The sequence below is a fragment of the Amblyomma americanum genome, chromosome 7 (genome assembly GCF_052857255.1).
Source record: "Amblyomma americanum isolate KBUSLIRL-KWMA chromosome 7, ASM5285725v1, whole genome shotgun sequence".
Lineage (NCBI taxonomy): Eukaryota > Metazoa > Arthropoda > Arachnida > Ixodida > Ixodidae > Amblyomma > Amblyomma americanum.
This window is the reverse complement of record NC_135503.1, coordinates 124,901,847-124,973,935: the sequence shown is the minus strand read 5'-3', so window position 1 is coordinate 124,973,935 and position 72,089 is coordinate 124,901,847.

Genomic DNA, 72,089 nt, shown 5'->3' with positions numbered 1-72,089 from the left:
GGGGCGGGGGTCCCACTTTTATGGCAGCTATATGAGAGCTTGCATAACGGATCGTGAGCTTAGGTATCAATTGAGGCGCTGCACGCCCACTGTTGCTATATGATGTAGTTTGGTCACGTGGTTACTGGTTTGGTCAATTTGACCTCCATTGCAGACAGACGCGTGCTTGACAAATGTAAGTAGTAGGGGCTGACGCTCTTAAAAGTGCAGAATTGTACGGCGTATGAACAGGGCGCGGTAGACGTTGCATAAGTTTGCGCGCCCAGTACTGCACCCAGCTCAGGGCAAATACTCATACTTCTTGCTAAACAAGCTGCACAAGAAAGCCAGATGCACATATCGAAATGTTCAGCCACATGTACTCAAGCCGAAGCAGCTAGCTCGGCGCTCCGGTAACTGAGGTGGCAGTCTGGGCATGTTGGAGATTCATGATGGAAATGTACAGCGCAAATAAAGACGAGGACACAAGTAAGACACAAGGAACACACGAGTGCTGACTTGCAAAAGTTTATTCCGAAACTCGGATCAGTATTTATAGCTGAAAAACCAGGCAATTATCACACATGCGCAGTAGGTGACCCGTTCATATGTTGGCGCAAATATAACAGCTCCTTACTAGTAAGAGCAATAAATGGCTTGACCACGCAGGACCCACCCATTCGGTCTATAATTTCAGCCTCTATTATCTCGCGAGTGTGTGGGCAACGGATCTGGCGATAACAGAGCATTCTTGGTAAGCAGGCTGGCACACAAACTCTTCATCTCAATCGCTATCATTTCCATCTTTACCGTTTTTCTCGTCTGCTACCGTCTCGCTGTCGTCCACACGGCGTGGCATCGAGTGAAAACGTCTCGTTCACTCACCGCGATGCTGCTTCCGTTTTTGCGGCTGCATCGTTTCATCGTTTCTCATGCGTTTCCTTTTTTTTTTATGGCAGCAGCGGCAAAGGCGTGCATACAGGCTGCTTTGATTAGCGCTGCAGAAATTGGCGCATGCGCAGATCGTTCGAGTAAAATGTTCTCTTCCTCAGAAGAGAGCTTTTTACATTAATGTGTTTTAGTTCTCAATAAAGTCAGCTTTCAAATATCGCGTGTGTTTTGTTTTTCTCCGTAGTACTGCAGTCCAGAAGCTAATGTTATATAATGCTGTTCATGTTCTCAGGTAATGTTCTTCCTCAAGCTAATATTCCACAGCATAAGAAGTAGCTTCGCACGACGCCCTAAGTATTCGCATTGCTCTTCACATCATGTCAGCCTAAAGACTGGCGTAACTGGTAATCGTGCTTTCAACGATTTCGTTCAATCAATTCGTTATCAATGCGCGTTCTAGGCGACCCTGTGGATTAGGTCGCTTCCTCAGCTATGTGGACGGAGGCAGGCGTTCGGCTAAGGAGTGCAGTTTGCATTAGATAATAATAATATTAACGATGGTTACTTCTTTATTTCCATCAGTGATGGAGGAGACCGTGAGGGTAAAAGTCGCTTTAGAGGCAAGCGACTTGACTAGAGCCCGCAGCCTCCTTTACAAGGCAAGCAACGTGAACAGGAAGTAGATGTACATGGCAGTTGAATTCATATGAAACATACGCAAAAATAGGGCCAAAGACCGCGAATAACACAAAAATGCTCTCCAATTACATGAGAAAGAATGCATGACAAAATCTTCACGTATTACTCGTACAAGAGATGCATTAAAATCAAGACCTCATTTTTGAAAAGTATTTAAAATTGTTGGTAGTGTGTATGATATTTTTTGTGTGCAATAATTGTTTCGCGGAGGGACCACATTCCACTCTTCCGTGCATCTTGTGGCGTAAGATTGTGTGTTCGTGGCACGATTATATAATTCATGAAGGAACTTTAAATTTTCTTTTACCTCCCGCCTGAAAGTTTTGACTTAGTGGGGACTCGGCTTCTTGACCGATCGGAATGAGCGCCTGCTGCTGCCGTTTGCTCGTTAGAGAGACCTCACCCCCTCGTGGTTGGTCCGCGCGCGGAATGCGGGCGGCTGCTGCTTATCCTCATTTCCACGCGAAGCTCTTTCGAGAACCGCTGTAAATCATCCTCCCTTCCGTTCTTCCTGCTTCGATATGGCGTCCCCTTTGGGTCACTCCGAATAACAGTTGGGGGGCGTTGTTTCGGCGAGAAGCCGCGAGCGGGAAATGAACGGAAAGACCGCCATTGACTCGGGCAGCGGAAAGGTGCGTAGATTTCGCCTCCCGGGGGCCCCGGCATTTGCCGGGGGACCAAGAGCGCCGGTGGTGTAGCCTTGCGCACCTAGTAAATTGTACGCTTGAGTCCAAGCCCTAGCCTCCGGAGTCCTGTCGCCGGCTGTGCGGCGCTGACGCGCTCCGGATTCGGGAGGGCCTGATTTGGCTGGTTCTCCGTCATCGCCGGCCCTTTCCGGTGACGACGCTTGATGGACCATCGACGTGCGACCTGCGTCTTCAAGATGTGCTCCGCGCATTCCCCATCCTCCCTCGCATTGTGACGAGCGCCATTTCACCCTCTGGTTGGCCGTGCTGCATGCGATCGCCCTTGGCTGTGCGCGTATGTAGTCTGCTTTGCGCGCGCGACTCCGCGGGCCCGCTTTCGGGGGCTGTGGCTGGGCAATGGGTTGTATATTGAGGTCTGGTGATTAGTGAAGTGTTATGTAATGCAGCTTTCTGTGTAATAAACACTTGTGCTCTTAAATAACTGCGCCTTCCTTCCTTCGAAGCGAGAGCGCAGGCGCGTTACGCCGAATGCTGACAGTGCCCTCAGCTTGCTCTGGCCCGAACCCGCTATATGAGGGAGAAGTGCCACTTAATTAACACTTCGGCATGGGTTCGTAACCAGCCACACATAATTGGCGCCCAACGAGGGGCAGTTCCTGCCTTTGCAGTTACTGCATTCAGCTGCAAGCTTGAGGGCCAGTTCAGCCAGCTGGTAACGCGCGGAATATTACGAGGTCAGTTCAGTAGCAGGAAAGCTAGGCGGTCCACAGAAGACACACCCGAACACGGGTCACTCAAGCAGTAGCGGCATCGTCCTCGTATTCGTCGACTGCCCAGTGTTGCAAATGGGTCGCAAGCCCCAAGGGTAGCGTTGGCCTGGCGGCCTGGGGCACAGCTGGAAACATCCGAAGGTCCTGGCAAAGTATGAGTCGACTGCTAACTGAACAATTTCTTTATTCTAGCATCGCAAAAGAGCAGCCGGTCAGGGCGACCACGTTACTCGACGGAAGAAATCGAAGTCCTCTTCTTGGCGTCCGGGGCAGCTGCCTTTATACCCTCGGAGTCGAGGGCAAGAAGGAACGGCTCGGGATGAGGCGCACGAGACGGCGACGCACGGACATGTTGAAACGTGACGTGACGCGTCCGCCGGGCCGGCGCCGGTCAGACCTCCTCGCCTCCCAGTTGGGGAGCTCCTCTCCCCGGCTGCCGCGCTTTGACAAGAGTGGGCACCAACATGCACACACACACACACGCACACACGACGACACGTGGCATTGAAACCTGCCTGGACGCGCTTGGCGGGAGGCGTTGCGGCAGCACTGAACGGGCCCAAAATGACCGCCACTTTGAACGAAGCCCCGGCGTCCGTTGCATCCGCGCCGGCTATACCGCGCGTCGTAGGCGAAACCTAACAGACCGCCCCGCCGGGAAAAGGAGATCCCGATGGTCAGGGGACTGCATCCGCTGTCCGGAGGGATGTCGCTCGATGATGCTCGTAATCGAAATCGGTCGTCCCTCGGCGATGCTTGAGCGCAGCGCACAGAGAAGGCCTCGTTCTCAGGTTCAGGTTCACACAGGACACTGCAAAGTGACTTCGGGAGAGTTGCCATTTTTGTTCTCGTTCCCAGCAAGCGTTAGAACTACGCCGAAACGCAACCGCTCAGTCAGCAAGCACGAGACAACCCTCACTAAGCTCTGCCAGGCTCTTTCCCCTTATATACTACTGCCTAGTTCCTTACAGTAATCAAGCTGCACTCAGAACGCGTCCACAAATGGGAAAATTGCACTAGAAAGCACGTCATCACTTTAAAACACTAAACAAAAGCAACATGTTAAAAATCCTGCCTCAGGAAGAAAACATCAGTAACAAACAACTTTGAGGCGGATTCCTACGTTAGGGGCCTCGACTTAAGCCATCGGCGTTACCGTTGAGACTCTCCTTTTTGTAACGCACCTCAAAGGAATATTGTTGCAAAGCGAGGCTCCAGCGCAGGAGGCGGCCATTTTTGGGAGAGGTGGTCTGCAGCCATTGCAGAGGGCAGTTATCCGTCTCAATGATAAACCTCGAGCCGGCTAGGTAGCATGACAATTTCTGAACGGCCCACACGAGACACGCACGCTCTTTCTTGGTGGCGCTGTACGCCTGCTCACGACAGGTCAGCTTACGACTAGCATACAGGACGGGGTGTTCCACTTCTCCATTTTCCCGTTGGCACAGTACAACGCCCATGCCTCGCTCACTAGCATCGCACTGAACAACGAACCCTTTTGTGTAGTCTGGCGATCGTAGCACAGGCTGGCTTGTTAGGGCGCTCTTTAGAGCGCTAAAAGCTCTTTCCTTTGTCTCGCCCCAGACGACTGTTTGGGGCTCTGTTTTTCTTAGAGCATCCGTCAGGGGAGCCGCGATATCGGAGTACCTGGGGATGTACCTCTGATAGTAGCCGGCGACACCTAAGAACGACCGAATATCGGTCTTCGTGCGCGGTTGCGGGAAGTCTCGCACAGCGGCCACCTTTATTTCAGAGGGGGCGGCGACGACCCTGTCCAATCACGTGACCGAGGTAGACAACCTCGGCCTGTGCTAATTGGCACTTGGGAGCCTTGACTGTCAAGCCCGCTTCGCGCAGGCGGGTTAGCACTGCCCGCAAGTGTGCCATATGCTCAGACCAGGATGCGGAGAATATCGCTACGTCGTCTAAATACGGTAAAGCGAATTCTTCCTGTCCCCGCAACACTTTGTCCATGAGGCTTGAAAAGCAGTATGGCGCGTTCTTCAAATTAAAACTCAAAACTTTAGGACGGAATGTTCCCATTGGTGAAATGAACGCCGCATACCTACTAGCCTCTTCTGTAAGTGGAACCTGCCAATAACCCCTGACAAGATCTAGGGTGGAAATAAACTGAGCGCTACTAACTTTCTCAAGGCGCTCCTCGATGTTAGGGATCGGATAAATTTGATCCTTAGTGATGGAATTAAGCCTGCGGTAGTCGACGCAAGGACGAGGTTCCTTGCCCGGTACCTCAACTAAAATAAAAGGGGAGGTATAATCACTCTCACCCGCCTCAATAACACCGAGCTGTAGCATTTTCTTTACCTCAGCCTCCATAATATCGGGCTGGCGGGGTGACACCCGGTACGCCTTGGATCGTACTGGCTCTGGGGAGGTAAGTTCTATTTCATGAGTAAGGACAGAAGTCCTACCAGGCCTCTCAAACTGACCTTGAAACTCTTGTAAGAGTTGGTGTAGTTCGGTTTTCTGCTCAGGCGACAGCGGTGCTTTACTGAGTAAGTCACTAATGACCTGATCGGTGTCTTCCCTGTTCGTCACTGAGCCTTGTCCCGGAAGCTCGACCGGAAGCTCCTCGGGAACATTTACCATCATACACACCACTGCTTCCCGTTGTCTATAGGGTTTGAGCAGATTACAGTGGTAAACTTGCTGTGCTTTCCGTTTTCCTGGCAGACTCACCACGTAGTTAACGTCCGAAAGTTTTTGAACAATCCGTGCTGGGCCCTCCCACTGCACGTCGAGTTTGTTTTTTAGCGATGTGCGCAATAATTACCTCATCGCGCACCTCAAAACGACTGGCCCTGGCTGTCCGATCATAATAAACCTTGGCCCTCTGCTGGGCCTTTGCCATTGCTTCACCTGACAACTCCTGTGCCCTTCTTAAGCGTTCGAGGAGCCTGAGCACGTACTCGACCACGACTGGGTCGTCGCCCCTGCCTTCCCACGAGTCTCAAAGCATGCGAAGCGGAGACCGCAGCGAGCGACCGTACACCAGCTCAGCTGGCGAAAACCCCGTAGCCGCATGCGGCGCGGTCCTTAATGCAAATATCACCCCAGGCAGACACAGCTCCCAATCACTTTGTTGTTCAAAACACAATGCTCTCAACACGCGCTTCGTGACGGAGTGGAGGCTTCTCAACGGAATTCGACTGTGGGTGGTACACTGAGCTGTGTAACAGCCTTACCCCACACCTTTCGAGAAAGGCTGTCGTCAAAGCGCTAGTAAACACTGTGCCCTGATCTGACTGGATTTCCGCAGGAAGACCAACTCGCGCAAATATGGACAGTAGTGCATTGACTATCTCAACTGAGCTGAGTTCTTTAAGCGGCGCTGCTTCAGGGAACTTTGTCGCTGGGCAGATCACAGTCAAAATGTGTCTGTTCCCCGTGGCTGTTACCGGCAGAGGTCCCACTGTATCCATAACGAGCCGTCTAAAAGGCTCCGTAATGATAGGTACCAACTTCAACGGCGCCCTCGATTTGTCCCCTGGTTTGCCAACCCGCTGACATGTGTCACATGTCCTCATAAAGTGTTCTGCGTCACGAAAACACCCTGGCCAATAGTACTCTTGCAAGAGACGGTCCTTAGTCTTCTTAACTCCTAGGTGTACGGACCACGAACCGCCATGCGACAAGCGCAACAGATCCTGACGGTAGCACTGAGGCACGATCAGCTGATCGAACTCCGCTACCCTGCGGTCTAGATACTTCCGGTACAGGACCCCACCTCTTTCCACAAAACGAGCATTTTTCTTGGCGATACCTTCCTTGACATTGCAGCGCATGTTCTCTAGGCTGCCATCCTTTTTTTTCTCGGCTATCAAAGCCGACTGGCTGACTTTTAGCAACCTATTAAGTCCATCTGACGTAGGCGCGATGAGCAAATCTGCAGATAGCTCTTCTAACTTTCCCGTGTCGGGCGTTTCCACTCCAGTACCTGGTGCCTTCAACGCTAGAGGCTCAATTTTATTCACTTCGGACGTGCTCTGAATACCAGCTTGCTGCGCCTCCGACCCTTTCTCATTATTCGACAACGTCGGCCCCGCAACTACCGCCTTAACAGCGAGCTCCCGAACTCTCGATCTGGTTAAGGCCTGAACGCTAGCCTCACCAAACAAAAGCCCCTTCTCGCGCAGGAGGTGATCGGACCTGTTCGAAAATAGGTACGGGTACGGGGGGGGGGGGGGGGGGGGGGAGGGGCAGCATAGATGACACTGCAGCCTCCGTCTCAATTGCTCCGAAGGGTCCTTCGATAAGCAGTTTTGCTACGGGCAGACACACGCTGTGAGCTTCCACGGCTTGCTTGATCCATGCGCACTCGCCCGTGAACATATCGGGTTCTACGTAAGAGGGGTGAGCTACATCCATTGTAGCTGCGGAATCACGAAGCACTCGGCACTCTTTCCCGTTCACGAGGAAGTCTCGCATGTAAGGCTCGAGAAGCTTCATGTTCTCGTCAGTGCTGCATAATGACAAAAACACGACTTTTGTTTTTGTTTCTGGACACTGCGCCGAAAAGTGACCCGGCTTCTGGCACGTATAACACACGCGCGCTTGCCTCGTCTCGAACCGCTTTCTGCGTTCCGCTTCGGCTGCCGCCGTCTCCTTACGTTCGGTCGGACTGCTTTCACTCGCATCCGCACTACGTGTGTCCCCCCTTGCTCTCATGGGTGTGAACTTCGGCCTCTCAGACTTGGAGCCAAATTCACCCTTTTGACCATCCTTAGCGCCGCGAGCCCGACGCGTCACAAACTCCTCGGCTAGCTCGGCGGCTTTAGCCACTGTACTAACGTCTGGCCTATCCAAGACCCAGTACCGCACGTTCTCAGGTAACCGACTATAAAACTGTTCCAGCCCGAAACACTGCAGAATTTTCTCGTGGTCACCAAACGCTTTCTCTTCTTTGAGCCACTCCTGCATGTTTTACATAAGCCTGTAGGCAAACTCTGTATATGACTCACTTCTGCCTTTTTCATTTTCCCGAAACTTCCGACGGAACGCCTCCGCTGACAGCCTGTACTTTTTTAGCAGACTCGATTTCACTTGGTCGAAATCCTCTGCCTCCTCTCTCTTCAAGCGAGCGACTACGTCGGCCGCCTCGCCGGGTAACAAAGTGAGCAAGCGCTGTGGCCACGTTTCCCGAGAGAACCCCTGCTTCTCGCACGTTAGCTCAAAGTTAACCAGGAACAAACCAATGTCCTCTCCAAGCTTAAACGGCCGCATCAGGTCAGTCATTTTGAACGATACTCGTTCTCCTGCACCGTGTGCCTGACTTCCATTACGAGCGCGTTCCATCTCTACCTCGAGACGCTTCATTTCCAAAGCGTGTTGACGGTCGCGCTCTTCTTTCTCTTTTTGTTCTTTACGTTCGCGCTCGTCTTTCTCTTTTTGCTCTTTACGTTCGCGCTCGTCTTTCTCTTTTTGCTCTTTACGTTCGCGCTCGTCTTTCTCTTTTTGCTCCCTCTCCTCAATGGTCTCAAGGCATTCCGACAGCTCCTCATCCTCAGCCTCCAACTCAAGAATAGCCCTTAGCAGTTCTGGTTTTCTGAGTTTGTCTGAGACATCCAGACCCAACTCTCTTGCAAGCTCCAGCAATTTCGGTTTGCGCAACGACTTCAAATCCATGGCTGCTCCGAATGCTGCTTTCTCTACTGCCTACTATTGTCTTGCCGGAAACTAACCCGGCAGCAACAACAACCACAATTACCAGCTCTGTTTCTGACACTAACAAAAGCCTGGCAGAACTCAGAAGAAGAAAGTTCCGCACTCACCAAACCTCGCAGCCAAGAATTCAGCGCAGTCGTTCCGCTGCAGGCAACCAGTCATCACACAGGGCTCGTTGCACTGCTCCCGGATGGTCGTTGTGCGGCTCAGCATACAGTCGACCGCATATCTTCGCTGCTGGCCTCCGTTGTCACGATCCCGCCGCTGGCAACCAGTTGTTGCAAATGGGTCGCAAGCCCCAAGGGTAGCGTTGGCCTGGCGGCCTGGGGCACAGCTGGAAACATCCGAAGGTCCGGGCAAAGGATGAGTCGACTGCCAACAGAACAACTTGTTTATTCTAGCATCGCAAAAGAGCAGTCGGTCAGGGCGACCACGTTACTCGACGGAAGAAATCGAAGTCTTCTTCTTGGCGTCCGGGGCAGCTGCCTTTATTCCCTCGGAGTCGAGGGCAAGAAGGAACGGCTCGGGATGACGCGCACGAGACGGCGACGCACGGACATGTTGAAACGTGACGTGACGCGTCCGCCGGGCCGGCGCCGGTCAGACCTCCTCGCCTCCCAGTTGGGGAGCTCCTCTCCCCGGCTGCCGCGCTTTGACAAGCGTGGGCACCAACATGCACACACACACACGCACACACGAAGACACGTGGCATTGAAACCTGCCTCGACGCGCTTGGCGGGAGGCGTTGCGGCAGCACTGAACGGGCCAAAATGACCGCCACTTTGAACGAAGCCCCGGCGTCCGTTGCATCCGCGCCGGCTATACCGCGCGTCGTAGGCGAAACGTAACACCAGTGACACAACAGACAGTTTTAGCTGTGCGTACGCAAAGAGTTAGCGTACGCGAGGAGTTTGCGGGGACGGTAGTGCGCATGCGCAGAACGCAAGCGCAAGCCTTGCGTCTTGCGTACGGTAGCCTTGCGTACGCTAGCCAGCGGAGTTTGCGTTGCGGCGCTTGCGTGGCTTGCGTACGCTAACTTTGACAAAATGGCGGCGCCCTGCTCGCCCGCATCGGAATAAATACATGTCGCCGCTGGATTCTCCGACGCAATAGCTCGCTAAAATGGTAGCGGTTCGCTTTTATTTCGCCTAATCTTGCCCACACGTAGCGGTATAAGCGATAACTAGCCCCTGTTTTTCAGATAATTTGGCGATCTTCAAGCTCCTAGGCCTAACTATATTCAGTGTGTTTTCCTCGTAGCAACGACACCTGGCGAAGCAGTTTTCAAACATTTAGCCAGATCTTGCATTATCTTCGGTTTGCATAGTTTTTCTTCTTGGAACAAAAAAGGCTCCCAATGCACTCACAGTAGTTATCAGTAATCACGGATGAAATTTTATTCAACCGAGCGTTGATGTGGTTTGACTTCTTGTCACTAGATGGCGCCACGTGCGCCTGAGGGACGCTACGGCACGGTCAGCTAAAACTATACTTCGGAGCGGACAGCGTAACGCACGCAGCGCCGTAGCTCTTTGCGTACGCAAGCACTTGCGTACGCACAGCTAAAACTGCCTAACAACGTCGTCTTCGCTTCGCGACTGCGTACCGTAACGCTACCCTCTCCCCCTCCGCCCCACGGGAGAAGGCACCGTCCAGGGGAGACCTAGGGAGGTGGAGGGGGTGAGAGTGGTAGGGTTTAAGACGGGCGACGTGCACAAGCTGTGTGGAGTGGGCCACGGAAGGAGAGGGGGGGGTGCAGCGGAGGGAGTTCATAGGTCATGTCGCTCAGTTGCCTGAAAATGCGGTAAGGACCGATGTAACGTGAGAGGATTTTCTCACACAGTCCCACACGGTGTGCAGGGAGCCAGAGGAGGACCAGGGAGCCGGGAGGGTAATGGACGCCGCGATGATGAAGGTCGTAACGACGTTTTTGAGCGGTCTGAGAAGCGTGGAGACGATCCCTAGCGATTTGGCGGGCGGCGTCAGCACGAGCAATGGCGTCACGAGCATAACTGCTAGTAGAAGGGTCAGAAGGCAGTAAGCTATCAAAGAGTAGCAACGGGTCGCAGCCAGAAAGCAGGTAGAAGGGGAAGTATCCGGTGGTATCATGGCGTGAGGAATTGTAGGCGAACGTCACGAAGGGTAAACTGACGTCCTAGTCACGGTGGTGGTCGGAGACATACATGGACAGCATGTCTGTCAGGGTGCGGTTAGGTCGCTCAGTAAGGCCGTTAGTTTGGAGATGGTAGGCCGTGGTGAACTTGTGACGGGCGGAGCAGGAGCGGACAAGGTCGTGGACCACTTTAGAAACAAAGCAGGGGCCTCGGTCTGTAAGCAGATGACGAGGAGCGCCATAAAGCAAGACGATGTCATGGAGAATAAAGTCGGCGACATCGGAGGCACAGCTGGTCGGGATAGCGCGCGTGATAGCGTACCGGGTAGTGTAATCGGTCGCAATGGCAATCCACTTGTTCCCAGAAGTTAAGGTGGGAAAAGGCCCGAGCAGATCGATACCAACACGGAAAAATGGCTCAGTCGGAATGTCGATGGGCTGAAGCGACCACAAGGCGAGAGCGGGGGCGTTTTCCGGCGCTGACATTGATCGCAGGCAGCAACGTAACCGCAGACAAAGCGGTAAAGGACGGGCCAGAAGAACCGCCGTCCCACGGTGTCGTACGTGCGGTACACGCCGAGGTGCCCTGCAGTAGGTGCGTCATGAAGCTGGGCAAGGACAGTGGAGCGCAGATGCGACGGGACGACGAGCAAGAGGTTCGCGCCATCAAGGTGCCTATTGCGACGGTACAGAATATCGTGATACAGCACGAACCAGCTCAGATCAGGATCTGAAGTGCCGCTTCAGAGGCGGTCGATTATAGGGCGCATAGATGGATCACGGCGCTGCTCGTCGCCGATGTGTAGAAAGTCCGAGATGGACAAAACACAGTCGTCAGTATCATGGTTGTGGGAATCAGGAGGATCAACAAGATGGCGGGACGAACAGTTAGTGTCTTGGTGCAACTGGCCGGACTTGTTAACAACAGTAAATGTGTATTCCAGCAAGCGCAAGGCCCAGCGACCCAGTCGGCCTGTGGGGTCTTTAAGAGAGGAGAGCCAACAGAAGGCATGATGGTCCGTAACGACGCAGAAGGGCCGCCCAAACAAATAAGGGCGGAATTTTGATAACGCCAAAACAAGTGCAAGGCACTGCCGCTCAGTGATGGAATAGTTACGTTCAGAGGGCTGGCTGGCGTAAGCAATGACACGATAGTGGTCGTGCTGGCGCTGAGCAAGGATGGTCCCAATACCATGGCCACTGGCGTCGGTGCGGAGTTCCGTAGGCGCAGGAGGGTTGGAAATGGGCCAGCACAGGTGGAGCAGTGAAGGCCGCAACAAGTGCGGTGAATGCGCTAGCTTGGTCAAGGCCCCAGGAGAAAGGCCCATCATTCTTCAGGAGGGATGTAACGGGATGGGCCGTGTCGGCGAAGTTCGGGATAAACCGGCGGAAATACGAGCAGAGCCCGAGGAAACTGCGCACATCGCTCGAGGAACGGGGGGTGGGGAACTCGCGGACGGCACGAACTTTGTCAGGGTCGGGCTTGACACCGGAAGCATCGACCAAGTATCCAAGTACCTTGATTTGGCGCTGGCCGGAGGCACACTTCTTGGAGTTGAGTTGGAGGCCGGCGCGGCGGAAGACGGAAAGGATAGCAGAAAGACGGTGTAGGTGGCTTTCGAAAGTGGGGGGAGAAAATGACAACGTCATCACGGTAGCACAAGCACGTCGTCCATTTGAATCCACGCAGGAGCGAGTCCATCATACGCTCAAAGGTGGCAGAAGCGTTGCAGAGGCCAAAAGGCATGGCTTTGAATTGGTACAGGCCATCTGGGGTGACAAAGGCTGTCTTCTCAGGATCCCGTTCGTCAACAGCAATTTGCCAGTACCCTGAACGCAGATCAATAGAAGAAAAATAGCTGGCACCGTGTAGGCAGTCGAGGGCGTCATCAATTCTCCGAAGAGGATAGACGTCTTTCTTTGTTATTTGATTAAGATGGCGATAGTCGACACAGAAGCGCAAATGCCATCTTCGTTTGACCAACGCAACAAGGGAAGCCCACGGACTGCTTGAAATACTCGATAATGTTGTTTGCCAGCATCTTGTCCACCTCCGTCTGGATGGCATGGTGCTCAGGAAGGGAGACACGATAGGGCCTTCTGTGTATGGGGCTGGCATCGCTCGTATTTATGTGATGGGTCACGGCGGTAGTTTTGCCGAGAGGACGATTTCCAAAATCGAAGACGTCATTGTAGGAAACTAACAGGGTTGAGAGCGCGTTGGCGTGGTCAGGTGGCAAATCCGCCGCGATCATTGCAGAAATAAGGTCCAGACGTGAAGCTGCCGAGCGGCGATTAGAAAGACAAGTCAGAGGCGCAGCTGCGAGAGCAGAAAGTGTGCATTCGGCCAAAGGAAATTGTTCAGCGAGTGCGATTCCACAGGGTAAAACTTGGGTAGAGAGGCTGAAGTTGAAAATCGGAAGGTAGTTGGGGTTACCGATTACGGTCAGGAGGATGTGTGGAAGGATGACATTTCGCTGGAGGACAACGTCTTTGATTGGGTAAGTTACGTAGGCACCATTGGAACGGTGGGAACCGGGGAGATTGGAACATAGACTGCACAGTCGCGCGGCAGGCGAGTAAATTCAGCGGCACGTAAGCGCGGAGGCTTGGAATCGGCGCTTTTAGAGCAGAGCGACATGCCCTAACGAAGAAGGCCAGTGGAGCAATTAATTAGCGCCGCGTGGGTTGTTAAAACGTCGATGCCGAAGATCACATCGTGAGGGCAGTGGTCGAGCACAGTGAACAGGACGGCTGTAGTACGCCCGGCAATGCAAACACGTGCGGTGCACATTCCAACGACGGCAGCAGTCCCGCCGTCGGCGACACGAACGGCTGAGGAAACGGCGGGTGTCACAACCTTCTTCAAACGACGGCGAAAGGAAGAGCTCAAGACTGAAATTTGAGCGCCAGTGTCAATCAGATACTTAACTGGCGCACCGTCCACGCAGATATCGGGATGGTTGCGGCGAGGAGCGGGGGTCAGGAGAGGATTTTGGGGCCGGGTCGTCAATGCAGCGTCGCCTCCTGGAGCTGCATTGCTTAGTTTTCCGAATGAGAGCCAGGGAAGCGCGGAGTGGACGGGCGTTGAAGTTGCGGCGAACGGGAGCGACGGATCTGAGGTGAATTCAAACGGCTGTACCTGCGCGGGGTCGGAGTGTCGTTGGCGTGTGAGAACTCTGGACGGGGAGACATCTGGCGCGGTCTAAAAGTCAGCACGACGATCGTAATCAGAACGAGGTCCCGTAGTCCATACGACTTCCATAATTCGAGTTAAAGTGAGGTGGGGAAAACCAACTGCTGCGACAGTGGCGGGAAATGTGGCCGACACGCGAGCAGGTGAAGCAGATAGCCCGATCGTCTGAGGTTCTCCAGTCCGAAGGATTCCGGTAGCGATAACGTAGTGGGATGGTCGGAGTCGGTGAAGCAGCGGCAATCAATTGAGCGGCGGTTGGTGTAAAGGGCGACGCCGAGGGCAGGCCAGAATTGAGACCCACGTTCGTGAACTCCTGGCGAACAACGGCCTGGATCAAAGCAATCGTAGCGTCAGGCGGCAGAGGGGTGTAGGCGATGGGAGGAATAGCCCCCAGTTACCTCCGTACAATTCTGGTTGAATTGGCAGGATGGGACGGCTGTTGCAGTGTTGGCAGGTCTTCGCAGGAGGATGTCGCCGCCGTGTTCGGAAAGCTGTCGAAACGGGGAGCAATGCGGCTGTGTTTGGCTTGCTCAAACTGCCGGCATACCTGGAGGGCAGAGTCGACCGTTGCGCAGTCTTTGCAGTGGAGCAAGTTAAAAGCGTCATCAGCGATCCCCTTGAGGATGTGGCCCACCTTATCGGTCTGTGACATGGCGCAGTCTACTTTACGGCAAAGAGCGAGGACGACGCCTTTCTCTGCTCCCTTGCGGTTAGTTAGGATATGTCAGTAAACTTGCGAATATGTATTTTAGGGTCGATGGGTGCGTGCGAAAGGAACCTTTATTCGAAGTCGAAGAAAGATGCATGCATCCAGCCGCCTTTTTCAAGGATGCTATCGCGCTAGAGCCAGAAGGGGACTAGGCGTACGAACAGCCCCGCGCCGCGCCGAGGAGTGCTAGAGCAGCGGCTTGGCTTGGTATGAAGCTGTGTAAAGGCCGGCAAAACTGGCCGGATTCCTTGGGAGCAGCTAGGATTATTTCCAGCCCTAAGAGCGTTTCAGGACCAAGCGCGATGACCTCTTTTGCGTTTAGAATTCACGGTAGCCTCAGGGAGTCAATGCGTCGGAACCTCGCTGGTACTGCGTCGCGCGCATGAGGCCGTGGAATTCTGTCTCTTGGTAGAGACCTGGCGCCGTAACGCTAGCCCGTATTGCAGCGTGCTCCGAGGGGCCGAAGCCAGATGGAACTTGCGTCCCCCAGGGTTTGCCTTGGTGGGTCATGACGGCTCGTGCTGGAATATCAAGTCCACCCAACAGCACCGCATCATCTCTTTCTAAATTAACCTAATTCCTTCACGGCTCACAGCTGTTGACGACGGTCAGTAAGGCAGATTGACTGCGAGAAGGCCCTCGCGCTCGCTTTCGAGCCGCTGAGAGCTGATACGCAGAGCTCTCCATAGCCGCTAACCTTTGTTCCGCGGCGAGAGACAGGGTCGAGATGGCGCGAAAGGATCTTTCCTTTCTGCCGCAGTTTTTCTGTTGGCATGTTCGTGCCCTTTGCAGCGCACGGAGAAGTCGGGTTACGCTGCCGACTTGATCGCTTACTGTTGTGAGCGAGATGGGTGATGTTGAGGTCCACTGATTTCACATTCTGGCAAGCGAGCATGCCCTTAGCAAACGACCGCTTTCGGTTGTCTCTTCGGTGCCTCCACGCACGACATCCACTTTTGTGTTTTGTCCCATGCTTAATATCGGACATCTTCGGTTGAGAGCTTAGCTCAGGCTTTGCCAGCCTTCACCACGGCGAGCCCGTTCCGCGGCGTTCCCGGAACGGGCTGCTTCGCTGAGCCTGCGGCCCAGTGTGTGAGTGGAAGAATGCATGTTACGTTTCTGTATTGCGCTGGCAGTTTCAAAGTGCATTTTCGCGTTAAATGTTTCCAGTCTGTATAATATGAGCTTTGCAGTGGCATGTTTTCTCGCCTATGTACAGTGTATTACTGTAGATAATGAAACGTATTTCGGTTCACTACGGAAGAGGACCTTCTTTGTCTCATTGAGGCGCGAAGGGTCCCGTGCGGGGTTTCCTTTTCTTTCCGGAGGACCTAGGAGGGGCTGTTGCTGTGGGGGTGAAAAGCTTTCTTTTCCTCCGTTGCGTGAACCAGTGCCCTCCTCCTTTCCACTGTGCCTGGTCGCCGCATAGCTAGGCATGGCTGCTATCGTTTACGCTTCTCATTCGCCGAGTGTGTCTACAGGTCGGAGAGGCCGTGTGCGCGGGTACGAATCCGTTGAGCGGGGGCCATGTGGGAAGAGAAAGTAAAAAGAACACGCAGAGCAGTAGCTGAGGGGCATGCCTTTTAGCCATGTTTCGGAATGTGTGTGTCTGCTCGCAGGAATACGCGGGAAGTCAGTGTCCATGTTGCTCGAGATCCTCCTCACCCTTGGCCATTGTAGCGCCGTCGGGCGCGCGCCTGCTGGGGTGGGGAGAAGTGCGTTTGTTTGTAAATGCTTTTTCTTGTTCACTGGCTTTAGTGCCTTCAGGGACCTTGCAGTGGACAAGGGCCGCGGACTTGGGATGTTTGTTAATTTTTCGTCATGCCTATCGCTGAGCCATGGTGCTTTGAATGTTTCGGAGTGTGCGAGAGCTCCGTGATAACCGGCGCGTGCCAAGAGACAGTGGGGCCGTGGCTACGGAAAACGACGAACAGCACTAGGCTGCCCATAGCGCCGCCTTGCTATGGACACTATCTTCACAGCCTCGGGTACGTGGACAGCTTCGCGGCCACAGCTCCACGACGACGGGTGAGCTGGTTCCGGTGATAGGTGGTCGCTGCTCATCGGGATCGAAACCCGATTCCTTCGGAGATATCGCGGTTCCGGCGGCTAGTTGTGTCGAGCTTTTGCCGGTTCTTCGTCGTGCGTGTTCCGAACCATTGTGGCAGCGCGGAAGCATTAACTTAGTTTTGAGCAGTTGTAAGAGAGCAGTGTTGTAAATTTGTACAGTGTACAGCTTCGAGTGCTAATATTTTGTGATTGCTATGTCGCAAATGCTTTTGTGCACTTCTTGCGCAGGGTCGCTTGTTTAGCGTTTTGTAGTTGTAGCGTCAGTGGTAAAGTTGTGTGTGTTTAAGGGCTGGAGGCATGGCGAAAGGCTGGTACCTCATTGATGCCAGCGCAGGCAGTTTTGTGCTGTGTTTAGTGACCGTAGCTCTTATTTCAGAGCGATGGGGGCATTAAGAAGAGGGGGATTTGGGGATTCGGCTTCTTGAGCGATCAGAATGAGGGCCCGCTGCTGCTGTTTGCTCGTTACAAAGACTACCCCCCCCCCCCCCCCCCCCGTCTGGGTGTCCGCGAGCGTAATGCAGACGGCTGCTGCTTATCCTCATTTCCAAGGGAAGCTCTTTCGAGAACCGCTGTAAATCACCCTCCCTTCCGTTCTTCCCGCTTCGACATGGCGTCCCCCTGGGGTCACTCTGAGTGACAGTTGGGGGGCGTTGTTTCGGCGAGAGGCTGCGAGCGGGAAATGAACGGAGAGACCGCCATTGACTCGGGCAGCAGAAAGGTGCGTAGATTTCGCCTCCCGGGGGCCCCGGCCTTTCCCGGGGGACCAAGAGCGCCGGTGGTGTAGCCTTGCGCACCTAGTACTATGTACGCTTGAGTCCAGGCCCTAGCCTCCAGGGTCCTGTCGCCCGCCTGTGCGGCTCTGACACGCTCCAGATTCGGAAGGGCCTGATTTGGCTGGTTCTCCATCATCGCCGGCCACTGCCGGTGACGACGCGCGATGGACCATCGACGTGCGACCTGCGTCGTCAAGATGTGCTCCCCGCATTCCCCATCCTCCCTCGCGTTGTGACGAGCGCCATTTCCGCCTCTGGTTGGCCGTGAGGCATGCTATCGCCCTTGGCTGTGCTGTCACGCACGTATGTAGTCTTTGTTTGCGCGCGCGACTCCGCGGGCCCGCTTTCGGGTGCTGTGGCTGGGCAATGGGTTGTATACTAAAGTCCGGGGATTAGTGCAGTGTTATGTAATTCAACTTCCTATGTAGTAAAGGCTCGTGCTATCAAATAACTGCGCATTCCTTCCGTCGGAGCGAGAGCGCAGGCGCGCGGCGAGCGCTGGCTATGCCCTCAGCTTGCACTGGCCCGAACCCGTGATTTGTGGGAGAAGTGCCACTCAACACTTCGGCACAGGTTCATAACCAACCCCAAAACATGTAATTAACTTGTAACTTGTAATCGCAGTATCTGCGTCCACGCAGGATGCCACTGGCATTTACTGTACTCTTGCATTTGTGCGCAACCTGCAAGTTCCAGTGGGCCCAGTTGGATCATAGACTGACCATTATCATCTTTGCTAGGTGGTTTGAGGCAGAACCGCTAGGGTGCGATGCGGTTTTGTGATAAGATCTTAGATGGAATCGCTCTTTCACTTTTTGTTCTCACTTTTGAACTTAACCGGAAACTTTGAAGTTATGATCCATAGCGCAGCAACAAAACAGGGAACAAACACAAGCGCTAAACAAGCAACGTAGGATGAGGAAACACCGAAGGACAAGGGCCCGTTGAACTAGAAATATAACTTAACAAGGTGATGGTTCGGGCTAGTGGGTATGCGTTATGATCCATAGCGCAGCAACAAAACAGGGAAGGGACAGAAGCGCTAAACAAGCAATGTAGGATGAGGAAACACCGAAGGAAAAGGGCCCGTTGAAGTGGAAATATAACTTAACAAGGTGATGGTTCGGGCTAGTGGGTATGCGTTATAATCCATAGCGCTGCAACAAAGCAGGGAACAAACACAAGTGCAAAACAACTAACGTAGGATGAGGAAACACCGAAGGACAAGGGCCCGTTGAACTAGAAATATAACTTAACAAGGTGATGGTTCGGGCTAGTGGGTATGCGTTATGATCCATAGCGCAGCAACAAAACAGGGAAGGGACAGAAGCGCTAAACAAGCAATGTAGGATGAGGAAACACCGAAGGACAAGGGCCTGTTGAAGTGGAAATATAACTTAACAAGGTGATGGTTCGGGCTAGTGGGTATGCGTTATAATCCATAGCGCTGCAACAAAGCAGGGAACAAACACAAGTGCAAAACAACTAACGTAGGATGAGGAAACACCGAAGGACAAGGGCCCGTTGAACTAGAAATATAACTTAACAAGGTGATGGTTCGGGCTAGTGGGTATGCGTTATGATCCATAGCGCAGCAACAAAACAGGGAAGGGACAGAAGCGCTAAACAAGCAATGTAGGATGAGGAAACACCGAAGGAAAAGGGCCCGTTGAAGTGGAAATATAACTTAAAAAGGTGATGGTTCGGGCTAGTGGGTATGCGTTATAATCCATAGCGCTGCAACAAAGCAGGGAACAAACACAAGTGCAAAACAACTAACGTAGGATGAGGAAACACCGAAGGACAAGGGCCCGTTGAACTAGAAATATAAGTTAACAAGGTGATGGTTCGGGCTAGTGGGTATGCGTTATGATCCATAGCGCAGCAACAAAACAGGGAAGGGACAGAAGCGCTAAACAAGCAATGTAGGATGAGGAAACACCGAAGGACAAGGGCCTGTTGAACTAGAAATATAACTTAACAAGGTGATGGTTCGGGCTAGTAGTGGGTATGCGTTATGATCCATAGCGCAGCAACAAAACAGGGAAGGGACAGAAGCGATAAACAAGCAATGTATGATGAGGAAACACCGAAGGACAAGGGCCCGTTGAACTAGAAATATAACTTAACAAGGTGATGGTTCGGGCTAGTGGATATGCGTTATGATCCATAGCGCAGCAACAAAACAGGGAACAAACACAGGCGCTAAACAAGCAACGTAGGATGAGGAAACACAGAAGGACAAGGGCCCGTTGAACTAGAAATATAACTTAACAAGGTGATGGTTCGGGCTAGTGGGTATGCGTTATGATCCATAGCGCAGCAACAAAACGGGAAACAAACACAAGCGCTTAACAAGCAATGTAGGATGAGGAAACACCGAAGGACAAGGGCCCGTTGAACTAGAAATATAACTTAACAAGATGATGGTTCGGGCTAGTGGCTATGCGTTATGATCCATAGCGCAGCAACAAAACAGGGAACAAACACAAGGGCTAAACAAGCAACGTAGGATGAGGAAACACCGAAGGACAAGGGCCCGTTGAACTATAACTTAACAAGGTAGCTGTTCGGGCTAGTTGGTATGCGTTATGATCCATAGCGCAGCAACAAAACAGGGAGCTAACACAAGCGCTAAACTAGCAAAGTAGGATGAGGAAACATCGAAGGACAAGGGCCCGTTGAACAAGAAAAAGGTGATGGTTCGGGCTTGTGGGTATGCGTTATGAACATTGAAGCCTGTTATTCAACTACTTCCCGGATACATTTTGGGAAAGTGCTTTTCCCCGTGAGCCAACTGAGTCATGTCGAACATTCTTGGACAAAAATTCTTAATATTGGAAAACTGTAAGGTACTTTTATGGAAATACTGAAAGTGATGACCCATTCTTCGGATGTGTGGCAAAATCTTTTTTTTTTTAGTTTTACCATCGCTGGCATCGAGCAGTTAAGACTTCCATAAAATGTCACATGGGGAACGTTTTTGGTGATAGCAAGAACGTTAACAGGAGAAAAATACAAGCCTGCCGTCGGACGATCTGCGTATATATTGATTGTTATAGTGAAATCTTACATTATATGAAACAATTGCGCTCATAAACCCTTTCCAGCTCAAAAATGTTCTCGTCCAGGACTGTTGCGTATGGGGTACGCTTCTGTGGCAAGGACAAAAATGCTCTTTACTTGGAATTTCGTCGTTGCAGTGGCTGCATGCATGAGCGGTTCACAGGTGAGATAATAGCAAGTTCACGACAACATCCCCAAGCACTCAGCAAAATGCAATAGACATATGGGTGGCATCAGGTCATGGGCCAGGATAACAGTGGCAAGATAAGTGCACGCATAAAGCACTCAGTTTGGGGTTAGTGTTTTGCGAAAGATGCGTTGATGTCTTCGGCCGCATTTGAAGACATATAAATCAAAAAGGAGGGCAGTACTTACTCCTTGTCGTTCCTCTGGTGCGCCTAGTTGTTGTTGGTTCCCGCGTCGTTGTAGTCGTGGTTGTGGTAGTTGTAGTGGTAGTGGTTGTAGTGGTCGTCGTAGTTGTAGTGGTAGTGGTCGTGGTAGTTGTAGTTGTAGTGGTTGTAGTGGTCGTGGTAGTTGTAGTTGTAGTGGTTGTAGTGGTCGTCGTAGTTGTAGTGGTGGTGGTTGTGGTAGTTGTAGTTGTAGTGGTTGTAGTGGTCGTCGTAGTTGTAGTGGTTGTGGTGGTGGTCGTAGTTGTAGTGGTAGTGGTCGTGGTAGTTGTAGTGGTAGTGGTTGTGGTGGTGGTCGTAGTTGTAGTGGTGGTGGTTGTAGTAGTAGTTGTAGTTGTCGTGGTTGTAGTAGTAGTGGTAGTTGTGGTAGTGGTTGTCGTGGTCGTCGTAGTTGTAGTTGTGGTTGTTGTGGTAGTTGTAGTGGTGGTCGTTGTCGTAGTTGTAGTAGTTGTTGGTATCTTTGTGGTTGCTTCCGGTCCTGCAGAAACATAAATACGCGCAATGGCACCAGAAAGCTTCTGAAAGAAACGTTGCACGAAGCTGAAAAAAATAAAATGCATCAAGCTGATGCAGTGTACATAGAACATTTTGCCAGAATAACAGATGCCTAACGCATCCCAGTGGTGCTATATGCCTGAGAATGCCGGCGCTTTTTTTTTCACCGCGTTCTACCAACACTACGGCAGTTATTTTAGCGTCATACGCATAAGCAGGAAAAACAGTGTTTTTCTTTGCTGTTTTCATTTCTGAGCTGCTGTGGTGACTCCTCTGCATCTCTTGCACCAATTTTCTTCCTATAGGGTAACAAGGACTGCTAAGAAAGCTTCTCATTGCAAAAAGACACTAAGAAGTGAAAGTCTTGATGGCTAGAGCCTCATTAGGTGTTACTCGCTGATAAAGGTTTTTTCTTTTAATTATATTGAGCACCAGTGAAACCACCAATGATGTCTGTGGTCTCCAAAACTCTTAACACCAGTGATGTAATTCAGCCGCGGAACCAACTACTAAAACATGATGACGGAAGCTTCCACTCAAGTTTACCTCGTATTCCAGCATCGTGATTGTTTTTTTCGAAGAACAAAAATTTGGAGCCGCTTTGGTCACGTTAAAAAGTGGTCAGGCAGAATTGCGGAGCTGAATGAGACAGGTTTCTTTCCCTCACATTATTAATGCAATAGCATCTAGGGTTTCACCTGCAAAAATCAGCTGCTGCTGAACCTGGCTACAGAGCAAAACCAATGGTGTATCGGGCAAGTAGACGTGGCTTGGCGTCTGTAACGTTAAGTACGTTACGCACACTGAATAGGCAGCGCACCCAGCCTGCCACCCTGGCAGGTGGCAGTTAAATTAATGGCTGATCGCGTGAGGTCGGTCACCGAATAAACAAACGCTTTGGCCGATTTCGGCAGAACCGCGTGTCTTCCACAACGCTATCACCGCTAATCAGCCCTCACCTCTCTCTCACCACCGCCACGTACCTCAAAGCGCGATTGAGACGTCCAATGGCCCAGCGAGCCAGTTATATATGTGCCCTTCCTTTCGTCAAAATCATTTCAGTCTAGAATTTTGTCAACGCTAACGCCATTGAACACAATGAACGCCAACGGCCAATAAAAACAGAGGCCAGCGTTCGGTCTCGCGGCGGCTGAGTGACGTAATAGCTGTCACGTGGTTTCTACTTGGTTCAAAGTCAAACTCGCGCACACAGCGAAGAAGCTACGGAGGGGAGTAGTAAATGTTTCGGTTTAAAAACCAGCAGATTTGTCCGTAACCAAATTCCCTGATTGGTCGAGAGAGCCGTGATGTCATGAGCACCTCCAAATGTTCCAGCACTTGTCATTGGGTTGTGATACAGAACTCTATAAACATGACCCACTCTATCATATTATTCCACCTTCCATACCTAATCCTATGAATATACTGACAAACCATCGCTAATTCATCCCAATTCACCGAGTAATTCCCACTAATCAGCTTCAATTGGCCACTAATTCCAAATAAAGCACCTTAATCCTTTTTTTGGAGTGGGCTTCCAATGCTTTCGGTGTCCTTCGGTAGTTTAGGGTTTTTTATTAAAAAATGTGGTTAAAAAGGCCCACATGTTTTTTGTTCTTCTCTTCCGTTCTTTTCCTTTTCACTGTTTCGACTTGTGTCCTGAAAAGTTTAGCCAATTTTTGTGTGTCTCTTACACTGGTGCGTGCGTACCATTCTATTTGCTTTTTGGGTATACCGTATTTACCTCATTCTTTTCTTCCGGGTTGATTAAAAAAGACTTCCATTTTTGAATTTTTTTTCAAATAACTGGTACTGTGACTTCGAGATGGCACGATGTAATTTTTGATGATACATACATATTAATTAGCGCTAAAAGAAAGGATTGCCGCCGCGGTGGCTTAGTGGTTATGGCGCTCGGCTGTTGACCCGAAAAACGCGGGTTCGACCCTGCCGGGACGACGAAGGCAAACGTTTAAAGGCCCGTGTACTGTGCGATGTCAGGGTACCTTAGAGAGCCTGAAGTGGTCGAAATTTCCGCAACCTATCACTACGGCGTCTCTCATAGCCTGAGTAGCTTTCGGACATTAAACCACCCTAAACTATAAAAAAAAAGATTTCTGCTGTCCATGTCTTTGTTTCGATGTTTTAGGATGTCTCCTTTCCTATGCAATGTCCTAATGAGCCTTTAGTGTAATAAATCAGCTGAAAATTAAACGTTATCGCGGTATGTTGAGAAAGTGAGCACATTTGTTCTCAAACTTGGGCCATATCAGAACACAAGCTAAAATATAGTAAGAGATGCTCCTTACCAGCTGTGAAGATGAGGATGAGAATTAGAATAGCCAAGAACAGAAGCAGCGTCAGGCACAAGAGGAAAAGGAAGGATCTTGCGAGTGAGGTGTCACTGAAAAGAAAAAATTCAAGCAGATCTTAACATGTTACGCAAACAGAATTACCGGACCCGGTGTGCAAGCGACCTAATAGAGAAGCAGCGTCGCGCAGGCAGTTCGCCTTCTTTCATAGTCCTGAGACATAAATATCGTATCACGAGTTTCCTTGAAGCCCATCATTTCGGGCATGTTCAAAACGCACGCGCAATCCTATTCTCATTTTAACTACTTACGCTCTCAGTTCACGTATATTCTCAGAACCAGCGATAGTAATCTGGTTATTAAAACGCTAGGTCCGAGACAGAGCTGATCCTAGCTTATATGGCGTCACCCATCGTCTCTCTTTGGCGCAGCAGGTTTCAACGGAAAAATCGCTCTGCTCAAACGAGAATATAACGCATGTCGACTTGGGGTATGAGGAACCTGTGTTCTGCTTAGTGCGCGCGCAAGAACATGCCCTATTGTTGGCCACGTGACCAGTGTGAGTATGCAGTCTAAACATGAATACGCCTCAGTAAAAAAGGGTAGGCTATCCTGTCAAAGAGAGTGCGAGAGAGGACAGCTTACTTCCTGCTTGCTCCTTTCTGTTTACGGTTCGGGAACAGGCGTCGTCCATGATAGAAGGAGGGCGGTACCGTCTGTGCCAGTACCTGCTGCATGGTTTGCTTCTCACTCGCATAGTGGTCCTCTGGGCTACCTTAAATATCGAAGTAATGGTAGAGAGAGAGTGGCCAGACGGTTCCTGATAATCACAAAGTGAACAAGGGAGAGCAAGGCCCCAGGGTGGCTGCCAACATTTCGACAAGATGATTTGCCTTCATCCGGGCAAAGCGTTCATCATTGGCGGAGTTTAAATAAGGTCTTCACAACGAGGAGGGGGGCCCGGTGAGCGGGAGGTGGGTGCCGAGTGGCACCGCTGTTAGGATGGGGAGGGTAAATCTTGTCCAGACATGATGGCATCTAAAGAATATTAACCTGTCGACCTGAAAAACAGTGTTCGAAGGTGAACATCGAAAGGTGAATGTCCGAAGGTGAAGTACCGAAAGGTGCTGGAAGGTGATGACAAAGGTTCACCTCGCCTTACAAAGATTGAGAGCTTGAGGGAAGGGTTCGTTTAAGAGCGCCATTATAAGATCCAGGAGCAGGCCATGCAACCTGGTTACCTATGGAAAAGACGGTGCGCATCTGGCCGTTACCTCTACGCCCAGTGGGTGCAAAATATCTGAATATTTCTTTTCGTTTTATACATCGACAGGAATATCTGGGATCTTCTCTGGCACAAATGGCTTCGGCGCCTTGATATCCCCCAACACAACAGTCCTGACCAAATTGCTGCGCATGAGAACGCTAATCAGGCAGACCCACAGTTGGACACGGCCCAGAATGCGTTCCGTTCAGTTGCTTGATCCTGGCAAGCCCGACTAATCTGGTCGCAGGCAGGCGTGGGCACCTTCACGAGAGCGAGCCCTCACACTCACCTGATCAGGGCTTTTGCGCGGTGAGGTAACGGAAGAATGGCACAGAACAATATGTGGCGGTGAGGGTGAGGAAGGGCAGACGTTATAAGCATTAGGTGAGGGAGGTAAAGATGCACGGATTCAGGGTGAGTGTGTGTCTCAAAGTGCGTGCCTGTCTGAGCCTCTAAGTTTCCTATATGCGGCGGATCATATTGGAGAACAGATGCGAACATGAGGGCGGTGACTGAGGAATAGAAATGAACAAGAACTATAGTCTAAAGGCGGGCTGCACGACCCGCGTGTCCCTTTCAATCCTAGCTGTGTACTAACTTTACACTAAATGGCAGAGGGCGATCGAAAACAGAGCAGAAGAGAGAGAAAGTTTAGGGCACAGTTAAACTCCTCGTTAGGGCTATGACGCAATAGCGTTAATTGGCTCCCTCAGCGGCCGGCGATCTCCTTTGCATATCACTTCGCAGACACGGACACTGTTCTTTCGCCACCAAAGAACGATTAATCTGCCTCTAAGGGTACAATGTGATAGCATTAGAGATCTCTTCCGCATAACTAGTCTTCCGCTTTAGCCTAGGCTCTGCTTGCATGTCCACATATGCGGAATGGGCCAGTCTCTGCTTTGCGTACATAAATCGCGGGGAGTCCGCATAACACTGCTAGAGAAATGTTGCACCGGTTAAGCGATGCACCAACGCTCCAGCAGGTGGCTGATTCGGGGGGCACGACATCCCTTCTTTGATGTGCTCACGTTAGTACCCTGGTTTTAGGCGAAATACATCTTATTTCCATCCCTCGAACATCTCTATTACTGTGTTGTCGTGCCCAGACTCCCCGTGTTACCCAATCCGTAAATGCCTCGATATGCTTTCTATCACACACACTGCGCGGTCGCATTTAGTGTTACTAGTGTCGGGAGATGTGCAGACAAACCCTGGCCCAGGGGATGCGGCTACGGCCACCATTGACGATGTGTATAGGAGTATTAAAAAGTTAGAGGTAGACCAAGCTATATTCCGTGAGGACTTGCCGTCCGTGAAAGTGCAGCAATACAACGCGGCTCTTCGGAGGTTGGATCCGAGCTTCTGGGAACAGAACGTGGCTTCGGTCGCGATCTTTCCGCCGCCGGGAATATGGCCCCGAAGTCAGGTCTCGGCAGTGACACGAACAAAACGGAGCAGAGCAGCCCGAATGCACGGTGTGAACAAAGTTCTAGTGCGGCCGTCGCTCACTGCTCAGTTTCTCTTCGCGGTCGAGATCGCGCAGAAGCCATTAAGCCACGAAACTTAGGCAGCAATGCATTCGCTATGCAAGAGCTGTTTACTGCCGCCTAGTGGGAAACACATAGGGCCATTAATAACATTGAAATTGCCCTCCGGATACAGAAGTGTGCCGAAAAAAGCAAACACTCACCTGGCACCTTGATTTTGTGTTTTTGTCAGATCAGATATAGCCAAAAACTTGCAATACCTCTGACAAAACTAACGAAGTTTCGGGGTCTCGACTCCCTATCTCATCTAGTGGACGTGGCTCAAATCAATGTTAAACAAATCATTGATACCTTAAGATAGGTGGGAGCACATTATAAGCTGGACTGCAGCACCCAACTGCCTCTTACGAGCCCTCTAGTATGGGGGAAAAACTGGGACGTAGTGTCCCCTACCTGCACCGTTTTGGAAGCTTGGAAGAACGCTAACATTATCTTAATTCATGAAAAAGGCGACCTAAAAGACTTGAAAAATTACAGTCCGATCCGCTTACTATCTGTTGCATGCAAGGTAATTAATAAGGAAATAGCTAATAGAATCAGGACGCCCTTCTACTTCAATCAACCAAATGATCAGGCAGGCTTTCGTAAAGGATGCTCAAAAGTAGACCAATTCACTCTATCAGTCAGGTGGTAGAAAAATTCGCTGAGTATAACGAACCTTTATATATAACGTTCATCGATTTCGATAGAGCATTTGACTCAGTGGAGACCTGAGCAGTCATGTAGCCATTGCGGAATCAGGGTGTAAAAGAGTCATATCTCAAAAATTTGAAGACATCTATAACGACTGCATTGCTACCATAGCCCTTCATAAAGTCGGCAATAAAATTTCAATAAGGAAGGGTTTCAGACAGGCAGACACGATCTCGACAATGCCGTTCACCGCCTGTTTACGGGCGGTGTTCCGTGGCCTGGATTGAGAACAGTTGCCTGGGGATAAAAAATAATGAGAAATACCAATGTAATTTAAGAATAGCTGATATTTCCTTGCTATGTGATTAAGGAGATGAGCTGCAAAGCATATCGAGTGAGTTAGACAGGCAGAGCAAAATGGTGGGTCGAAAAATTAACATGCAGAAGGCAATGTCCTAAATGTTCGAAAATCAGCGCAAAAAAGGATTGTTCTGCCCTGTGTTGTCCTGTGTTTTTTCTCCCCTTTCGTCTACGTTTTTCGCTCTGTTTTTTTGAGCATATATCACCAACTCTCCCGCCTAGCTATTGCGTTAAATGTTCAACAGTCTCGTAAGGCAAGAGCAGTTCACAATTGGTAGCAAGGTAATGGAAGTGGTATTGGGATACGTCTTCTCAAGGCAACTGTTGACCGATGATGCGGTTCATGACAGTGAAATAACTAGACGAACAAGAATGGGGTGGAGCGCGTATGGAACGTTCTCTCAGATCATGAATGGCCGTTTACCAATAATCCTCAAGAGAAAATTATACAACAGCTGTATCTTACCGGTTGTCTCTTATGGCGCCGAAACGTGGACGTTAACGAAAAGGGTTCAGCTTAAGTTAAGAACAACGCAGTGACCCATGGAATGGAAACTGATAGGTGTAACGTTAAGAGACCGGAAGCGGGCCAAGTGGGTGCGGAAAAAAACGCGTGTTAATGACATCCTAGTTGAAATCAAGAGGAACGAATGGGCTTAAACAGGGCATGTAATGCGAAGGCAGGATGACCGCCGGTCCTTAAAGGTAACGAAGTGGATTCGAAGAGAAAACAAGCGTAGCATGGGAGTATCAGAAAGTTTAGACTGGGTGTAGAAATGGGTAATGTTTAGCGGGTGGTAGCTTCTTGACGAGGTTGATGGGCGAACGTTAAGTAAATAATTTTCGAGAGGTGATAATGAGAATTAATAATGCAGTGCAAAAACTTTAAAGAATGAGTGCGGCGGCGTTCCCTGAGGGGACACAAATTCACTGATAAAAGTTCGGAAGAGCGAGAAAAGTTTCGGTCATATCATCGAAAGATGAAACGAACTGCTTGCCTCAGCACAGCCTCAAGCTTCCTGATTTCGGTCGCAACGTTCGTGCTCCAGACCTTACTCCCAAAACAATTCCTGACGGAAGAAAAGGGTATTATTGCATCATAGTATATTCAGAAATGGTAAAATGGGCTTTTATAAGAATTTGTGATGTTTCGTATTCAGAGGAAAAAAAGTTTAATATATTTTTTTTCAGTACTGCATATCTTCAGCAAGGAAACGTAACTCTTGATGTTTTAATCAATGCTGAGTGTGTGGTCGAGGCTAAGCAAGAGCCGACGTAACGAGAGTGAGGGCGATGGAGTACCAGGGAGTTTTTCAAGGTCAGGTTGAGGGCCAGGTAGGACCAAGGATTTAATGGTGAGAGCGAGGGAGAAAAGGAAAAACTGGTGGTTTTTGCTAACGTCTGTGGTATAGTGTGTCTGCTTTTCTCAGGTGGGAAAAGTAGGGACGTCACTGAGGTGTCATGGAAAAACAAAGAGCAGACCACTGGTCAGAAATTAACAGACCCTCCGGCCCCCTAAGGGAGCCTAGTTCACTAGTTCCTAAGCCGAGTCGGAATGCCTTTTGAACTTGTAAGGCGTGGTGGGCATTTTGCGCATTTATTGCATGATTAGCCTTACCCAGATGAGCTCTCGACAAACCCTGCATTTTATCTCATGTGGCGTTGTAACTTTTTACTGAAATCATGGCTTTGTTTGTTTGCTCGTTTTTTTTCATTCAAATCAGTTGATAATTGGTGAGGTATGCTACCCTAGCCGAGAATGTTAGAAACTTGGGCTCAAAACTATACGAACCTCATTTTTTTAACTTAAACTTAATTGCGTATGCACCGTAAAATAATACATGCTTTCGGATTACCCACACATGATCATTAACCCCTGTCAGCTGAGCAGCGCGTATATTACATGCGTAGACCACGGAAGCGCAGCCCTATGCTGCGCTTTGGTTTTTGCATGCCTGCAGATGAAGCGGTATTCACACGGGGTACATCAGCGCGCATGGATGTGGAAAGGAGGCGATTGACGTCACCGATCCGTCGAAGTCCGCACCTGCTCTTGGATTAACGATTCACATGGGCAGCGGGGAGCAGCCGAGAGGTACGAGCGAAGGGGCCGGGCTTTGGTGGGAGAGGGCGAAGGGTCAAAAAGGAAAAAAGGGGCCAAAACAACACCCCCTTTGGGAGGTTGTGCGGGTGTCCAGACTCTAGAGGCGAAAAAAATTGGCCAGTGGCTTAGTTCGGCTATACCATGATATACGTACCGAGAAGTACGTTTCCCTGGCTGAGCTTGTTTTCACATCCTCATCTGCTCATTCCCGTTGACTGACATCTTCCATAGGCTCCATCTCGGCGGCTATGCGCCGTCTATTACGCTCGGCAGCCTGGCATCTCCATTTGGCAAGCCGCTCCTCTCTCTGGTCGAAATCTCCGCTGCTCTCTTCGCCGTCTTACGCTCATTCTTTGTTGAGTAGCCAAGTGTCCGGCGACAACCTCAGGATCGGAAGAGTTGATCTTCTCTTGTCTCTACCGCCGCTTAGCAGCGCCTGGACTCTCCTTCTCTGCATCCATGTCAAACGTTGGAATACAGACGTCCATTACATCTCCGCCTATTATACGCAATGCTGCGCATGCGACGCGCATTTCTGGTGATTGGTGAGTGGCGTACGGCGAGGCGGCAACGGAGAGTGCGGCTCACCTACTGCTCCTCTCCGGTTGCCATGATAACGGCGCATGCGCCCAACTGGCTTCTCCCAGTAACCGCGAAATGCTCCACTGGTAGCACAGTGTAGCTCTCGCTACAAAAAGACGAAGAGGGGAACAGAATCCGTTCGCGATAGGAGGGGAGATAAGAAACTCGGAGGGGGAACAGCCAAAAAAAGAAACAGCAGCGGGCTGCTCTCCACGCATGCCACCGAAAGCCACATCTCATGGAGAGACAGGGACTGAACGTATCGCCCGAATGAACGGTCCGCTCCTCGGTCGGCGGCGACCGCCGGAGCAAAACTGGAAGCTGCGTCGCCGCGAGCACTCTCGAAGGCGTGAGGTGTACGCAGCCGCCGTCACTTAGAGAGGAATTACATCGCCCGTGTGAATACCCTTTAACGCGGGTGCAGGTAGCACGGGCTCAGAATTCTTTAGCTGGGCTCTAAATTCTGGAGGAGCTTCAGCTCATTGAACTTCGAATACTTTCGCTATGCCTGTCCTGCGTGCGCGTGTTCCGTCTTATATCCCATATCTCTTTATCTGACTAAGGTGTGGCGTCGTCAGGCGAGAACAATATTTTACTTTCCAATAGCCGCCTTTCAGAATCACAACTCGCCACATCGCGTACCCTCTACCATGCAGGAGTGAAACAGGCATCAAGGCGACCCAGATTTGTCGGCAGCTCAGAAATCCGTACCGTGACCCGTGTAAGTATGAAGACAGCGCTGCAAAGCTAGCAACCGGATTTCGTCTATCCTCTGCTCTTCCATTTGCATTATCCCCAATTGCACAAAAGTTTTAAAGCTCTCGAGAGCAATCTGAAGCTGCCACATCACCGCTGTAAGTTCAACCATCGCGTGTCGCACCCTCCTGCTATAGTACGTAAGCCCTCGTGGACAGCAGAACGCACCCATACTGATTCTCTTCAACGAAACTAATTATGTGCCTTCTGCCGCTCAGGCAGCGCCGTCTTGTTCGCCGAGCGCCCTTGCCTAGTTCTAGAACGCTCAAAGTTCTTTTACTGCGTTTTTCGCGATCCAAGGAGCGTTCTCTCTGAGTGTCGTTCGCTCAGAATACAATGTCCACACCAGCATCCGATCCACCCCGGAGGGCTTTGCCTTCTGTACACCTACTGATGGCTCACCTCTCCACAAGTATTTCCTCCTCGTCTTCGTGGCCCTGCTCCAGTGGCTGCACGGGGGCCTGCGAATGGGACTCCACAGTGGTTGCCACTAAGGTGGTTTCGGAGACCGTGGGCAGTGATGGCTGCGTTGTGGTTGTCGTAGACAGCGTAGTAGTGCTGAAGCCGCTGGTATTGAGGCTGCTGAGACCCCTGGCATCTTTCTGCGAGAAAAGGGGACAACGTGGAAGCTGCAAGAAAGGCCTTAACACCCGTTTCAGTGCAAATTATGAATTTAAATCAAAGATTGGGCGCCTTTACGAATAAACTTTTTCTGCCTGATAAGTAGCAAGGTTACTGCATTTGTATAATGTGAACCATGTTTTCTAATGGCAGACTGAGTTCTATACTAATCTAAATTATATGGCGAGTGTGGAACGGTGCAAGAAATGGCAGATACGTTTTCCTTCAGCGGCGAGCCGAGCGCTTGCAGCCTGATCTGTCGAAACCACATGTTTTACGATGACAGATTTGAGGTCAGTGCCTCTGGCGGATTCAGACGCTTTTTCGCGGAACGGGCAGACCGATCTGGATCTCCGGACGGAAACTACAAGTCTGCAACAATGGCTACAATAGCATAATCTGTATAGCCGTTCGGAGGAGGAATATATATTATTCTCTTGCTTCACTACCGTGAATTAAACACAGTGGAAAAGATGCAGCCAAGTCCTTCGCATTACCGGGATTCGTAACCGCTACTTGTTGCAGAGGACACGAGCTGGCCCGCGACTATTTAGCAAGGCCTTTCCTTCCACTTCCAGAAACTAACGAGTTGCCGGTTCTGCCTGAAATTAGAAGGAACTAAACCTTCTGCCCCATGGTTACCAAACAAACCACACACCGCTGAGCTCTCTTTAATCATTTCAATACTGCAGATATCACTTGCTGTGAATGGACATCTGTTTTACATCGGCAATAGAGTGCATAAGAACTCTATAGAAAGTCTATAGATCATTAATTCCAGTATAGAGGCCGCGCTTCTTAGTTGCTTTTTAAAGCGAAACCTATACTAGCCTCGTTGAGCCAAGATCGTCGGCACGGTACATTTGACCTTCAAGTGGAGGAGTGGAGGTGTGTCAGCCACGTTACGTTCCCCGTGACTTGCCCCAGCTGCAGCCGCCTCATCAGCTCTGTCCACGTGACTAACCACGTGACTCGCCGCTCGCTTGAAATTGAGGCGGCGGCACTGTCGCGTGCATACACACTGCCACCTCGCAGTTTCCCGCTATGCATGAAGCGAGTCGGCCGGGACCGTCTAAGCAGTCCGGACGGTCTCGTAGACGACGGGCTGAGTCTGATTATCCGGCCGAAGTTGCCAATCATGCTGTGTATTTAGCTAGAGGTAGAAAAGTTAAGCGTGCCAAGATAGCGACCGAGATCGACGAAGACCGGGAGCGTCAACTGGCTCAACGGCGGTTGAAGGATGGCGAAAGGCGGCAGCGGAGAGCTGTGGAGGAAGCCGCTGCTGCTTCTGCCTCCACCTCGACTTCGTCCTCGACGACGGTCGAAGAGGTTGAGTCTAACCTGGCTTAGCAACACAGCATAACCAAGCTTTCGCTTGCATAACCGGGCTTAGCCGAGCTAAGCCGCAGCCATTTTTTTTTCACTTTTTTACTGCGCTTCGTGTATTCCGTATTTGTGTACACACTTATATCAATGTACAATGTCGCAACTGTGGCTGTAAATATATCGCAGAAATTCTCATGCCTTCATAATGAAGGTTTGAGGCCCTCTTATTACCGGGACCATAAAACCTGTCCACTTGTCAGGTCCGCCAACTGTAAGTAGAGACTGCCGTCCATTATAAATATTGATGTCAACATTAGGGTTCATCTGCTTTGGCAGCCTGGCATCATTGCATAGAGCTCTAACTCCGTCCTGCTGTGCTCTTACGTAGTCTCTTGCTGCTGTAGATCTATAGGTGCTTAGTCACCTGAGCACGGGTACTTACTGCTTTGTAACCGGCATCTGCATGTCACAAAAACACAAAGTTTGAATTAACATGTAGCGAAATGCTTTGTGAACCTTCTATGATTTTAATGTGTGCCGAGGTCTACAAAACGTAAGGCTTCCGACTTGAACTTATATTTTAATGACAACTTACGAGTCGCTTCGGTGGCTGCCTTTATAAAATATTTCGGGCTTAACGAGAAGCTTACTAGAGTTTGAACATTGTAATTGAATGGAACACTGGGGCAGAAATGTACAGGCCACGTGGGCAAGACTGCGCCGGATAGGGAAAGCAAAGCTGGAGCTCTCAAGTTTTGGAAGGACGTCGGCAAGAGTTCACTCTCACCTTCAAAATGTTTCAGACTCTGGCCAAACTGGAAATGAGCCGCCATGGACAACTAGAAAGCAAAGCGGTCTACCTAAACAATTATTGCAAAGGCGGAATATTTTTACTCTATTACGCCCTTTACTGATAGCCTTTTTTTAACGTGGTTGTAGCCTCAAGGAAGCGTTTTGACATAAAGCGCTAAAATAAATCAACGTTATACAGCTTAACGTCCCAGTTGAGATCGCGCGCTGTCGCGCAAGGGGGCCATCGGGCAGCGCACACCCAGCAGCCGCAGGTTAGCCCTCCCTGGCTTCTTTAGTAGCTTTTTGTCGAGGTTCCTCGAGCGGCCACCACACCGGGGCCGCTGGAATGGGTTTGCTTTAAAACAAACTTTAAAACAAATGCGGTAAAGTGCAGACGAGAAAGGTGGTTCGCCGGCGGCTCCGTGGCCGACTGCGAAAAGACGAAGTCTTTCAAGGTCGCGTTCGGGCCGCAAGACGCAGCCGACGCGTGGAGCGCTGGGACTTGGAGGGGGTGGGCGTAAATTTATTGGGCTCGACGGCACAGCAGATGACGAACCGTATGTCCCATAGTCGAGCAGCGAATGGTGAAAGCGCGAGGGGGCAGTGCGTGCGGTTTCGCATTGTGGGTTCGCCTTCCCCACTTTTCGCTGTCGTTTTTGTTGTGTTTGTGTCGGTGTGCCGTAACTGCAAACGGTAATGCGCAACGTGTTCACGGAAGTCACGCGGTGCTTACGAGCAACAATTCTGTAAGCATCGGCGTTCTATTGGCTCCTTCGGTTTGAACGAAATTCTCCCGATTGGCTCTGACAAGATATTGGCTACTGAAAAGGTCCCCCCTGAGCAAAGGCATATAAAAGCGGCTATTTTGCACGAAAAGGGAGAGATCGGTCGGGGCAGATCACGAGAGACCGGGGGCAGTGGAGATGGAGAGAGGCGGGGGAGATCAGCGGAGACCGGCCGGGACTGGAGGAGGGACCGGGTATCGAGGGATGGGAGGGAAGGTCACTCGTGAGCGCCCCTGCTGTGCATCGTGTCCCGAAGTTGTCCAATCTGTTCGCGGAACGTGTCGCAACGTGTTCATGGCTGCGCATTGCCAGTGCACGCTAAAGGGGAGGGGTGACTTTAGCGGTCGGGATTATACACGCGTCTTCGGGCTCAGCAATCGAGCGCCCTAACCACTGAGCCACGGCGGGGGGGGGGGGGGGGGGGGGGGGGGTAGAGTAATATAAGAAACCAACAAGAACGAAGTTTCTTTAGACATACGGAGTACTTTGATCGGTGTATGGGGCAAACTCTAACTTAATGCACGTAGTGGAAATTTCACTAAACGAAAAAGAAACACTCCAACCCCTCCCCCCCCCCCCCCCCCCCTAAAAAAAGATCAAAATACGATGAAAAGGACACTCACTTCCTTTGGGCAAGGCCGTAGAAGTAACTGTGGAGATAAATAGTTTGTTGACTTTGCGGGCCGAATTGCATTGCTTAATATAATGTCTTGGTCAAAAGTCTTAAGGCCACAGTGTTCAGTCGCAGCGAAATGATTGCTACTAGAATGCTCTGTGTAGCGGATCATTCAAAACACAAGTCAAGCAGGAAGCTTGTCTATACCGAAAGAAGAAACCTTCTGCTGGCATTTCAAAGTCGTTCAGAGTGCAGTAATGGCTGTTATGCGGCTGAAGCGAAAAGCATTTGGTCTTAAGAGTTTTGACCACGACGCTACTTTATAACCATTACAGCTAGTTAACACGACATGGTTTAATGTCAGTGGCAGGCAATTAAAATTCCACACAATAAGACAATATTTGAACCAGAGGGAGATCATATCAGAAAACACATACTTGCGTGAGGCAAAGCCGCAGGAGCAGCTAAGGATATACGGAATAATTTGGTCAGTTTGCGTGTCTGATGTATGGCTAAATGCACTAAATAAGCGCTAAAGTTAGTTAACACAACATGGTTTACTGTCAGCAGAAGGTAGTGAGAATTCCACAAAATGTTACAAAATGTCAGCCAGAGAGATACGAGGGCTATACTATATTATACGACCCGCACATCATGGTGCACAGTTTCGTTCGTTGCGCGTGTCATTCATTGGCAGTGGGGAGTGTGTTCCACCACCAGACGACAACGTCCGTTGTAGGCATCCATTCTGTGGTAGCCAGAGCACTTTATTTTGTTCACGTCTGTAGCCGAGCGGGAAGCAGGGATAGTGACCGGGAAAGGCAATTCTGGAAGAAACGCCTCTTGTGGGAGGCTGTGAGCTACCTGGAGATTCGCCAGCGACCTTTTGCAGTTTGTGACGTCTTTCACTGGGCGGAAGGTCGCCCCTCAACAGCAAAGGGCGGGCGTATTCACAGTCGGTGGTCGTAGAGAGAGGACGGCTCTTCGGGACGCTGCCTACTCGCCACAAACTGCTACAAGTCTCCGGTAAACCACCAGGGCTGAGGCCATCCGTGTAGAACAGAGAAGCACTTTATTTTGTTCACGTCTGTAGCCGAGCGGGCAGCATGAATAGTGACCGGGAAAGGCAATTCTGGAAGAAAGGCCTCTTGTGGGAGGCTGTGAGCTACCTGGAGATTCGCCAGCGACCTTTGGCAGTTTGTGACGTCTTCCACTGGGCGGAAGGTCGCCCCTCAACAGCAAAGGGTGGGCGTATTCACATTCGGTGGTCGTAGAGAGAGGACGGCTCTTCGGGACGCTGCCTACTCGCCACAAACTGCTACAAGTCTCCGGTAAACCACCAGGACTGAGGCTATCCGTGTAGAACAGAGAAGTCATCCAGTGCTGTCATTGCCGGTCGCTATCCATGCTGTCCGCTCGGCTACAGACATGCACTGGAAGCAAGTGCGGTGGCAACCACAACATAGATGCCTCCGACTCATACTACCGCCTGGTGGTGGAACACAGTCCACACTACTAATGACACGCACAAAGAACTATACAGCCCATCACGTGGTTGTGGAACATACAAAAGTGAAAATCAAAATGGCACGGCCGTCGTAGTATAACACGGCACTTACTTGCTTGGGGTAAAGCTGCAGAAGGAGCTGTGGACATAATAAATAATTTGATCAGTTTGTGGGCCCAACGTATTCCTTCACGCGCGAAATATACGCGACAGGGGGGGTGCACAGTCGCGAGGCGAAGAGGACGGGTTTCTGTTCGCTGCAGCTGGTGCTTGGTTTCTGGTATGCCTTCTGTCTACGGCCTGCCGCGTTTGCTGCTGAGCAAACTACCATAATAAAAATTGCACGATTGCTCTTAAGTCTGCTTAATAGCGCAAATGCAGATTTCCTGTCCTCATTTTACCTTCATTTTTAATTTTCTATTATTTTATGTAATGTTAGTTTTTTTTATTACGCGACAGCATACACAGCTCGTTCGGACGAAAAACCGTCGGTGTCGTCGTAGTAGTAGTCGCCGGCAACGCGTGCAGGAAATATTGTTTCCCTTACGCACGGTTCGAGTGTCACGAGAGATATATCACGCAGGCGTCATTTCCTTTCCTTCAAACGAATTTTTATTTCATTTTCCTTCTCTTACAGCGCGGTTTGGGTGTCCACCGAGATATGTGAGACCGACGTCATTTCCTTTCCTTATATTGTCCACCGGGCAACCCGTTGCACCACCGGGCGATGGTGTTCCGTGGACCCCTTTGCAACGCCGCAACATGCTGTCGCTTCCTAGTTTTCTCATCGAGTTGCTGGATGTAACGGACGCGGACAGATTCATGGCCGCGAGTATGAGCCATTAAAGACTTTCGCCTTAAAAATTTGAGGACGCTTAAGCATCGCCTTTAGAAGTCGAACGCGACAGTGTATTGCAGAGCTGCCAGGGAGTCCAAGCAACGCCATCGCCTTGGACGTTGGACAAATCGCTCGGAGTTTCTAGGAGGTCTCTGAGAACAACACAGACGCTGCACCACACTAGCACTCGTAGACGGCTGCGGTTGCATCCCACCTGTTAAGAAACTAACGACACCTACGCGCGCGCCACCTCCCGGGCCAGCGCCGTGCATGGCGAATGTGGGGGGGTTTCAGTGGGTGCCACAAGATGCCACTACGACCGCATGCCAAGCGCGGAGGAAATTTCCCGGAAACGCATGGTACTCGCTTAAATCCTACATGTGTAATTTACATGCTCATCATTAGTGATGTACGCTTCGCTACAGATCTCGAAGATGCGATTCGAAGAAACCCGTGCATTCACTAGACACGCCTTTATTCATGTTAAAACTCCGAGCCGTCGTGGCGGAGTGCAAGCGTCACCGTCACGAACGCCAAAGGCCCTGGTTCAATTCGAAGCCTAGACCACGGTTTACTCTTTCATTGAGTGTGCGTGCCCTCCGATTTTTACGCAGCCCGAATATTTCCGAAGCGCGTTGCCGACAACCAGAACTACTACCATTACTATGCCGACGGCTTTTCGACCGAACCAGCTGTATACGCTATCGCTCAATATAGAGGAGTTAAATGTCTGCAGAAACTGCAAAATATCTTTAACGGAAGAAAAAATTTCTACCAGAGAAATAAAAACAAAAACCACACTTCCTTTGGCCAATGCCGCAGAAGTAATTTACAGTAAGTTAAGAAGGCCGCCACCGTGTATTAGTCGATATGGTGCTCGGCTGCTAACCCGAAATACGCGGGTTCGATCTCGGTGCTGCGTGATTCCAGTGCACGTTAAAGAACCCCAAGTGGTGGAAATTATTCCGGAGCCCTCCACTAAGACGCTCGTCCGAGCAAGAGTGGCTTTAGGGTGTTACCCTATAATACCAATACAGTAAATTATCTAGGTTTAATATAAGCAGAAATTAGATGAAACAGCTCACAATTCGCGACAAATTTTTAACGCTACCTGTCAGATAAACATAATTCTCACCTCCTTTAGGCAAGGCCGTAGAAACAACTGGAAATATAAAATAATTTGGTGTCGTTGTAGGTCGAACTGCTTCATGTGGGGAATACGACTAGTTATATGGCATTATTTGTTGTCACCAAAAGCTGGTGAAAATTTCACAGGGTTCGACAGTATTCCATCCACAGAGATAACACAACAGAGCACTTACTCGGTTGGTGCAAGACCGCAGAAGGAGCTGCCGATACACGGAATAATTTGATCAGTTTGAGAGCCCATTGTGTGGTACAATGAACTCAATGTGAGCATAAGAAAAAATTCTTCTTAACGCATCAAAATTTTTTTCATAAACATAAATGGAAACGCAAAACTGACTTATTTTGGTCAAGACCGCGGAAGTGACTGTGAAAATAAGGAATAACTTTCTCACCGTGGGGCACGAATTTTGTGCCTCCATGTGTCTAATCACCGCTTCAGTTAACGCGGTTTAATATCAGCAGATTCTAGTGAAAATCGCTGACAATTCAAAAATAAATTGTCAGCGAAAGAAATAAGATTTATAAAGATCAAATACTAACCTGCTTTGGGCAAGGCCGTTGAAGCAACTGTGGAAATTGAGAATAATTTTCTCATCTTGTGGTCCGATTTGCTCGGCTTAATGAGCGTTATAAATGGTGCAGTAAGCTAACGCGAGGTGGTTTCATATCAGCAGGAGATAGCGGCATATCCACGCAGTGTAAGGAAAAATTTTGGACCACTAGATAATAAAAAACCATTAAACTTACTTGCTTCGTGCAAGGCCGTTGAAGTAACGGTGGAAATATTAAATACTTTGCTCATTTGGTGCGCCACACTGAATGGTTTATTGTACGAAATAATCGCTCCAGTCAGCACGTGTAATGGTGGCCGTAGCTAGTGGAAATTTCGCGCAATGCAAGAAAATGTTTGAAATGTTTCAACTAGAAAAATAAGCTGGAACAACAGTCACTTGCTTCTGGCAAGGCCGTGAAAGTAACCGTGGGAAATGAGAATAAAATGCTTTGTATGTGGGCTGAATTTCCTGTCCTAATGTGCGCAGTGACCTCTGTATTAACTTAACACAGCATATTTTAATGGCACCTTATGGCAGAGCAAACTCAACACAGGATGAGAGGAAATTTCAATAAGAAAAATAGGACTAGAGCACAGTACTCAGGTGCTTTATAGACGGCCGGAAAGTAAAAAGCAGTGTTAGTATGAACCAATGTCTTCAATTTCCCGAACCTCACGCAATGTATGCACATCACAAGTACGATTCGAGTTTTAACGCAATCTTTTGGAAAATTGTGCTCTGACTCGCCTTCCCTCAATGGGGCAAGAGCCTAGTCTGGTACAGACACTCTCTTGGGCGTATACTTGAAAGAAGAGTTAGGAAGCAAATACTGGAATGTTGAGCAGAAAGAAGTTGTTTTATATACCAAGTCATATTCCGCATATCTGGACTATACACAGAAAGTAATTTTTATAGCGAGAGACACGCAGCGAAAACTGACCTCTCATCACTCTGTAGTTCCCCCCGCAGACGCGTAATGGCGCCACTCAAGCGCCTGCGTGGCACCGAAAACAGAACTTGGCGACCGTAGCCGTCAGCACAGTATACACCTTTAGCATACCGTGCACCGCACTACCGTTACGTTTGCTGTCAGTACGCATGCGCAGATCGCCTTGAAGGGTCAGATGCCACCAGGTACACGGCAGCGGCGCGGACGCATCGCCGATTGGGATTAATCAGGGCGCGGGCACTGGCGGCGGTCGGGCTCCCGGTACTGCCGTAGCGGTAACGGTAACTCAGTACACGGTATGCTAATGGTGCCTAAAAAGTGTTCGGCGTTCTCCTTTTTGTGTTTTTTGTGTGTGCAGTTCAGGCGAACTCTGCGTCCTTCAGTGTTCTTACGTTCCTGTCGGTCGTGGACGTGGCGTCCCTGCGGTTTCTGACGACGGCAAGGTAAACAATGTTTTTTATTTAAACACGCTCCATTTCAAGCAGTTTGGGCTGAGCACGCCGGCCGGTGTCATCAATTGCGCAGTCAGCGAAGGCGGCCGCGTCGTCTGTTGTGGCGCGGTTCGTTTCGCGTCAACTCTTGCGAGGACGAAGTATTTTTATGACCCTCAACAACACGTAAGTTCTGTCGAGTGATCGTTGATGGCGGAACAAATGCTGTGAACTTTAAAAGCAGGTTGACGTGTCGAAGACAAGTGTTCTAGGAGTGACAACGCTACCGGAAAGACCGAAAAAAAGGCAACCCGTAGGACTAAAAGCTTAAAAACCAGGAGCTTGTCTTCCGAAAATTTCGTCATCTGCGCTACTCAAAACAATCATTGCACCCGCGCATTCGTTCTCAGATAAGAGGCATTCTGTGAGCGTCTGTGTGGGAACCGTGTTGTGCCACCCCTGTGCACGAATTTTTGCCGAACAAACCGTACAGTCGGCCGTGCATTCGGGATAACGTCCGAATTTTATCTTTAGCTTCAATGTTCCACAAGTTGATAAAAGCTAGTCATCCCTGTTCGTAATTTCGTCTCTACACCGCTCTACCACGTTTCTCCTGTTCACACCGTTTTGCTAAATGTATGTTTTATCAAAGGAACCTTGCCGTAATTCGCGATTTTCTGCTGATGCCTCCCGGTGGCAGCGACAACCAATGCTGTATGCCGTGGTGCCATAACAATGGCACATTCGGCCGGTCGAAACCGGCCGCTCTGACTACATTCGGCTGGTTCTTTCTGAGCGCTCGCCTCCAGCTCAGAGCGCTCTGAGGCGCTCCGAGAAAAAAGTAGGAGTGGCTCCGAGATGATTCCACGTGACAGAGCCACTTCCGCCATTTCGCGAAAGCGGTGCGAGGCCTCAGCGTCCCCTGCGCGTAGACAGAAGCAAGTGTATGCTCTTGACGCAGTAGCAGCGTCCTTACTGCGTTATGTTTTGCGGGTGCCGTGCTGTGTGAGACAAAATGTTTAAAAGACGACGCTAGGAACGCGGTCTGTGTTGCTGTCGCATGACAACAGCGATTCCAGCAGCAGCTCAGACGAGGACGACAGTGCTTTCCGCAAAGCAATGTTCGAAAAATGAGCGTCCCGTGGGACGGAAAGCCGGGGTAGCCATCGATACAGGCTAAGCGGCGACCGCGATGCAAACTATGTGCGGCCACGTGCGGCTAAAGGTAATCAGGGGACCTTACGTGCGGCTACTGTTGACATCAGCAGCGGTGCCGCGTAGTCGTTCCGGAAGTTACGTCCCCCTTCTGCCTCCTGCACTTCCGCTCTAAAAACTCGCTGACCATTCGGCTTGACTAGTCTCGCTCTGCACTCAGAGCGAGAGTGGCTCCCACTCCGCCAGATCCTAACCGGATTGCGCGAGCGACGAGTCGAAGACACCATATATACCCGAGAGCGGCTTTGCGGAATCGATCCGATCGAGCCATTGCACTCTATAAGCGTTCTTTTTGGTTTTAAGGAAGGATGTGTTCGTTTCACATTTAGCAGGCAGTGCGCATAGTCAGCTTGTGGAGGATCACCGGGCGGCGGCGCCAGATGGCGCCACGTTCCCCTCAACAGCGCGCGGTCCTTGCTCGCCGTGATCAACCAGCGCGCTAGTAGCGACGAGCGATGGTAGGCGGTAAGCAGTAGCGGTAGGCGCTATGCTAAATGTCTCTGATATTTTGCGCAGGCTGTCACACCGTCGCAGTATTTTGCCCTCGAGTTTGGATCCGTAAGTAAAGAAACGTCACTGATCAGTGGTCCCTTCTGCGCCGTCGATGTGACATTGAAGCATCGCAGGGTCAGCCGGGCATTCACATGGTTGTAACCATGCAAACGGCTCTGCCAGCCTTGGCATGAACGAGTTACAGGGAACAGGCAACCATGCAGTGAAAACTTCCGCCACGTGCTCAGATAGGCTGTTTTGATTGGTGGCTCTATGTGTCGTCCTTGGGAGAGTGAAATGGGAATGGAAAGCTGCGCGAAAATCGAGTTGAGGGCTGCATTTTGTTTCCTTGCATTTTGAGACTTCTTCATTGAATAACTCCCCTTCCTATGCACCGATTCTCGTAATTATTTTTGATTCAGCATCTGTGTGACATAAAGAATACATATGAAGTGTAATCAGCATCCGTTCAAGCGGTGTTTTGCAGCCCCATTAATGCGCATCTATACTTCCGCGTTCTCGGCGGGCACGCGCGCCACTTGAGATTGGTCATGTCACTTTGGCAGCACCGCCACAGGCATAAAATCAGCTCCCCTCCTTTAAAGGAGGAGACTATGAAGGGTTGGAAGTGGGGGGTAAACTGGGGTACGTGTTCTTAAAACTGGCGTCGTCGCTTTGGCGGACGCGGTTTTGAGACGCGCTTCTTTTGTTTGTCTCTCGTATCTCTTCCTGCCCTTCTCTGTCTGCATGTGGCAGTGAGTGCGGCTGAACTCGAGCCAGTGGGCAGACCCGTGCAATTTCCATTCCATTCATTCTTCAGTCACACCAACTCTACAGTTATTGTGCCTCAATAATAGTCTCAAGAAAGTGTCTCAAAAACTCTACAGCCGTCCATACCAACGCGACACAAAATCCTCCCGCTGCTGTCAGTAATAATCTGTACATTCCACCTCTTCCTAGAAATACCCACCCTGAACCTGATCGAGAGAGATGGAAAGCTAGAGCAAGGCTTTGCACAACTATCCTCCTCATGTTCCGGCAGTTTACGTAGAAGCGGCCGAATATTCATACCAACCAGTTTACGCATTAGCCATAGTGGACGTATTCCAAAACCTAATAGTTAGTACGTGCATTTCAAAATTGCAAGATTGCCTGGAAGGGGAAGAGGTAGCAACAGCCTCAGCTATCGCACACTGCTCCGTCGACTATTTCTTTTCAGACTCCGAAACAAGCAATTAGTAATTATGCCAGTTGCAAAATCCATTCCCCGGCTGCAAAAATTCTAGTATCATCCCGCCAACCAAATCCCCTCATCACCCTCCTCTGGGTCCATGCCCGCAGCCAACCACCCGACAACTCGGCCGCTCACACCCAAGCCCGAGCACTCGTCTACCGTCCTGAGAGCGACCTGCCTTCGTCTGGCAGTGCCAGCGATCGGCTTCTCAACTATCATGACCTCATCCTGTTTTATAAAAAATTCCTGCCTGATCTACCCGTCAGCGCATAAATCTCTAACAAAAAGCGACCAGGCTTTCTGGCGCAGGCTTTAAACGGAAAGATTCACAATTCCTTTCCTTCTCGCATTATAACCCGCGGTGAAACCTCTCCTCACTGCCATTTGTCTCCTAGCACCAAAGCAGACTTTAATCAACCCTTTCTTAACTCCCAAAACAAACCCAAGCCCCCGTGGCAAGGGTCAGGAAATCATAGGTGATTAAAGGCTACTTTGCGCTGTTCCCTGCCAGAGGTTCAGCTTCTGACAGGGGGCTGGGCCTGAGGGGTGCCGAAGCACAACAGTTCCCGGCCATCTAAGTGGCCTGAGGGCCGATCGCCGTTCTGCTTCCTCTTTTATCCTCCCCATTCACTTGGTTCTTTCATGAACCAATAAAGTTATTACCTTCTTACCCACAGTCCTGCCTCTTCGATGCCACGCAGCGCTTGCGTGCGATTCACGAGCGAATCAGAAGACGAGAGCGTGACTCTTTTTTAGTGTGGCCGGTAAGAAATGGAGCATTGCACGGGTTTGGGCCAACCCAAAAACCAGTGCGGCTCATAGTACTGGCCTGTACATAAGCGGGCCTGTACTGTTAGGCTCGTTAAGGAACGCGATTGTCCCCACTTTGGAGTTTTCGCACCGCCTAACTCTCATCGCCTCGGCACACCTGGCCTCCCTCTGTAGCTTGTCGGCTTCATTACTACGTGGGCGATCCCGTTGCCGAGCAGGAGCAGACGACGATGCGCCATCCGCACACGCAGGAGACGGCGACTCATACGAGTGCCCCGTACTAGTAGACGGCATCGCACTCACCGCAGAAGCCTTTGGAAAGCGCGTCTACTTCGCGTCTTTGCTCCGTACCAGAGTTGGCCAAATGCCCTGATGTTTGCTTTTTCTCCCTAGCTCGACTCGCCGCGGCAGCGCAGTGGTTAAGGCGCTCGTCTACTGAGCCAGAGTACCCGGGTTGCTCCTTAACAGATGTGGCCAAATGTCCTAATTTTTGCTTTTTCTTACTTGCTCGACCCGCCACGGTGGCTAAGTGGTTAGGGTGGTGGTGGCGGAACACATTTATTGCCAAGCAAAACACGGGGGCAAACCTCCTAACATGGCACGAGGCAACACTTAGGGGGCTGCCTTTATAGGGCAAAGGACGGCCCTTGGAGGGCTTCAGGGTGTCGGTAATTACCCGGCGCTGGTCAGGAGCAGCGGAGCTGGCCAGGAGAGCCTCGCAGTATGACTCCACGGTGGGGGGGGGGGATGGAGGGTATTGGTTGGTAGGACATGTGAGGAGGACGTGAAGAATGTCTCCCGGTTTCCTCTAGAGCTTACAGGAAGAGAGAAAGTGATCAGGGTAGCGGTCATGAAGGAGAATAGGGTAAGGAGCTGTAAGTTCTAGTCTGGAGTCTGCGCCAGTGAGAGGTCTTGGTTCAGGTTAGGGAGAGAACCGGCGATGCGTAAACGCGTCGGGCATCTCGGTAGAAGATAATAATATCTCTGAACGTAAGCAGACGCTCCTTGGATGGCGGAGGGAGTCCAACTAAGGCCCGGAAAGCCAGACCTTGGGCGAGGGAGTGGACCTCCTGGTTACCCGGGAAGCCTGCATGTGCGGGGGTCCAGATAAGGGTCAAGGGAGGGCTTAGGTACCAGAAGCGTAGAAGCCGAGCCGCGGTGCGGGATATCAGGTCTTTGGCGAGGTTGGATAGGGGGATTTGAGTCGGAGAGAATTTTTGTGGCAGAGGTGATCAGAGGGAGCGCAATGACTGCCTCTTCTGTAATTTCCAATGAGTCTTTGGTCGCGGATCCTGATCCAGTTAATCGGGCCTGAATATTAGCGACGGCAAGGGCCATGTACACGCCTGACGAGTACGCTGCCGCGTCCACGTAGGGTACCTCGTAACTGTTGCCGTATAGCTTGTGCGGGACTTTGGCGGGAGCTACCCTGCGTTCTCTGTCGTGCTCGGTGTGCATGGTTTTAGGTATGGAAAGGATGATGAGATTGGAGCTTATGTCTGGAGGTAGGGGAACCCCCTCGGTAGGACGGGTCATCGGAGCGATGCCTAGCTGACAGAGTGCGGCCTGCCGCGCTATCCGACAGGCGAGTCAGCAGTGCTGCTAGAATGGCTTCTGCCAGTTCCTCAAACGTGTTGTGGGTACCGAGGTTGAAGAGCCGGGCAGTAGAAGTGCTGGAGGGTAGGCGGAGGGCGACCTTCGTGCAGCTCCTGAGGAGCGAGTTAATGCGGTCCCTGTCCTTCTGCTTTAGGGGCGGGTAAAGGAATGAGAGCGCGTGCGGCTCGTGATGTAGCCTTGGGTGAGGCGGAGAGTGTTCGGGTATCGCAGACCCGCGCGCCGGTTCGCCACGTGCCAAATGAGACGGGTGGCTTGCAGGGGTTGGCCCAGGATTCGAATCTTGGAGACCAGGGGAATGGGGTGGTTCCCTAGAGTGTGTGAGATGGGAGGGTTGTCGAGGTTGTGCGGCCTGGGGTGGTAGAGGAAGAGTTCTGATTTGGAAGGGAAGCAGCCTAGGCAGCGCGCCCGAGCGTATGAGTCGATGTTGAGGGCTGACGTTAGGTCGTGTTCCATGTCGGCGTCCCTGCCTCAATAAGCCCAGACAGTGATGTCGTCAGCATAAAGGCTGAAATTTACGTCGGGTATTTGGGCGAGTTGATGAGGGAGTTGGAGAAGGGCTATGTTAAAGATGGAGACAGCACAGCGCCCTGAGGAGTTTACTCGAGCTACCAGTGAGACCCTGGACAGCCGGTGGTCGCCCAGGGTGAGTGGCTCTGCGCTCCGAGAGGAAATCGCAGATGTAATTGTACATCGGCGGGTCTACGCCTAGGGCGTAGAGGTCTTCTAGATCGGCTGCGTGCGTAACGTTGTCGAAAGCTTTTGTTAGGTCGACGCCGAGGATAGCCTTGGTGTCACCCGCGGGGAAGTCAAGAATGTGGTGCTTGATTTGTAGAAAGACGTCCATGGGTGCATAAGCCCGAGCTGAAACCAAACATGGACGAACTGATAAGTTTGTTCCAAATATCAGCTGAGCCGGGTCTGGAGAATGTACTCCATGATCTTGCCCACACACGACGTAAGAGAGATGGGACGGAGTTTAGCGGGGAGAAGAGGTTTCCCGGATTTTGGAATAAAAACTACTTCACCGTCTTTCCACTGAGGTGGGAGGGCGCCGCGCAGCCAGCATTCGTTGAAGTAGTCGGTTAGGGCTTTCACGGAGGGGGAATCGAGGTTGCGGAGTGCCTTGTTGTGCACTACGTCGGAGCCAGGAGCTGGGGACGCGTTGAGGCGCTGAACTGCCCTCACCTTCGCCTCGGTGATCGGTTGGTCGAGAATGTCTTTGGGGAAGCCTGTGTAGTCAGGGCGGTCTGCGGAGGGATATGCGGGCAAGTAAAGGTCACGAAGCTCCTCGAGGAGTTCCTGCGGGGAGGCCTCGGATGTCTGTATGAGCTTCATAAGGTTGTGTTTCTGGTGTGTCTTGGACTGAGTCGAATCAATGATATGGCGGAGTAGGTTCGACGTCTGCGGCAGGCTCATGTTGCCGTCTAGCCTGTTACAAGGTATTTCAAGTTTTGGCGAGACAGAGTTGCAGCATGCATCTCGATCTCCTTGTTGAACCGGGCCAGCCGGCGTCTGAGAGTTCTATTCCAGCGCTGACGCCGCAACCTCTATTCGAGACCCGCCTTGGCCTCCCATAGGTGCAAGAGATGGGAATCCATCGCGTTAGCAGGGCAGTCCTCTTGGAGTGGGCAAGTCACGGCGCCGACGTCACGCTGGAGTTGGTCGCACCAAGTAGCTATGTCTGAGATGGTGTCTGTAGTGTGGGCTGGACGGGAGGTGCGGAACGAGTCCCAATTCGTGATGGTAGCATCATGTGAGGGTCTACATGTTGGGCCTGCTTGTAGGAGAATCTCGATAATGTAGTGATCACTCCCCAAATTCTCCTGGCTGTTACACCACGCAGCGTGAGGTAGGTGGGTGGTGAAGGTGAGGTCAGGAGTAGTGTCTGCGCAGACGCTCTTCCCGGTGCGAGTAGGGGTGGCGGGGTCTGTGAGCGCACAGAGTACAATAAATGCAACCCAAGGGGGTGTAGGAGAAAATGGGACGATGAGCACGTAGCTGGGTAGGGTGAGGAGATTGGAGGACTCTTGCAGCGCGAGCACGTCGGGGCCGTCTGCTCGAGCAAGGAACTGGTGAAGCAATCACCGCTTGGAACTGAAACCGCGACAGTTCCACTGCCAGATGGCGAGGCTAGTGCGTGGTCTCGCCATCACTGAAGCTGTCGTTCGCCGTGGAGGAGTTGGAGACGGTGTGGAGCTGGGCCTTCTTATTAGACCGCGTGGCAGCACAGGCTGTCGCGTGGCGAGCCTCTTGCTCCTAAAATCGCTCGACAAATTGGCCAAATTGGCGAATTGATTAGTGAAGGTCTGGAAAGCCGCCTTCACCACACCCTGAATTCTGGCCTCCATGAGTTCTTCGAAATTGGGAGGCAGGGCTGGCGTTCCCTTGGTCGGGGTTGGTGGGGTCAGGGAGGTAGTGGGTGCTGCGGCCCGCTTCTTGGCCGGCGGTTCGCGACTAGGGAGAGATGACGGTGGAAGAGTGGGTAGGAGCGGTCGGGGCCTCTGGCGCTGGGGTAGGGGTTTGGGCCAGCTGGTGGGCATGTAGCTGTGCCTGGAAGCGGAGGTTGGTGGTTTGTAGGGAGGCGAGCTGCGCGCAGACACACAACACCTCCTCATACAGGGAGCTAGCGGAGTCCCGGGAAAATACGCCCAGCTCACTTCACTAGTGCAGCGGCCGGGTGTATTTGCAGGTGGTCGCGGTGGGACTCGGAGTGGTGGTGGCCTGGTTCCAGTCCAGGAGCGCGACCGGGCCTTGGATTTTTAGGGGTGGACGCCTGTTGTGGGGCTGCAGGCTGCAGCACCTGGAAGGACTTCGATGAGAGCCGCGGAGCATGGGGCTCGCGGTTCGTGGAGCGGCTGCGGTGTTAGGGTGAAGCCTGATTGGTGGGAGTCTGGCTGGCGTTTGCATAAGCGGCTCGCTTGGCATTCCAGTACCTCTTTTTGACGAGGTATGGGGTGCGGAGGCGTGCCTTGCATGTTCTGCCCGCCGTGAGATGTGCTTTACCGCAGACCTTGCATTGCGGCGTGCAGGAGTGGTCCTCAGGGGGTTTGACTTGATCGCAGCCGGGAGAGCAGCGTTGGTTGGGAGCCGGGCACACATCCGCATGGTGGCCGAGTGAGCCGCAGTTACGGCAGTGCTCAATCTTTTTTCGGAAAAGGTAGCACCTAAAGAATACGGTGGAGTAGTAGATATGCTTGGGAACCCAGTTTTGAGCTAAGAGGATGGTGTTGATGGACTCTGTCGAGCCCATGCGTCTAAAGTCGAGGATGGGACGGTTCTGCTGGTGATTGAGACGGTCCTTGATGTCTTCGTATAAGTGGTCGAGAGGGACCCCGTGGAACATGGCCCGGGCGCATTCCTCCGGTGCCGTTTGGTGGGATCATATGTCGTAGGCGGTGCCTTTGATGAGTATTTATTTATTTACTGAATACCTGCGTCACCTAGAAGGCATGATCGAACTTAACATCAAAGTAAAACAAAACAATAAGTGAACAATATTAAAGGTAACAGAAAGCTTGAACAAAAGTAAGACGAGTAGATTTTCAGGAATACCTTGCGATTATGAAACACTTAAACATGGCGATTATCAAACACTGAAACATACTATTTCGGCAACTTCCGGCAATACACCTGATGTCGAGATAGCGGATTCTGCGCTGCGGGTCGGGAATGTTTATGAGAATGACATGAAGGAGAGTTTTGGGGGTGTCTGTGTCGAGCTTCGCCTCTTGAGGTCCGAGGCGGGCTGCTTGCAGAATGCCATCGCGGAGCACAACGCAGTTCACGGTCGGAAAATTAAGGTCACCAAAGGGATGGAGGATGATCTTATGGTCGTCGATAGGTAGCTTGGGGTGGCGTTGGGAAGACAGTTGGGGCGTCCAGGTCATCAGGCAGATTCGGAGTGACGGTGGGAGCGGATTTGCAATTGAAGATCGGCTTGTCGTGCGCTGAATGCCTGCCGTTGGTAGAGGTAAGTTCCGAGGGAGATATGTCTTCTCCTTCTACTACAATGGGTTCCATGCCGCTATCGAGGAGCCGACACGCCGGTGCTCCGAGCGCGAAGCTGCGTCTCTAGTGGCGTTCGGTATCCGCGGCTGCTGCGCCGCGAGGCTTAGCCTCCGGGCGAAGGAGCGCACCCGCCGCGCGTCTCGAGCGGATGTGCCTCATTTACCGAAAAATTCCATACGACCGCGGAAATGCTTCTGCTAGACGGATAACATCTCCCGGCACCCGAAGATACCGCTCTAGACGAGGTGGGCCAATGTTTGGGCCTTTTAGGCCCATTTATGTCTGCCCCCTGTGTGAGCTCCAGCTAGGCCTAAAGCCAAGTAGCCAGTCTCCAGCGTTCTTCGCGGATGCCGTGGCGGCCTCCGCTCGCCGCGGGTACGATCCCGACACGATGGCATGGACAGAAGTCGTCAAAGGCGCCCTGTTTCTGCCTGAAACTTCCTGTCCGACACAGGAGATAGTGGACGAAGGTCTTTTCTCGTTGGTGGCACTTCGTAAACGCAGCAACGCCTGAACACCTGGGCGCTCAACGGACTCTCCATGATCTTGTCCGCTGGGGGGGGGGGGGGTGGTGCTCCTGGGAATAGCGTCGCGGAAGGAGGCTCCGGGGCGATCTCCACCCGAACCAGCCTGGCCGCGAACACAGGGTGCCGGACCATCCGGGCCCGCCCCACCTTGGCGTCGAGGTTGCTCCCCTCCAGGTGCTACCGGCGGTATCGGGAGGTGGCGTGTGTGCGCCGGTGAATGAGCTCTCCCCAGACAGTGGAGAGGGGAAGCCGCCGCAGCAACTTCCCCACACGCCGGGAGAGCGGAGCCGAGGAGATAAAGATCTCGCTTGATCGCACGCGCACCTCGCTGGTGTGAAGGTTCTCATCGAGGTTGCGTTCAGCTGAGAAGAACTTATCAAGGATCAGCAGGAAGACTCGTACTGTCGGAGGCTGGTCGCCGGTTTTATTGAAGAGACGTACCACCCAAAGAATCTAGTCAAAGGGCGCCCGAGAACCGCAGCGAATGCGGTAGGCGCGAGCTGTCGTGTAGATTGCAGTGCTGCGGTTGAGCTGGAGAGTTTCCTGCTTGATGCCGACGGAGCTTTGCTGAAATACGTGCTAGGCAAAGAGGACTCAAACGGGTGCTTCAAAGCCGTCATCCCGCAGCAGCTCAGGCAAGCAGTGATGCAGCGTTACCACGATGCGGACGGCCATGGCAGCGCGTCAAAGACATGGAAGAAACTATGTCGTTTCGCTTCTTGGCCTGGAATGAAGGTTCAAGTACGTAAATGCGTACAAACTTGCCATGTCTGTCAAGAGAGAAAGCCGAGAGAGGAAGGCCACCCGGCTTGCTTCAGCGGATCGTGAGCACAAAGCCATAGGAAATCGTGGTGTGCGACCTGATCGGACCGCTGCCGCGCAGCAAAAGAGGCCACATAGTTGTGCTGGCGGTCACTTGCCACTTCAGAAGGATTGCTGAACTCTATCCGCTGCGAAGAGCCACTACGAAGGAGATCCTGGCGAGAATATCAGGATTATTCTGTCGTTTCGGATTTCCCGACCAGTTGATCCCCGACAAAGCATCGTACTTCACGTCAAAAGTTTTTCGTGACACGTGCGCAGCAATGGGAGTACGGCAACAGAAAACGACGTGCTATCATCCGCAGTCGAATGTGACAGAGCGTCGCAATCGCGGTGTCAAACCATTGCTCGGGGCATACGCCCGGACACACAGCGACTGGGACGAGCACCTCGACGCCATCACCTTCGCGCTGCGAACGAGCGAAAACCACTGTACGGGCTTCACGCCGGCTTTCCTGATGTTCGGGAAGGAGTTACAGACGCCAACTGACACTGTCTTTACGAAAAGGAGGGACGCTGCTGCGGACAAGACGGCAGCTGCCGACTACGCGCGACGTGTGCGAGAATGCATAGAAAACGCAGTGAATGATGCCAGCCGCAATCGCGCGAGAGCATGGGAGAGCCAGAAGGCGGCCTATGATCGAGCGCATCGGGACTTGGAATTCCAAGTGGGACGTTTGGTTCTCAAATGCAACCACGCGTTTAGCGATGCAAGCACGGGATTTGCGGCAGGCCTCGCGCCCAAATGGGTCGACGCATTCATCGTTGCTGAGAAGATCCCGCCACGTAACTACAATCTGAGGAATCCCAACTTGGCTCGACTCAGCGGGCCCCTTCATGTAGGGGAGCTAAAAAGGTACTTCCAAAGGGAAGTCGCTGTGGAGAGGAAAGCTCCGGCCACGCGAAATCGCGGGGAAAGGTCGCTGCCCCCAACGCACTCCTACAATACCCGCAGCAAGCGAAAGCGCTGCTTAGGGGACGAACTGGGCGAAAGAGGCCCGAGCCGCGCCGAAGGCTAATTAGCGGACGAAGGACGGAAGGACCCGCAAGATTACGCCCACCGGCGCAAAGGGGCGGCCGAGGTCGCAAAAAAGTCAATGGACTTCAAAATTCCCACAAGGAAACCACTCGATGACCACAGCAACCCCTGCTCCTCAGATGAACCGTGACTTGTGCAAATGGCGAGCTACGACATATGAGAATCAAAGGGAAGAGCCAATAATGAGCGAGAATGCGTTTCCAAGAGGACACTACTGAAGGACTGTCGTCAGCCCACAGCGACCGCAGCGCTTACTTCAAAGTTTCTTGCATGTCTTTGGTGCGCTCCCATGGCCGTCCGCATCGTGGTAATGCTGCAGCACTGCTTGTCTTAGCTGGTGCGGGATGACAGCTTTGAAGCACTCCTTTGAGTCCTCTTTGCCTGGCACGTATTTCAGCAAAGCTCCTTCGGCATCAAGCAGGAAACTCTCCAGCTCACCCGCAGCACTGCAGGCTGCACTAGAGCTCGCGCCTACCGCATTCGCTGCGGTTCCCGGCCACCCTTTGACTAGATTCGTCGGGCGGCCCGTCTCTTCACTAAGACCGGCGACGAGCCTCCGACAGTACGAGTGTTCCTGCTGAGCCTTGATAAGCTATTCTCTGCTGAACGCAACATCGATGGGAACCTTCATATCGAGATGCGCGTGCAGTCGAGCGAGATCTTTCTCCCATCGGCTCCGCTCTCCCGACGCGTGGGGAAGTTGCTGCGGCGGCTCCTCATCTCCACCGTCCGGGGAGAGGTCATTCACCGGCGCGCGCAACAACACGTCAGCAACCACGTTTGTGGGCCCATTTCGGTACCGCATTTCGACTTCGAAGCGCTATAGCATCAGGACCCAACGCGCGAGCCTTCCGCCCGGCTAGCTCAGTCGGTAGAGCATGAGACTCTAAATCTCAAGGCCGTGGGTTCGGGCCCCTCGTTGAGCGCCAGTTGTGGGGATTCTTACTAGGCCGTCGAGCCTCTTTTGAGGTCTAGTCCGTGAAATCCGAGCTCCTGGTATCGCACACCACGCACTGCCATTCTCACGGCGGCGCAGCGGAAATGCGAAATAAACACAACACGGAACAGGACGCTTTGTCCGGGGCCAAACGTTTATTGGGTTTTCCCCCAAATCGCTGGCTGCTTGAAGCTTGATCTGCTAACCTTGCCGCCTGGCTTGGTCGTGTGGCTGACGGGGCTAGATGGCGACAACAAAGAGGGAAGGGAGGTAATTACCTGACGTCATTTCGCTGTCACGACTCGCTGAAGTCTCTCTCCGGCCACGGCCGGTCCCCCGCCGATCTCGGCGCACTTGCCCGTTGTCACATTCGGCCATTCAGCGAGCGCTGTGGTGGCGCCTGGCGGTGCGCGCTTGCGACCGGTTTCGAGGAAGGAGGAGGCGCAGCGCTCTCGAGCAGACCTTCTGGCTACTCGCCCTTGGGGAAAGAGAAAAGCGTCCGCTTTCCTGCGTCTCCACGGTGCGCCCTGCCGGCGAGGGAAGGCTACGGCAATCCGAAACTCCCACAACCCTTACATCGCCCCCTTGCAGAAGCCAAACTTCCCGACTGGAATGCTTTCCGCCAGTCCTTCCCAGTAACTTCTCTCTTGGAGCAAAACTAAACTTGGCACACGAACTCATGAAAACACTCCTTTCACACGAAAAGCAGGTCCAGCTTACGGAGCGTGCATCGGACGTGCAAACCGCCTGATGCACCTCTGGCAAGCTCGCCGCAACCTCACTAAACGATGGCGGTGGCAGAAATACAATCGTAAGCTCCGCGCTCGCATCTCTGACCTCATCCAGCAATCTGCCGAGTATGCTGCCCAGCTCGCAGAGAATAACTGCGTAGATAGATGCAACAGCGCAGCAAGACAGATGTCGAGCCGCAACACTTGGCGGCTCTGTACCAGTCTCATAGACCCTACACAACACACTCGGATACCCAGAAACACCTCACTCGCGCGATACACACTTTTCAAGGAAACACAGCAGCTAGCTAACGTGTTACGGTCACAATACCTCTGTCAGGATCAAGATCCAGCGCTGGCATGATTATTCGTATGCAGGCAGCGATAATCCGGAACTGGATCAGCTTTTCTAGTTTCACGACCTTCACGCGGCTCTTGCCAAAATGCGCAGGGGGACGGCGCCCGGAAAGGATACGGTCGCAGTCAAACTGTTGGCAAACCTCCCTGATCGGGCATACGAAACCCTACTTGAATACATCAACGCCATTTGGACCGGGGACACTTCGATGCCTCCCGATTGGAAGACATCATTCGTAACTTTTATCCCGAAGTCGGGGAAACTGGTAAACGCCGCCTCTGGCCCATCTCCTTCACTTCATGCGTAGGGAAAATGATGAGAGCGATGGTCCATTACCGCCTCTCGGAATATCTCGAGAACAAGGACACTTTCGCAGACACCATGTTCGGCTTCAGACCTCATAAGTTCGCACGACATACTTTTACAGCTTCATCGCGAGGTTCTCAACCCCATAAAACGCCTACACAATGAAAAGATAGTCTTAGCACTTGATCTGAAGGGTGCGTTTGACAATGTTAAACACGGCGTCATATTAAAACATCTTAGCGAGACCAGCTGCGGTCCACGTACATTCAACTATATCAAACATTGTTGAACAGACCACTTAGCCTATATACGCATACAAGAGTCCGTTGAGATGGGAACGCGGGGCACACCACAAGGCGCTGTGTTGCCCCAAGCTTCGCTTTATTATTGCCTTGATGCACCTCCCGGCTCAGCTGACGGGTGTCGGCGGTGTTCAGCATGCACTGCACGCCGGTGACATCACCATCTGGGCTACTACGGGAAACACAGGAGAGATGGAGGAATGCCTATAAGCAGCGGCGAGCACAGTACACTACTATGCTACGCACTGCGGCCTCCAGTAGTCCCTGTTCAAGTCTGAATTTTGTGCGAATTCTGCATTCTCCGAAATGCAAAATTTCCGTTCAGCTCTCTCTCGCCAGCGGTCCCATCCGTGAAGCGCAGGAAATGCGAATACTCGGTCTCTTCATTAATCAGCATCGCAAGGCAGACAAAACCCTTGACAAACTCTGACAAGTCGGCGACCAGGTGGGCCGAATGGCTCGCCGCGTTTCACACAAGCGAGGTGGGTTGCGAAGTAAGGATGCGGTGCGGCTCGCTCATGTCTTCGTAGTCGAGTACTGTACTCGACTCCTTACCTCCGCTTACGGAAACATGAAGATTACTTGGAGGTTGTACTCGGCAAAATTTTCAAGAGAGCCTTCGACCTCCCGGTCTCCACTTACAAGCGCGGCTGCTCGCGTTAGGGATGGTGGTCACCTATCGGGGACATCGCGTGGCGCGTCTCGTTAACCAATACACGCGTCTCGCCCAGACCATGTCCGGTCGCCGCCTCTGGGACCGGTTACATATCAAACGTGACCACCATACGATGGAACGGGTTTGAGTGCCCGAACTGTGGAGACGCGCCCTCTATGTTCCACCCCTTCCGACTAAGATGAACAAGGAGGACCATAAGGGCCGGCTAGCGCCGGGTGCTTTCGGCGCGCCCGGTGCCGAAAGAGAAAGTGTGGAACTCTCTTGAAGGCTCTCGTGTGCAAGTACGCTCCCGATCGCATTTCAGCGCACGGCCCAGGTCCTCCTCTGTAGCGACCTTGACCTAGCGGCGCGCGGCTGGGCGATTCTAGAAGCCACGAGCAGCGTCCCGAAGGTGGTCGGAGAGGGGAACTACAGTGTCAGTGCCGCGGCGCCTACCTCCTCTCCCAGTGCCCTCGCTCATCTCTCGAAATTCGAAGGACGCTTTAAGAGTGCGCGCTGCATGTGTTCCCTCGGTTTTCGCGTTGGGCTTCGGACGAGCAGAGTGGCAAGCCCCGGCTTTGATAAGCCATGAGAAGAGAGCTTGGAGCTCATGTGTTTGTAGTGTCAAGTATGCTGTTTCAGTGTTATTCTCTGTGTGTGTGCCTGTGCTGTGTTTAAACGTTTGATGAAGATTAACTTCCCTGTTCCTGCCTCGTCTTCCGTGTGGCCATCGTCGGCACTTCGTGCTACACGTCACCCGCCATATCACCTGCACCTCGGAGAAGAGAGGTGTAGGATAAGAACCTCTGAAAACCTTACTGGCGCAGTCGACAAGGATTTGGCAACCACCGGCACTCCGCAAGAGCCAGCCCGTATCGTGAGCCAGCGCAACGTCTTCCTGCGCTCATGTATTCCGCCGGTCGTTCAACGAGGGCGCGTAGCTGTGGACGCGTGCAGTGGACCTAGGGACCCAAACGGTGACGGTCCGAGCCACCGACGTAAAGGAGTGGCCCCTACAGAGAATAGCGACGCGGCGGAGAGGAGCAACGCTTGCTCAGGTGAGCGGGATTTCATGCGTACGTTGGCGTGCGTCGCTCAGGCATTAGAGCTGAAGGTGCGTGGTGTCGACTAGTAGCCCGAGAGGAGAATGGGTAAGAAGAAAGCAGGGGGAAGTAGTCATATTGGCATTCCAGGGACAGGAGCTATAGTCAGATTGACACTCCAGGGACAGGCGCTAATTAGATTGACGCTCCAGGGACAGACGCCAGTCACAATGAACCAGTCGCAGCTCAAGTACGAACTGAAGGTACGAGAGGCAGTGGCTAGAATAGCGGAAGCCCAAGCCCAGGCAAAAATAGCGGAAGCCCAAATAGCGGCAGCCCCAATAGCGGAAGCGGCAATTCGGAGACAGCAGATGGAGACAGAAGCGGCCGAGCGCACCGCGCTGCTAAATTCCCAGCAGGGACCGGCGGGTGGAAGACAAGCCGTGACGGGCTCAGACCCCGTTGAGCGCCCGCGATCAGGCTTACACTCGGTCATTGAGTGTGCCAAAATCTTGAAGGGGTTCAAACTGCCGAATGATGCGGAGGTGCTTCGTATAGTGCGCCGGAGGAGAGCCGCATGCACCTCATCATGCCAGCACTGACAGAACGGGTGAGGTACCTCCTGCATGGGCTAGAGGCGGACGAATGCAACAGCTATGACGCGGCGAAGGGCGCAGTGGTCAACGAGATAAGGCTAATTCCGTTACAATACTTGGAGCGTTTCGAGAAGGCACGTAAGGGGAAGGCCGGGACTTGGCTGCAGTTCGCTTCCCGTACACGAATCTACTTTATTACCTCCAAGCGATAAAGGCGGAAACAAAAGAAGAAATAGTTTCTTTAATGATATAGAAGACCCCATAAAATGCGGCCTTAGCGCTGAAGGATTAGAGTATATCCGTCTGCGCGAGGGCGAAAAGTGGCTTAGACCTAAAGAGCTGGCGCGCGAGCTCGACACGTTCGAGGACGCTAAGGGCAAAGGAAGAGTGGTGCAGCCAACTTCGGCAGCGCCTGAGAGCCCAAAGGAGAGCGAGTAAGCACCAGAAAGCGGACGGGCTGCTTTGCATGTCACAAAGAGGGGCATTTCGCTTGAAATTGTCAGGCCTCTGGGCAGATCGCCAATCGCAAGAAGGACAACGCCACCGCAAAGGGGGTCACGAACCAACAGAGTGGCAGTAGCAACCGCGGAAAGCAGATAGACTTGTGAGATAGTTCAAGGTGACGACGTATTTGTCGCCGAGATAAAAATACAAGCAGAGAATGACGGCGTGCGGACTTCTAAGTTACAAGAAGTCGAGATAGAGTGCGCCGGTGTGCCCACCACCGCCGTCGTCGACGCGGGCGCGGAGATTACTGTGTGGTTAGGGAAGACATTGTGCCGAGCGAATATCGCAAGCCTGCAGGCACGATCAAACTGGTCTGCGACTTTCACAAGAAGGTTGATGCAGCGCTAGTCACTATACCTATGAACTTGAGACGTCAGACACTAACTGTGGAGATACCTCAGAGAGCACACATTGAGTGCGCCCTTACCAACGAGCTCTCGAAGGACTTGAATTGCTTGATCACGCGGGAGGACTGGGAGCTAATACAGCAACTCGACCACGGAAGAGAGACACGGGTCGTAAACCAGCTCATTGCAACTGGGCCCACAAACAATATTCCGGAGACTATGTCCCATGAGCACTTTCAGGTGATAGCGTGCGAGGAAAGCCCCGATATGACCCCCGATACGCTGATCGAACAAGACGCCGACGCACACGACGCGTCGAGTCAATCTGTAAAATTACGCGAGGCTCAAATTGGCGGCGACAGCTCGACAATAACGTGGGCCGATGCCAAAGAATGGAAGGGGGGAATGTTTGTGTCTGACGGGCTACTCTTCCATCAGGACACAACCGCAGGCACAAAGGTGAAGCAGCTGGTTTTGCCAGCTGAAAGGCAGAAAGAAGTCCTGACGCTGGCACACGAGTCACTGTGGGGAGGCCACTTCGGCCAGAAGAAGACCAAAGCCAAGATAAAATACAGCTACTTCTGGCCTGGACTAGAAGCAGACGTGGCCAAACATTGTAAAGCGTGTCACGCGTGCCAGATTCGGTCGGATAGACGCTAAACTGACAGAATATCCATTACACCGCTCACCAGACCTGACACCACTTCCAGATATTAAACGTCGAACTGATTGAACCTCCTCAGGTACCGTCGGCCCGAGGGCACAAGTATGGCCTTTGCTTAGTCGACCTCTGGTGGCCAGAAGTTTTGTGCTTGCGATCGTTAACAGCGAACGCAACATGCAGTGCCTTGCTAGAGATCTTTAGCCGTACCGGAAGTGATATTCTCGCACTAGGGACGAACTTCAAATCACAACTGACACAGTAAATGGTCGCTAGGCTAGACTGTTCACCTCCCTTTTCCACGCCAGAGCATCCCAAGAGCAATGGGACGGTGGAGAGGTGCAATCGCGTATTAAAAAATATGCTTTACTCTGTCAGACAAAAGGACCCAAGAAACTGGGACAAGTTGGTCCCTTATGTCCCAATACACTGTAGCGCAGCAAAAGACGAGGACACAAGAGACGAGAGACGAACCCCACGAGGTGTTCGTCTCTCGTTTCTTGTGTCCTCGTCTTTTGCTGCGCTACAGTGTATTGGAACTATGTACCAACAAGCCTAAAAAGCCTTATGTCCTTTGGGTATATAGGGAAGTCCCCCGCGACACAACGGGTGTCGCACCATTCAGGTTGCTTTACGGTAGAAACCCGCCAGGACCGCTCGCGATTCTACACCGAACCTGGTACAGGTTAAGTGCCATTCCCGGGGACTTTACGGGAGGAACCAGCGCGATATCTTAAGCAGTTACGCGAACAACTCGAGATCGCCGCGCACGTGGCCGGGCTCATAGCGAGCGCGCGGCAGGGTAGCTACGCGCAGGCTCACATTCGGGCGACACGGCACAAAACGTTTGATGTCGAGGACCGTGTACTGCTCTTCGACGCCGACCGTGACACAAAACTAGCGCCACAGTGGCGGGGCCCCTTTACAGTTATTGCGCGCGAAAGGGAGCATTCTTAGCGGATCGACAGCGAAGGGCGTACAACCTCTCGTTCAGAGCGCCCAGCTCAGCTCATGCGTAGGAGGTAGCGATCGCCCTCGCAGCCTTCCATCCCGACTCTAAATTCATCATCACAGACCCTCGAGGAGCCTGTCGGAACTTTGATTCTGTTTGATCACTCCACTTGCTCGCCAAATTCTTCACCAGAGTACTCGCGACTGCGATCCAACTGATCTCTCAATCATATGGGTCCCCAGCCACCAAGGCATGCCAGGTAACGAAGCCGCCCATGAGGCAGCCCGCGCATTCACTTACCGGGCACCATGGCTTCCTTTGGAGGACGTTAACCTAGACCACAGCGTCCTTCTTTCTTTTAAAGACATTACTGAGCACTATCGTGCTGAACACCGGCGTTACCCGGTTCCTATGAAAGGACTGGGTAAAGTTGGCGAACGAACTCTCCTTAGGCTCTTTACGAACACCCTGCTGTGCCCGGCGGTTCTTAAGCACGTGTTTCTTTTCTTATGACGGCCGCTGCTCGTCCTGTGGGGAGGTGGCCGACACCTTTCAGATCGTTTGGGCATGCAGGCAAAATCCTTCTCTCCCCACCCCCATAATCTCTTCCCCTACCCGAGAGGAGTGCGAGGCGGCTCTTCTCGGCGGCCAGGAACTAATATCGGCCCAACAGGCCCTGGTTCGGCGGACCTGCGCAGCGGTCAGGACCAATGGGGTCCCGGAATGAGGGACACCGCCTTCTATTGTAAGGGCCCAGACCCACTAGGGGACTCTCCCTGAGATTAATAAACGCTTTTCACCAACCACCACCAGCCTCAGGGTAGTGGTGTGATGAAAAAGTATAGGCTTGCCTATTGATGTGCTAGTCCGAATCGGAAAACGTTGGTATCGGCAGGTTGCTAACGAGAAACGGAGGCTTATGACACTAATTTCAGAAGGCTGGGATGAGTTAACCCGGTCGTAAAGGACAAACTTTGCGGAGCGCATGTCAAGCGCGTCCGCTCACCCGGCCTCCGAACGCCGTCCACCCAGTGGTTGAGGCGCACTTAATTCAATCTTGGTTGAAGCTGACATTATATTATTCTCTGTTCTACTCTAGGATAAGCTAAAGTATACTAGTTTGGGGCACCACAACTGACTCAAATTACAACAAATTAATTCATTTGCAGAAGAAAGTGCTACGCATATGCGAAACTTCCTATGAGGATAAACGTAAACTAATGACTCACCCACTTTTTAGTAAGTACAATATTCTGAGGGCAGACCAGGTACACTACTTCAAGCTGCTACAATGGATACATAAGAACAGACTGCATAACGTACCTATGGAGAGTGTAAGCCCGTACGACATCAGAGATCCGAAAATAAGAATGCCAATAGTTAGAACCAACTATGGCCTTTCAGGTTACCAAAATGCTCAATAGAAGAGACATTCCCGTTAATTACAATAAACCGTTCCCTGCCTTCAAAAAGAGAGCTCTTTTCTTCAGTGATGTCCACTCTTCTCACTAAAATCTTTTCCGTGGAAGCGTAGTGTATAGATGTTTTGTCTCTTTTGCAATTAATCATGCTCCCTTTGCCATCTCCCATTTTTCTTACTTGCGATGCCTGTTCTGTTCATATATGTGCGGATAGTTGTTCAAGGACATATTTTCTTTCTGTGCTTGAAGGGGAAGAGCAAAGGGGAAAAATGAGGAAAATCCGTGATTTAGTGTATTATGTTGCATATGTATCATGATTATCATTTTTATGTTGTACTCATTCTACATTTATAGTGCAATTTTCTCGTTGAGTGCCCTTTCCTTTTACAGATGTATGTTTCTTGTATGCACTGTATGCGTTTGTGTTTTGACCAATGATATTGTTTGTGTGCCGCCCAGCCGCACTGTTATATATATATATAACAGCAACGCGGGTACGGCGGCTCAGTAGACGATCACCTTCTTTCTTTGTTTTATATATATATATATATATATATATATATATATATATATATATATATATATATATATATATATATATATATATATATAAAGAAAGAAAGAAGGTGATCGTCTACTGAGCCGCCGTACCCGCGTTGCTGTTATATATATATATAACAGTGCGGCTGGGCGGCACACAAACAATATCATTGGTCAAAACATATATATATATATATATATATATATATATATATATATATATATATATATATATATATATATATATATATATATATATATATAAAGAAAGAAAGAAGGTGATCGTCTACTGAGCCGCCGTACCCGCGTTGCTCCTTACCAGAGGCGGTCAAATGCTATCATTTTTGCTGTTTGTCCCTTACTCGACTCGCGGCGATGGCTGAGTGGTTATCGCGCTTGTCTACTGATCAGGAGTAGCCAGGTTTCTCCTTACCAGAGGTGGCCAAATTCCCTAATTTTTGTTGTTTCTCCCTTACTCAACCCGCCGCGGTGACTCAGTGGTAAAGGCGCTCGTCTACTGATCCGGAATAACCGGGTTGCTCCTTACCAGAGGTGGCCAAATACCCTAAACTTTTGCATTTTCTCCCTTCCACTACCCGCCGCGTTGGCTCTGCGGTTAAGGCGCTCGTCTACTGAGCTGGATTTGCTCCTGTCGAGGATTGGGCTCCAAGCCCATCGCAGGCCACCAGTGTTGAGGATTGCGCTTCAACGCTACCGGTGCCTCCATAGTTGGAGACAGAGAGGCCCTTGATTAGGCTGACTCGTTCAGCCCCGCAGGTGCCGTCACCGAATGACATCGGACTCCGCTAAGGAGGAAAACTGTACAGTAGGGTTTATTTACATGTTTACAAGCATGAGAATCCAAACTGGGAATCTCTCCGAATGGAGGATGAAGGATCTTAAGGGAGGATGATTGTCACTGCACTCACTGTCGAGTTTTATATCGTTCTTCGTCCCTAAATTTCCTAGGTTGAGGACACCCTTGCCGGAGTGGCAGTGGCCTGAAAATTTCAATCACGCGCACAAACTCTCTACCGCACATAGGGACACGCCCCCGCGACATGTCGAGCCTAGGAGAGAGGAAGATGCCGACCGGTTCACGTCGACTGCGGAAGATGATGTTATCTCGCCAGTCGAAGGTGCGCGCGCTCTGCTGACACCTGTTCTTCAATAGAAGATAGCCGACACGACAGGCTAGCTCACAAGGTCGGGTCAAGAAGCCGAAAGGGGTCGTTCGTCCTTTGAGATATTTGCGAAGATTGCGGAAAATGACCGCTTGCCCGCCGCTGTACTCGGCACTCCGTCTTCTATCAGAAACGAGGCCCCTTTGTTCCCCCAACATAGTCACGAAAATTGGGAAGATAACTGCTGCTCGATCTCTGCGGCGGCGTCTTTCAGGCCTCCGCTCTCTCAGATCCCATCTCTCGGGACCACGTGGCCACGTGGTCGGTCACGTGGTGCGGAGCAGCTGCCGGTGGCGGGCGACGTGGCTGGTAATTTGGTTCGACACGCTTTGGTCACGTGACCAGTCACGTGGTTGCTCTCGTGTTGCTGTTTCCAGACGATGCGCAGACCGGCGAAGTGCGCGCGGAAGCAGCTCCGGCACGCCAGCTGAGCGCCGTGTGACGTCACTGCTCATCGCGCATGCGCAGCACGGCTCTCCAGGCGCCACGCGAAACTGCTCAACCTCGGCTTGTGTAGCTTCCGCTACAAAACCAACCTCCCATACTCGCACCTTTGAATCCATGGCTCTTTATCGCTCCATCCATGGCTCACGCTCGGCGAGCGCGATGGCTACCTCTTTTGAATGTTTTACGTCTTGTGCTTTGAACGTAAGGCCGACCACCGCGGTGTTTTGATGGACGACTGCGGCCGTGTACGAACCCCCATGGTGTAGGCCGGAGGCATCCACGTAGAATACTCCGCGTTTGTTCCCATAGTGGCGCGCCAAGGCCGCTGCCCGCACGAGTCGCCTGCCACTATGGTCGTCTCGTGTTGGCCGGAAGAGGGCGCACGTGCAGGGCGTTGTGGTTGGAAATCCACATTTATTGGACGTCCCGGTAGCCGCAGCTGGTGAGCCGGCGGAGCGGGTTGTTGACGTGGCTGGCTGGCCGGCCAGGTTGAAAGCGTTCTCTGTTGTACCAGCGAGAGGTTCTGGTTTTTGCGGGAGGCAGGTCGCGCCAACTTCATCTTCATCAGCGCCGCTACAGTTGCTCCCCCCCCCTAGAGCGTTGCGCGATAAAAAAAAACGGTATGTACAAGTTTGTACGGGTGAATTAAGTCCAGGACACGGGTAGGTTCGTGAAGGCCACCGGGCGGGAGAAACAAACTCAGGTGGTCGAGCCTGGCTGCTACGCAAAGGGTGACGGGAGCCAAAGGATGAGGACGACGGCGCAAGGAACAGGCGGGACAAGCTTATAAAAAGTAGGCGGGCTAGGCGTTGGGTTGAAGCGGGCCGGAAAATGTCATTGCAGAAAATGCACCCGCGGCGGGAGTTACGGCCGATATGGGCTTTGCGCTGGATCAGCGGGTGCAGAAGAAGGGATGGCGTGCGTAAACACCTGCCGTAGAAGAGGAGGGGATGCCTCAGCCGCTGGCGACGGTGAAAAGAAGGAACACGACAGTGGGCTGGAGGTCTGCAGCGTGGGATTCGGGCGGCGGCATAGGGAAGTGGTCGAAATGGTCGACGGGGCGGAGCGGCTTTATGCAAACCCAAGCTCACTGTGGCTGTGGAACGGGTAGCAGGGGGCACAAGAAGCAAGTCCGAGGCGTAGTTGTCGGAATGGCAAGCATACGGTAGGGCTGTCTCGCTTGTCGCGGAGGCACAGGCACTGGTGAAGGCGCCAGGTAGACAGGGATGTGGGGCAGGCGGTGTGGGTGGCGCGTGAGATGCGACAAGGTCCTCGGATGGCGTGCATGCGGCCCTCGCGACAGGAATGACAGTTGTGCTCACTGTGGTCGGGCTTGAGGGAGCAGGCGAGCGTGGGACTAGAAGAGAGTCCGGGCCCGGATCGAGAGAGGGTGCTGCTGGTGATGGCCGAAGCGTAGGCGCCACAGCTGGGAAGCAGAGCTGGGCAGGAGGCGCCGTGGGACGGCACAGGTGGATGGCCGTCCATAGGGGCCGGTGAAGTAAACTTGAGAGAGACCGGGTTGTAGTTTAAGGCAGCTGGTTGAGAAGGTTAACAAGACGCCGACGCGTGCTCACGTGGCACTTGCCGAACCATGTGTGGGAGCTCAATCGGAGGCGGCAATAGTCGACAACCCGGTGTAGTGAGCCGGCGCAGCGGGTTGTTGACGCGGCTGGCTGGCCGGGCTGGTTGAAAGCGTTCTCTGTTGCACCAGCGAGAGCTTCTGGTTTTTGCGCGAGGCAGGTCGCGCCAACTTCATCTTCATCAGCTGGCGGAGTGAAACCCGAAGCAGCTCGGGTAGAGAATGCGGCCAGGGGTGGTGGGTCCAGTGACGCCGCAGCTTCCGAGTCCGGAACAGGAGCGCAGAGAGTCGGCGGGAGCTCCAAGCCAAAATATGCCGTCAGGCCCTTCGTGAAATCGGCGTATATGTCTGGACCGGGAGGCGGTAACCGCAGCTGTGCCAGGAGACCGGGTGGTAGTTCGCAGCTGGCGTGCTGATAGCGCAGCAGCTGGCTGGACAAGTTGTGGATATGAAAGTGCGAGTCCAGCAGCGCCAGCCACAAAACGGGGTCCCTGGCATAAAACGCTGGCATGCCGGGCAGCCGAGGAAGGAAGGGTTGGTGATACGGATGAAGGAGCTCACCGGATGTGATGGGAGGTGCGTACATTGCGATAAAAAGCTGTCGAAAGCCGGGTGCGAACAGTAGGCGTGCAGAGGCAAGCCCAACTGGAGGGACAGGACGGGCAGGAGCGCAGAGCTGGTGGGAGCGGCGTTGCATGCGTCAGAGCTGTCGTCTGGGTCAACAGAATGTGGTTGGAAATCCCCATTTATTGGACGTCCCGGTAGCCGCAGCTGGTGAGCCGGCGGAGGGCGTTGTTGGCTTGGCTGGCTGGCCGGGCTGGTTGAAAGCGTTTTATGTTGCACCAGCGAGAGCTTCTGGTTTTTGCGCGAGGCAGGTCGCGCCAAATTCATCTTCATCAGCGCCGCTGACGGTGCCTGCGCCGCTACAGCGTATCTCCAGATTTAGGGGATGCGCACGTGCGCTTCCGTCAGTGTTGGATGTGCTATCGGGCAAGAAGGCGGCGACACGACGGCGTCTTTGAGAATCTTCTGTAGTTGTTCGTCAAGTATGCTTCCCGAAGCTCCGCGAAGCTGTTGACCATTCCCAGGCCGAAGAGGAGCTTGTTGGACTTGGTGACCGGGAAGTTGTGAATTACTCGAGGGCGTTGTCGCCAAACCTGCGAAGCTGGAGGTAAGGAGTTGATTACAAGACTCGCATCGTTACGAATGCGTGCGCCATCGGCAAGGAATGTTTGCACCGTGACCCCCTGCGGTTATTGCAACCTGGCGGACCATACGGCCCACCTATTCCGCCTCCTTGCGCTGTTTGGCCTCTGTTGTGTAGACTCCACGCTGTTTATGATTAAAGAGGCCCAGCACTCTGATATGGGTCCCAGTGTTCTGAGATGGGTCCGCTCCCTAGGGCCAGCTCGATTTTGGTAGTGCGGTTTGGCGAGGGGCGAATGTGCACAAATTCCGATTTTGATCCGGCGTATCCCCCAGTGGTGGCTAAGTGGTTATGGCGCTCGGCTATTGATCCGGAGTTTTCGGGTTCGAACTCGATCGCGGCGGTAGCGTATCGTTGGCGGGGAAACGCAAAGCCGCCCGTGTGCTGTGCGATGTCAGTGCACGTGAAAGATCCCCAGGTGGTAAAAATTATTCCGGAGCCCTCCACTACCGCACCTCTTTCTTCCTTTCTTCTTTCCTTTATCCTTTACCTTACGGTGTGGCTCAGGTGTCCGCCGAGATGTGAGACAAATACTGCGCCATATCCTTTCCACCAAAACCAATTTTCAATTTTTCTGGGGAGCATTGAAGGGTGCAGCGGCGGGCATAGGCGTACACAATCTCCATGGCTTGAGTGGAGATGGCTGTGCTCAGGATATAATGATCACTCAAGCACCCAAGCTCACACGTTTCATTGGGGATACGAATATCACTAATTGGGAAGCGTTTCGTAAATTTTCCTCATTCGAAGGAAGTATCACGAGCATAACAGAGTGGACACGACACATACGAGATACTCATGCTTCCGCTACTCAAACCATAAAACGCACGGCCTGCCCTCCGGAACTTGCACCACAACTTCTGCAGTTGTGGGAAACAAGAAAAAAACTCGGAAGAGGTTGGAAACAGCAGAGACGCAATAAAGAACTACGCCTGCGCATTGCCTCCGTCACGGAGGAAGCTCACCAATATTCCGCCCAACTTGCTCAACAAAAACTTGGTACAGTTCTAAGTCGCCTTGAAAGAAACCCTCAGTACTGATCAAACCTGGTCCAGCCTCCGCAGTCTCATTGAACCCGACAAAGCCAAATCGGCCTGAAATCGTACGCTCTTAACAATAGCTCAACAATTCCATGGGACCGACAAGAATCTCATGGACGCTTTCTGGACGCACTACATTGGCGACACTCCAATACCCCCTTGTCCAACCACCTAAAACGGCCTTCCGAACCCCACACTTGATGCCGCAATAAAACGGCCGAGGTGCAAGGCGCAGCCAGTGCATCGCAGCGCAAGACCGCTCCTGGAGCGGATAAAATCACAAACGCTATTCTTCGTAACCTCAGTCATGCGCATATATCAAAGCCATAACTGACTACTTTAATGATGAACTCTAGCATAAGGGTATTGTACCTCAGGATTGGCGTCATGGCGAAATTATCACCATTCCCAAGCCCGGCAAGCGGCCGTCACTTGATTTCCTTCGGCCCATCTCTCTAACATCATGTTTAGGAAAATTCTACGAACGCGTCATCCACATCCGCCTCCAAAGTTACATTGAACAAAGTGATATCTTCCCTCCTACTATGGTTGGGCTCAGGCCAGGGCTTTCGGCCCCAGACGCCTTCCTCCTCCTGCGAGAAGAAATGCTTAACAACATCTCCAGAGGTCAAGAACATCTCATCATGGACTTAAACTTAAAGGGCACCTTCGACAACATACCCACGAGGCGATCCTTCAAACAATAAACGACCTTAACGGCGGAGATGTCTTTGCTTACGTGCGCGCATTCTTCACAGGCCGCACGGCCCCGATAGGCATCGGACAAACTCGCTCCGGCGTCAAAGATATGCCACACTAAGATACACCTCAGGGAGCTATTATTTCTCCCCTGCTTTTCAACATTGCTATGCTCAGGCTATCGCGTGCTCTACAAGCACTTCCAAATGTGGGCTTTACCGTATATGCGGATGAGATAACTATGTGGGCCACAAGTGGTTCCCTGAGCAAAAAAAAAACCACCCTACAGTCAGCAGCCCGGATCGTCGAGTACTTCGCCTCGCAAAGCGGCCTCCACTGCGCCCCGGAGAAATCGGAGGTCATACGAGTACATGGCCCGAGATACGTCTCTCCAGATCCCAACAACTTCACGACCGAGGATCAAGCCATCAGGAGAGTTAGCCCGATCGGCATCCTTGGTCTTTGGATAAAGAGCAACCTCCGTGTTACCCACACCATCCAGACTCAAAACTACCGCAAACCATATAGCTCGCATAATCAGCCGCATCACCAAGCATCGCCAAGGAATGCGAGAAGACACTCTTCGGCTGGTGCATGCACTAGTACTTGACTGAATCACATATGGACTACCCTTTCACACGCAAACCAAGGGAGAGGAGCAGCAAGTTGACACCATAATAAGGGGGGTACACAAGACGGCCCGTAACCTTCTTAAAAAATTCATGTTGGCCTACCCCTGCTAGGCCAGGATATACGTAGCATAAGCGCGGTGACATCTGGTTCGGAAGAGTTAATATATAAAAGGCGCGCATTCACTCAGCATCATCATCATCATCATAATCATCAGCCTGACTACACCCACTGCTGGGGAAAGGCCTCTCCCATGTCTCTCCAATTAACCCTGTCAGTTGCCGGCTGCGCGCATCGTATGCGTGCAAATTTCCTAATCTCATCCGCCCACCTAACCTTCTGCCGCCCCCTGCTGCGCTTACTTTCTCTTCGAATCCACTTCGTTACCCTTAAGGACCAGCGGTTATCTTGCGTTCGCAGCACATGCCCTGCCCAAGCTCATTTCTTCCTCTTGATTTCGACTACGATGTCATTAACACGCGTTTGTTCTCACACTCACTCCGCCCGCTTCCGGTCTCCTAACGTTACACCTATCATTTTCCTTTCCATGCCTCGCTGTGCTGTCCTTAGCTTCAGCTGAACCCTTTTCGTTAACCTCCAAGTTTCTGCCCCGTAGGTGAGTACCAGTAGGATACAGCTGTTGTACACTTTTCTCTTGAGGGATATTGGTAACCTGCTCTTCATGATCTGAGAGAACCTGCCATATGCGCTTCACCCCATTCTTATCCTTCTAGTTATTTCCCTGTCATGGTCCAGATCAGCTGTCACTAAATGCCCTTAGTATTCCTTTACCACTTCCAGCCCCTCGTTGACAATTGTGCACTGCTCTTCTCTTGCTAGACTGATGAACATTACATTGGTTTTCTGCGTGTTAATTTTTAGACGCACCATGCTGCTCTGTCTGTCTAATTCATTGATCATGATTTGCAGTTCATCTCCTGAGTGGCTCAGCAAGGCAATGTCATCAGCGAATCGCATATAATATGGATATTCTCCATTATCTCTTATCACCAACTGTTCCCAATTCAGGCCTCGGAATACCTCCTGTAAACAGGCGGTGAATAGCATTGGTGAGATCGTGTCTCCTTGCCTGACACCCTTCCTTATTTGAGTTTTATTGCTGACTTTATGAACGACTATCATAGCTGTAGAGTTCCTATATATATCTTCCAGTATTATGACATAAGGCTCATCTACACCCTGATTCCGCAATGCCTGTATAACTGCTGAGGTTTCCACTGAGTCAAATGTTTTCTCATAATCAATGAAGGCTACATATAGGGGTTGGTTATATTGTGCGCATTTCTCTATCGTTTTGTGAATATGATCTATTGTGGAATATCCTCTATGAAAGCCTGCATGATCATTTGGTTTATTAAAGTCGAAGGGTGCCCTGACTGTATTAGCGATTACCTTAGTAAATATCTTTTGGGCAACGAATTGTAAGCTGATCGGTCTGCAATTTTTCAAATCATTGGCGTCTCCTTTCTTATGAATTAAGATTACATTTTCGTTCTTCCAAGCTTATGGTACGGTCGAGGTCATAAGGAATTGCTTATATATGGTGGCTAGTTTTTCTAGCAGAATCTCCCTTCCGTCTTTCAACAGATCTGCTGTTAACTGACCCTCACCAGCTGATTTTCCCCTTTGCATTGCCGCTAAGTCTTTCTTTATTTCCTCTTTCGTTACTGGCGGGATGACGCATTGCTGTGTGCTACTATCTCTATCATTAGCGTTCTGATTACATTCGTTACTGTATAGATTTGTGTAGATCTCTTCGGCTTACTTAACTATCTTCTCCATATTGCTAATGACTTTGCCCTTCTTGTCTCTTAACGCATACATCTGGTTTTTCCCTATGCCTAGTTTCCTCTTCACCTCTTTTAGGCTACCTCCATTCTTTAGAGTATGCTCGATTCTCTCCATATTCAACTTCCTATGTTGGATACCTTGCACTTATTTATTTTGCGCCTTTATTCACGGTTAAACCTCGAGCGGTCGTGGCGGAGTGGCAGCGTCTCCGCCTGAAACACGAAAGGCCCTGGCTCGATTCCAAGCTTCGTCACAAGGTTTTTTTTGTTCTGTGAGTGTGCGAAGGGTTAACCACGTGGCTGGCCACGTGGTCAGTCCCGTGGTGCGGAGCAGCTGCCGGCGGCGCGGCGCTGAGGCTGATCACGTGGTTGGTCACGTGCTGCGGTTACCAGAGGATTCACCAGGCGGCGGCTCCGGCGCGCCAGCTGTGCGCTTTATGACGTCAGCGTTCCTCGCGCATGCGCAGCACGGCTCTCCAGGAGCCACACGAAACTGGTCAACCTCGGCTAGTGTAGCTTACGCTACAAAACACCTCGACGGAGCGACTGACCGCATTAGGAAACTTCAACGCCTTTGCGGCACTAACAGAAGCCATCCGTGCATCTCAAACACTTAGACTTCAGACCACCCAAGCTGGGCGAGCTATCCTATGCCGAGTAGGCACAGTTGCGGACATCCGCGTACTAGACGCTCAATCCTCTGTAGAAAAAACAGCAGTGGATTAGCTAGGCTATGCCAGGATATACGTAGCATAGGCTACGCTAAGCCGCTGAGCATCACTTGCCGCTGAGCAGCAATTTCGCTCTCCCTCTCCATGGCTATATCACGCTGGCAAACGCCCCGCTATATGTATACTCCCACTGACACCTCTGCGCATGCGCACAAAATGAGAGGCGCTATCAGGCGGCTCCGGCGCAGCGTCAGACTTGGCTACTGCGCAACGGACGCGCATAGCTGGGCACGCGCCGACGCCAGTGCGTCTGACGCGGCGGCTCTGGCGCGCCAGCTGTGCGCCGTGTGACGTCACTGCTGCTCGCGCATGCGCAGCATGGCTCTCCAGGACCCACGCGAAACTGCTCACCTTCGGCCAGTGTAGCTGAAGCTACAAAAACAACGCTGCTCGCCGAAAGGGCTGGCTGCAGAGGATCAGCCGGGTGAACTTGCATGGATAATGTGCTGGATCCGCGTCTCTGCGAGGACAGTGGCCGTTCTTCTGTTTTCAGTCGCGTTTTTGTCTTGCGATTTGGTGTGAAGCGCGAGTGACTGCAGTCTTTCTTCGCAGTTAATGCCATTGGTCAATCTTAGATGAATTCGTTCGCTCGCAAGCTACGAAAGCCGTGCTTCTCGTTGTCTTAGCCCCGCCGTTCACGCTGCTGGATATGCTAGGCTCTGTAGTGTCGCTTTGATGTCGCGCGCATTACGTGGCGCATGGTTTGGTTGTAGTCGGACTCGTTCGTGGGCTTGACCCGAAAGTTGCGCTCCATGTTGTTTGAGCTCCGGCGTTTACGCTGCTCGCTGTGCAGGTCTAGGTCTGATGAACGCATTGCTGGACGTATTTGTTTTGTTGCAGTTGGACTCGTTCGCTTACGAACGAGTACTGAAGAGGCAGTTCTCGCGGTTTCAGCGCCGCTGTATACATGCTGCTCGCGATGCAGGCCTACCTTTCATGCTGCGCGCACTGCCGACCATATTTTTTCTGGCATGGTTTATACAAGAATTGGAGGCCTAGGCACAAAAACGGCAGCTGTCGTTCGAATACTTCATACCTGCGTTCATAA